Source organism: Sarcophilus harrisii, chromosome 2 (assembly GCF_902635505.1).
Source record: "Sarcophilus harrisii chromosome 2, mSarHar1.11, whole genome shotgun sequence".
NCBI lineage: Eukaryota > Metazoa > Chordata > Mammalia > Dasyuromorphia > Dasyuridae > Sarcophilus > Sarcophilus harrisii.
The window spans coordinates 250,784,311-250,856,399 of NC_045427.1; the positions used below are offsets into that span (position 1 = coordinate 250,784,311).

The 72,089-nt window shown below is 34.3% G+C and overlaps 3 protein-coding genes across 3 annotated transcripts; all 3 read right to left on the reverse strand.

The window, feature by feature from the left end:
• Positions 1 to 10,745: 10,745 nt before the first annotated feature.
• On the reverse strand, positions 10,746 to 11,681 carry LOC100930470 (olfactory receptor 11G2-like). The gene has a single exon (XM_003755777.2). It carries the CDS (start codon positions 11,676 to 11,678, stop codon positions 10,746 to 10,748), a length of 933 nt encoding a protein of 310 aa, XP_003755825.2. The 5' UTR covers positions 11,679 to 11,681.
• A 16,698-nt stretch (positions 11,682 to 28,379) lies between these two features.
• LOC100922765 (olfactory receptor 11G2-like) lies at positions 28,380 to 34,646 on the reverse strand (the record flags this gene model as incomplete). The annotated part of the gene is made up of 2 exons (XM_031949494.1): positions 33,689 to 34,646; positions 28,380 to 28,397 (listed from the first exon to the last, which is right to left on the reverse strand). Coding segments are annotated over exons 1-2 (960 nt in total), but the record flags the coding sequence as incomplete, so codon positions are not given.
• A 16,242-nt stretch (positions 34,647 to 50,888) lies between these two features.
• Positions 50,889 to 51,845, reverse strand: LOC100930214 (olfactory receptor 11H6-like). Its single transcript, XM_003755776.1, has one exon. The coding sequence runs from the start codon at positions 51,843 to 51,845 to the stop codon at positions 50,889 to 50,891; it is 957 nt and encodes a 318-aa protein (XP_003755824.1).
• Between the last annotated feature and the right edge of the window lie 20,244 nt (positions 51,846 to 72,089).

A 72,089-nucleotide genomic window follows, 5' to 3' on the forward strand; every position in this document is an offset into this window, starting at 1 on the left:
TTTTCCAGATCATGATTTGATAAAATTACTAGAAATAAAGATCCAGAGGAAAATAGACCAAAAATTAATTGGAAACTAAATAATCTGATCCTAACAAATGAATGTGTGAAACAACAAATCATAACCACAATAATTTCATCCAAGAGAATGACAAAAATGAAACAACATAACAAAATTTATGGAATGCAGCCAAAGCAGTTCTTACGGAAAATTTTATATATCTAGATGCTTAGATGAATAAAATAGAGAAAGAAATAAATGAATTAGGCATGCAACTAAAAAGCTAGGGGGAAAAAACAAATTAAAAACCAGCAGTTAAATACCAAATTCGAAATTCTGAAAATAAAAGAGGAGATTAATAAAACTGGAAGAAAAAACTATTTAACGAGTAAACAAAACTAAGAGTTGTTTTTATTAAAAAAAAACGCAACAAAATAGATAAACTTTTAGTCAATTTGATTAGAAAAAGTAAAGAAGAAAATCAAATTGTTAGTATCAAAAATGAAAAATGTGAACTTTGCACTAATGAAGAGAAAATTAGAGCAACAATTAGGACCTATTTTGCCTAACTATATGTCAATAAATCTGATAATCTAAGTGAAATGGAGGAATACTTATAAAAATATAGATTGCCCAGATTAACAGAGGAAGAAATAAATTACTTAGTCTCATTTTAGAGAAAGAAAATGAACAAGCTACTAATCAACTCCCTAAAAAAATTTCCAGGGCCAGGTGGATTTACATGTGAATTTCACTAATTCCAATACTATGCAAACTATTTGGGAAAATAAGGAATGAATTAATTCTAACAAATTCTTTTTTATGACTTGGGCATGATGCTGATACCTAAACCATGAAGGGTCAAAAAAGAGAAAGAAAATTATAATTTCCCAAATCAATATTGATGCAAAAAATCTTAAATAAAATATTATCAAGGAGATTACAGAAAGTTACACCCAGGATAACACACCATGACCAAGTAGGATTTATACCAGGAATGCAGAACTGGTTCAATATTAGAAAAACTAAAGCATAATTGACTATATCAATAACCAAACTAACAAAAATTGCATAATGATCTCAATAGATGAAGAAAAAAGCATTTGACAAAATCCAAAACTCATTCTTAATAAAAACATTAGAAAATATAGGAATAAATGTAGTTTTCCTTAAAACGATCAGTAGCATATATTAAAAGTCATCAGCAAGCATCATATATAGTGGAGATAAACTAAATCCATTCCAGTAAGATCACTGGTGACAGAAGGTTGCTCATTATCACCATTTCTATACAATATTGTATTAGAAACGGTAGCTTTGGCAATAAGAGAAGAAAAAGAAATGAAAGGAATTAGTGTAGGTAATGAGGAAACCAAATTATCTCTCTTTGCAGATTATATGATGGTATATTTAGAGAACCCTAGAAAATCAACTAAAAACTACTAGAAACAAAACACAACTTTAGCAAAGTTTCAGGATACAAAATAAATCCATATGAATTATCGGCATTTTTATATATTACCAACAAAGTCCAAAAACAAGAGATACAAAAAGAAATTCCATTTATAATGACTGTCAATAGCATAAAATATTTAAAAGTCTACCTGCCAAGGCAAAGTTAGGGACTCTATGAACACAACTACAAAACACTTTCCACACAAATAAAGTCAAATCTAATCAATTGGAAAAACATGAAGTGCTCTGGGTAGGCCCAGTGAATATAATAAAAATATAATAAAAAATAAAAAATAAGGACCAGTGAATATAATAAAAAATAAAAAAATACTACCTAAATTAATGTACTTATTTAGTGCCATATCAATTAAATTCCCAAGAAATTATTTTACAGATCGAGAAAAAATAATAACACAGTTCATTTGGAAGAAGAAAAGCTCAAGAATTTCAAGGGAATTAATGGAAAAAATACAAATGAAGGTGGCCTAAATGTGCCACACCAAAAACTATATTCCAAAACAGCAGTCATTGAAACCATTTGGTACTGGCTAAGAAATAGAGCAGATGATCATTGGAAATAGAGCAATTGTTCATGAAACAAAATAGTCAATGACTACAGCCAACTAGTATTTGACAAACTCAAAGATCTCACCTTTTGGTATAAGAATTCACTATGACAAAAACTGCTGGGAAAATTGGAAACTAGTTTGGCAGAAACGAGGCATTAACTCACACCTAACACCTACCAAGATATGATCAAAGTGAATTCACGACCTAAACATAAAGAATGATATTATAAACAAATTAGAAGACCATAGGACAGTTTACCTCTCAGACCTGTGGAGGAGGAAGGAATTTGTGACCAAAAAAGAACTAGGGATCATTATTGATCACAAAATAGATAATTTAGATTATATTAAGTTAAAAAGTTTTTGTACAAACAAAACTAATGCAGACAAGATTAGAAGGGAAGCAATAAACTGGGAAAACAGTTTTATATTAAAAGGTTCTGATAAAGGCTTCATTTCTAAAATGTATAGAGAATTGACTCAAATTTATAATAGTTCAAGCCATTCTCCAATTGATAAATGGTCAAAGGATATGAATAGAAAATTTTCAGATGAAGAAATTGAAACTATTTCTGTCTTCTGAAAAGGTACTCCAAATCACTATTGTATCAGAGTAATGAAAATTAAGACAACTCTGAGATACCACTATACACCTGTCAGATTGTCTAAGATTACAGGAAAAGATAAGGATGAATGTTGGAGGAGGTGTGGGGAAACTGGGACACTGATACATTGTTAATTTTTTTCATTCAACATTATACTTAATTTTACTGGATGTAATATTTTCAGCTGCAACTCTAGTTTTTTTAAAAATTGTCAATATAAAGTATTCCACAACCTATAGTCTTTTATTGTAGTCACTGATAAGTCTTATGTGAATTGAATTTAGTTCCAGCATAATTGATTTTTTGGATGTTCCTTGTAAAATTTTCTTTTTCTTCTAGGGTTTTAAAATTTAACAATGATGTTCCTGTATGTTTTCCTTACAGGATCTCTTTTAGGTGGTGATCAGTGGATTTTTTTTTTCCTATTTGTACTTTCCACTTTTGTTCTATCACTTCAGGACACATTTGTTTATTTCTCATATTATTGTTTCACAATTCTATTTTTGGTCATAGTTTTTAGGTAGTCTAATTATTCTTATGCTTTCTCTTCTTAATATGTTCTCCAGATCTACTGTTTTATTATGAGATGTCTCACACTTTCTTCTAACTTTTCATTCTTTATGTTTTATTTTTTTCTTGATCTCATAACTTTCCTAGTTTCTCTATACCCAATTCTAATGTTGAAAGAGTCCTTTCCTTTCTTAAGCCTCTGGATCTCCTTTTTTAATTGCTTGTCTTTCTTTTCATAATCTTCTTGTTTTTCTTGGATAGTTCTTGTTTTTTCTCTTCAGTCTTTCCCATTTGATTTTTAAAGTATTTTTCATTCCTCTATAATTTTGGGGGGCAGATAATCATTTAATGTTACTTTGGGATGTAAGAAGCTTTTTTTTTAACTTCAGTATCCTCTTCTGAAGATGAACCCCAGTATTCCCTATTCCCATAGTAAATTTGCATATTTGGTTTCTTTCTCTGTTGCCTGTTTATTATTATTATTATTATTTTTACAATAAAAGCTTATTAGGGTAATCACCCCTAATCCTGGAGGGGTGGTGATGGTGTTGCCTCTGGATTCAGGACTTCCTTTAATTTTTCCCTCTGCTCTGGGACCTAAAACCAAGAACTGCAACCTCCTGTAAGTGCTGGGATGTCAACAGCTTCGCTCCCCACTGCTTATGCCATTACTGTGGTTGTGCTAGTTCCATCTCACCTAGGGTGGCATCTCAGTAGCACAATTAGACCTGGTATAATCAATTTTCTTGTACTCAAACCCCTGACTCCGCACATTGTACAGGAGGTAAAAGTTCCTGTGATTAGGAATGAGGTTAACTCTGAATCTAAATAACCTCAAAGCTCTCTACTATCTGTTTCAGTAAAGTTTAGGCTAGAGGTGTTTACAATTCATACCAGCCAAATCTCCATCATTAAGCCTTTCTTTGGATCTTCTCCAGTTGTTATAAGATCCCTGGTCTGCCTCAAGTCTTATTTGTTTTTATCAGTCAATATTTGCCTTGAGATGCAATTTTGTTTTATTTGTGGGGGAAATCTGAAGAGTTTGGAATTTTCTGATCTACTCTATCATTTTTCCGGAATCTTTCTCAGTTATTTTTAAGTGTTTGGTAGGAGTTATGTCTGAATTCATCTGGTCCTAGGACTTTTTCTTAAGGGGAACTTTATGGCTTGTTGAACTTAGTTTTTTCAAGACAGGTTAAGTATTCTGCTTGATTTTCTACTAATTTAAATAATTTATATTTTTGTAAATATTCATCCATTTCACATAAAATGTTGGTCTTTATTGGAATATAATTGAAAAAATAATCCCTAATAATTTCTTTAATTTTATCTCTATTGCTGAGGAAATCGCCCTATTCATTTCATTTTTGACACTGGCAATTTAATTTTCCTCTATATTTTAAAAAACAATCATATTAATCAATGGTTTAGTTATTCTTCCTGACATAAAACCAGCTCCTATTTTTATTTATTCAATGTTTTACTTACTTTCAATTTTAGTAATCTCTCCTTTGCTTTTTTTTTAGGTGTTTAATTGTAAAATTTTAATTTGTTGTTTTTCTAAGATTTTTTTAATTGCATGTCCAATTCATTGATCTGTTTTTTATTTTATTGATGAATTTAGAGACATAAAATTTTCCCTAAGTACTACTTTGGCTCCATTCCATAAATTTTGATATGTCTAATTCTCATTTTCTTTAATAAAATTATTGGCTATTTCTATGATTTGGTATTTGACTCATTATTTATTTAGGATTAGATTATTTAATTTTCAATCAATTTTTAATCTATGTTTTTACAACCCTTTCATTAATATAATTTTATCATTTAGAAAAGATGTATTTTATAATTTGACTTTGCTGAATTTAGATGTAAACTTTTTCCTGCTCTAAAACCTGCTCAATTTTTATAAAGGTGTTATTTACAGTTGAGGAAAATGTATATTCCTTTCTATTCCTATTCAGTTTTTTTTCAAGAGACTTTTCTAAAATTTGATTCATCTCTTTATCTTCTCTCTTATTTACATATACTTAGATTTATATAGTTCAGAGAGGGGGAGAGTTGGAGTTTCTCTCTAGTATGGTTTTACTGTCATTTTCTTCTATAACTCATCTAACATTTCCTTCAAAAATTTGGATGCTATGTCATTTGGTGCAGATATCTTTATATTGATATTACTGTATTGTATTGTTTTGTTTTTTGTTTTTTTTTTTTTTAGCAAAATGTGGTTTCTCTGATTACCTCTTTTAATTAGATTTATTTTTGTATTGCTTTGTCTGGGATTGTGATTGCTATCCCTAGATTTTGCTCCAGCCTTTATTTTTATTCTTTGTGTACCTCTCTGTTTCAAGTGTGTTTCTCGTAAACACATATATTATGTTATTTTTTAATCCATTCTGCTATCTTCTATTTTTGAGTGAGTTGATTCTATTATCATTCATATATATATAGGGGTGTGTGTGTGTGTGTGTGTGTGTGTGTGTGTGAATCTTCAACTTCCTCTCTTCTATTAGCCCCCCACACCTTCTCTTGAGCCTTCCCCTTGTATTTCCCTGCAAGGTAAGATAGATTTTCTGTCTTAACAACTGAGGATATTTATTAACCCTAGTTTGAATCAATTTTGGTGAGGTTAAGTATTTATTGTCCCATCCCCATTCTTCTTCTCTAAAAGCTCTTTCTTTCATGTTCTTTTATTTGAGATAATTTTCCTTATTTTCTTCTCCCTATTCTCCTCCCTTTTATTCTCCCTTAATCATTTTCCAATGTATCCCCCATTTTTACATCTGAATTTTATTTTTTAGACATCATTCCATCATATTCATCTCACACACATTCCTTCTGTCTCTCTCTCTATATATATATCTTTTAAACTGCTCTAATAATGATAATATTCCTAGGAGTGACAATTATCATCTTCCCATATAAGAATACAAGGATTATATTGTTATTAGACTTCTCAGGATTTTTCTTTCCTGTTTACTTTTTTTATGCTTTTCTTTAATCTTTTTTGAAAGTTAAATTTCCTTTTCAATTTTGGTCTTAAAAAAAAATATTATCACGAATGCTTAAAAGTTCTCTATTCCATTAAATATCCCTTTCTCCCTGAAGAATTATACTCTATTTTGCTCAAAGATTATTGCTTCTAATCTTCTTTCTTCTAGAATATCATATCCTAAGACTTCTGCTCTTTTAATGCAGAAGTTGCTAAACCTTATGTCATCCTGAGTCTATCTCATTAATATTTGAATTCTTTCTGCCTCCTTATATAAGTCATATAATTTTCTCCTTAACCTACGAGCCCTAATTGGACTGTAATATTTCTAGGAGTTTTTATTTTGGGCTTTGTCAGAAGCTAATTTTGGGATTCCTTTAGTTTCTATTTTAATCTTTAATTGTAGGATAACTTCTTGAAATATTACATATAAATTATACATACATATCATGTATAAATTATGTATGGATAATGGCTTTTACTTATTCCAACAAGTATTAAATTATTTCTTCTTGATCTGTTTTCCAAGTTAGCTATTTTCCCTAAGAGATATTTCACATTTATTTTTATTTTTTCATTCTTTTGAGTACGTTTTATTGTTTCTTGGTGTCTCGTGTATATTGGCTTACTTTTAAGGAACTATTTCTTTTTATGAACTTTTGTACCTATTTTCCCATTAAATCAATTCTACTTTTTAAGGCATTTTTCTATTCAGTGAATTTGTGTTATCTTTTTATAAATCTTTTGACTCTTTTTTCATAATTTTTCTGCATTATTTTCATTTTTTTCCTCCAAATTTTGTCTATTTCCCTTGTTCAATTTAAAAAATTCTTTCTGATTTCTTCTGAGAATTCCTTTTGGGTTTATATCCAATTCACATTTTTCTTTTTCATTGAGGCTTTATTTTTGCTAGTTTTTTTTTTAAACAACTTTGTCTTCTGGGTTTGTGTTTTAATCTTCCCTGTCACCATAATAATTTATTAAGATTAAATTTTTTGTTGTTGTTGTTTGCTCATTCCAGCATATTTCTTGCAATTTAATTTTCTGTTAAAGTTAGGTTCTGAAGCTGAACTGGAGAGAGAGTTATATCCCAACCTTCAGACTTTTCTTGTTGCTGTTCCCAGAACTAACTCTGGTGAGGTGGGTGTCTGGAAGTTTTGGGGACTTCAAGAATGGTATGATCTAAGGAGAGGTGGGGTCACTGCTCTCTTGGTCTGAATTCTAGTTCTTATCCAGAAAAGGACCTTATTCTCATGTAACTACCGATACTAACACTCCTCCAGGTTTTAATACTATGAAGTCCCTTTATCTCCTGTAGATGCATCTGCTAGTGCTTTCCTCTGTCTTAGAGCTGAGCTGAGAGTCCCTAATACATTGTGAGTGACCAAAAGCATTCTTCTCTGCCTTAGAACCACAACTTGGGTCCCTGATGGCCTGCCCTTAAAGTACTATCACTTCTTTTGACCTATAACTGCTTATTGGAAATGCAACAAGAACCTGAGTTCAGTGCCAATAAATGGTTCCCTGCAATTTCCTTCTGAGCAGTTGGCTGATTTCCTCTACCATCTGTGGCTTGAGAGCTCCTGAAGTGGCAGCTGCAGTTAATGCAGCCATCTCATTACACTGCCTTCCCCCAATCATATTGGTTCTACCTCTCTGAATTTTCAATTAAATTTAAGCCCATCTGAGTGTAACATATATCATCTGATATGTACATCATATATGTAACATATAATTACCTGAAGGTGATTCATGATGAGTGTCAAAGAAAGATCTTCTCAATCCACTTCTTATTTTATAGTGGAAGAACTAATACCAGTGAGGTTAAATATTTAACTATGGTCTCATGGCTGGTAAATGATGGATTTGAACTCAAGGCTTCTGATACCAAATTTGAAATAAGATTTTCTGATATCAAATCTAGCATGACATACATTTCACTGCATCTTACTGCATCTTACTTATGTTACTTATGGAGTCTTTGCTAATTTAAAATATTTTCTTTAAACCCATTTTGTCTGACACATCTTTTAAATATTTCTATCCACAAGGGGTGATAATCTGCTGTTAGACAGATTCTCAATGATTAAAAAAAAAATCAGACTATTTATAGGAGCTGAGTATTATGAGACATTTTAAGTGTGGAACAGTCATGAAAATATTTTGCTATGTACAAATTTAACACTGTTTTGCTCTTTGTGACACTTTTCAGAAGAATTCAATTCATGTGAAATTATTGTTTTCTTTTTTAATTAATTATTTTATTGGCCATATTAAACTTTCCCTATAAAACCTTTCAGAATGCTTTATAAGTTCTTAGAATGTTGTAGTAGAATGTTAATAATAAGATGAATAAATTTCAGGGGAAATAATTTTTCAAAACATTGGGCTCAACACTTTTATCCATCCCTTTTCTTCAGCAAAATTCCATCCAATTTATCCATATAGTCACTTATCTTGATATTAACTAATCATGTTACTGGGATAGTAGTGTCCTTTTCATTGATTGTTGAATTTAGAACACAATGTGATGTTTCTATACATTATTACTTGAATGTTGAGTGGACTTAAAATATTCGAAAGGGTGTTGCCTAAATTGGTGTCTGCTCAAACCAGAAGTTGTTTCTTCTAATTTTCTATAGCATTCAAGTACGGTGTGCCCATTGCCTTCTCTTTAAATTAACTGTTTTTTGATAAAAGTTTGCACTTCTTTGAATAAAAAATATCTTTGATTTTTGTAACTGCTCCTTATTATTTTGTTCTGTGGGTTCTTATTATTTTCTTCATTTTTAGATTTAATATTTATCCCTTCAACATGGCCCTTAAGAGTTTTGGGATGAAACAAAAAAGTAGGTCTCTACCTTTGTCAAATACATCGAAGTTTTCAATGGAGAGGGAGAAATTGGTCAGTCTAAAAGAGATCAATTTTCTTGCAAAAATTGGAGAGTTCTTATATTGTAACAAAGGCTAGTACAATTTATCTTGAGATAAGATTTCTGTTTTCTTCTCTGCCATTCCTTTTTTTTTTTGTTGGCATAAAACCAAAAGGTTGACTTATGATGACTTTGATGAATCAAATGTAGCAATGATACTCTTTTCATTCTGCTTCTTGTTGGTTTCCCTTTCAGATCCATTGTCATTATTGTTGCCATATTATTTTTCAGTACTTGTTCTCAGAATCCTTAAAGAGAAGTGTCAGATCACACAATGGTTTGATATCTAAAATAGTGTATTACTATTTAGTCACAAAGAGAATAATGAAGTTGGCTAACTATCTGGGGTAATCAAGAGTATTACATACTTAAGGTTATAGACTGAGGATAAAAACTTCTAAAGGTACCATTGATTTAGGGATTGACATTCCTTTTTGTCAACCATGCAAGAAGTAAGGTAATTTTTTAATGATAGAGACAGATGTTATATTTATTTCTGGAGCTGTCTTTTCAGTGATAAAAGTAGATTCACTAGATACAGTATTGTTAAATAAGATGATAAGCTTATTTTTTGTATCATGAAGACTTTAGATACTTGACAATGCCCTGGAGCATTTCAAAGACAGATTGTATTGTTTTGGTATTTATCTTGGATAGTCTAAGTGGAATCCCAAGCTACCATATAAGAAAGACCTTCATTCATCTTGCAGCAACAACTGTAGGTGTTATTTTATTTCTTTGGAGGGATATGAATATCTTATTTTGTAATTGCCTCAGATTTCAAAACAATAATACCAAGTGACTGGAAATAAGACCCCAGATCATAAATGGGGCACCTTTAATATAAAGTCAGCACAACACATTACATTAAGCTTCACTAATTTCTCCTTCCCACCACTCAGTTTTTAGTCCCATAACAATTTTAAGGAGAGAAAATAAGATACTGCAAAGGATTAATTTTTCTCACTGATTAAAAAAAAAACACCAGGGATAAGATGATCAGAGGAATTTCAGGCTTTAGTATTCTTTAATCTTTGGGGGCAGCAGGAAAGGAAAAAAATGACAGGTGTGCTTCATTTGTGGAAGAGATGAAATTTCCAAACAAGACAAACTGTAAAATTAATAATAATAATTTAAAAAACACATTCCATTTTCCCTCTGACTGAAAGGAAGGTTGGAAAGCTTTTTTCTCATATATATTTTTTGGAACACAAGATATTGCACATTTTATAGTTACCCATAAAAAATCCCCACAAATTTAAAAGGAAAAGGGATGCTATTATGATAATAAAATGGACAATACTAAAATAAGTCACAAGGTGCCAAAATAGAAACAAATGATCATCCTAAAGCATCTTTGATTGGAGTTAGATTTACAGAAAAGAGGGATATGAGATATATGGTCTTTATTTTGATTACTCTAGCTACACACTAAAGCACAGATTGTGTTGTGGTTATTTTTGGAAAAATTTATCAGTGAGAAAATATGAAATAGAATCTCACTTCACCTTAATACTTAAAAAAAAAAAACTATATTCACCAATTTAGGTTTGGTTTCTATGGTAAATAGACCTTTAAGTTTGTATGGTTTAATAATGACTTCTATAGATGCAAATTTCCCCTATCTCCCTTTTTATTGTAATTTTTAGACTATATAATGAATGCATTTCATAATGACCTTTCATATCTTGTGAGAAGTCATTTTAGTCAACAGAACTTTCCTCAGAGCAGCCTTCATATCCTTGTTTCGAAGGCTGTAGATCAAGGGATTGATGAGTGGAGTGATAACTGAATAAAACAATGTCACGACTTTCTGGAATCCAACTGGTTGCTCTGCTCCTGGCCGCACATACATCATCATTACAGAACCAAAGAATAAGATGACTACAGCTAGATGTGAAGCACATGTAGAGAAAGCTTTATGCTTGCCAGCTGCAGAGGGGATCCTCAGCACAGAATTAATGACCAAGGCATAGGAGATGAGGATGAAGATAAAAGTACCAACCATAAAAATTGTATTGAAAGTAGAATAAATAAACTTTGTGGTATGGGTTTTGGAACATGAAAGAGATATCAATGGGACAGGATCACACATGAAATGATCAATTATGTTTGGGCCACAATAGGACAACTGTGAAATGAGAACAACTGGTATTAGAAAGAGGACAAAGCCACATGACCAGCCAAAGATCACCAAGCCAGTGCAGAGATGAGTAGTCATGATGGTTGGGTAATGAAGTGGACGACAGATAGCAAGGTACCTATCAAATGCCATGATGCAAAGATAGAAGCCTTCATCACAGCCAAAGGAGAAGAAGAAATAAAATTGGACAAAACAACCAATAAAGGTGATAGTCTTAGTCTCAGAAAGGAAATTGGCCAACATGTTGGGAACAGTTGTGGTGACATAGCAGATCTCCAGAAAGGAGAAATTCCCCAAGAGTATGTACATGGGTGTATGGAGGTGCCGATCCCAGTGCACAGCACACACAATAGATGCATTTCCCATTAAAGTTAGCATATAAATCACTGAGAATACCACAAAGTAGACCATCTGTATCTCCCAGCTGGAGGAGAAGCTCAAGAGGATGAAGTGACTAATAGAACTGACCATGCGTTCTATGTCAGAAATATTTCTTTGTTCAGAAGCCATGAAGATGGTGCTAGGTATAAAAATACAAATTAAATAGAGATTGTTGCTTTCCCCTGAGAAGTGTGAATTGCATTTTCATTTATTTCAATCAAATGGTAAGCATCCTGATTTTTGCTGGAATTTAAATTATGATGTCCCATACCTATTATTAGAATATACAAATGAACTTCTTTACCTAGTAAAGCAACACAGTACTACAGAGCAAAACAGGAATAATTTAGGTTAGATTTTAGTTAACAAAGATCAAGAACCTAGAATTCAAAAATCCTCGTTTCTTGTACTCTGCCACTACAATTCTATTTGATTCTGTGTCTGTTGCCTTACCTATTTCTATTTCCTCATCTGTAATATGGGTATTAGAGAAAGCATGATATAGTGGATAAGGAGATAAGCTTAGAATCAAGAAGATTTGAGTACCTAAATTAAATGTGTCTCGGACACATTTTTTCTGCGTAATTATAGACAGGTCATTTAATATATCAATATCGCAAGTAATTCTTCAGTCTGTAAAAATGGCTACAACCTTGATCTTGCTATCAGCTAAAACTAGTCCTCTTCCATGTCTATAGATTCTGAAATTCCTTTATCTAATTGTTATCTGTTGTTACTCTATTTCTTCCTCTGCCATGTAACTACAAATGCTGCACTTCATCCTTACTGTGAATTTCAGTCCCCCACCCATCATTTTCCTCCCCAAGCCAACACACCTGCACTGGCTTATTCACTTCCCTTTAACTCTATAGTGAGCTCTTCTGCTAAGGCTTTTGAGCTCCTTAACCCATCCAAGATATTTCCAAAATTCAGCCTTAGATTACTTCTACCATCTGCTGCCTTCAATCCTACTTATATGATGTTGAAAATAACTAGAGAATATCACAAGTAGTTCCTCCTACACTGATTTACTACTCCACCCTATAGCCTTTTCTAAACCTTTTCTCTCAGCTTTTCCTTATCTTCTGTAATGTCTGGGCTAGCTCTCTAGGGAAGGGGAGACCTCAGGATCAGTCAGAGTCAGCATCAGTAAAAGTCCTTGCCCTTTAGGAGGAGAAATGGAGGAGGCAGGCAAGCTGACATGTGGCTAGTCAAAGATGGGTTCTGAAGTCTGAAGCCTGAAGTCTTCCCTGCTGTGCAAGCTGCAGCAGAGAGACTCTGACTCTGTCCCTCTGCCCTCCAATCCTCCCCTAAGATTACCTCACCACAACACATACAGCAGGCAGAGGAGAGCCATCTTGAGGAGAGCCATCACATCACCTTATCATCTAAGTATATGTTTATAGAACCATTATCTCACATTGAATAGGTACTTAGCCTTAAGTACTCTGCTGTCTTAGATTCAAGTACACCTTTTCAGAGTTCCAGCCCTCTGTAATCCTTCCAGCCCTCTACAATCTTCCCAGCTGAGTATTTCACTAGAAAATTGAGGCTATTACTCTAAAGATTCCTCTTTTTCTTCCTCTTCAAATCTTATTTTGTAAATTCCTTTTACTACTATTTTCATTACCTTTGTCTGACATGAAGGAGACTGTTCCCTTCACCTTGCCAAGGGCAGTATTTGTTTACAGATGACCTTATTTTATTTTTTCTCCATCAGATTGATTCTCCTATCATTCTCAATCTCTTACTTATCTTCAATCTCTCCCTCTCTGACTATTTCTGTAATGCTTCATAATAAGCCCATGTTTCCCCCAACCTCAAAAACTTTAGCTTGTTTCACCCACTTTCATTATCATCCTATATCTCTCCACCATTTTGTGGATTAATTCTTTGAAAAGTCTGTTTATGATGGGTATCTCCACTTCCTTTCTTCTCAATAGGTATTAATTTTCTGCCTGGAATATGACTTCCTAAAGCTGTTCTCATCAAAGTTACCAATGATCTTACAATATCTAAATCTAATAGCTTTCTCTCAATCCTCAACTTTTTAAAAATTCAATCTTCAGTCTTTGACGTTGTTGATCACTCTTTACTTCTTGATAATCTTTTCTTTTTACATTTTCATTTCACTACTTTTTCCTGATTCTTCCCCTAATTGTCTGACTTTTCAGTCTCCTTTGCTGGCTCTTCATCCAGGTTATACCTAGTAATTGTGGATATTCTTCAGAACATTATCTTTTGTCCCTCTTCTCTTCCAAATTATTTTACTGGTTGATAACAATTTTCATGGCTATGATTATTATATTTGTGCAAATAATTCCTAGTTCTAATTATCTAGTTCTAATCTCTTTACTGTTTTCTAATGTTTCATCTCCCACCATCTATTGGACATATTAAACCGCATCTTGAATTCATCATGTCTACAACTTAATTTTTCTTCCCTCCCCCCAAAAGTTCCCCTCTTTCTAAGTTTCTTATTACTGTCAAGAATACCACTATCTTCTCCTGTTACTTAGATTTATGATCTAGATGTCAGTATAAATCCTCACTCTCATGACCCATATCAAATCAGTTGCCCAGTCTAATCATTTCTACCTTCTCAACATCTTTCATATACTCAACCTTCTTTTCTCTGACACTGCTACTGCTCTAGTATTGGTTCTTTTTACCTTGTGACTAAACTATATTTATCCCTTCCACATCATTGGCATTAGCGGGGTGGTATCGCCATGATCTGCCTAAAATTTTTGGTTTCCTCTTTGTTCAAGAGAATGAATCTAACTTATGTTATTAAAAGATAAATTATGCTGAGATTATACAATATTATACATATATTTTATGTATTTTTGAGTTTCTAAACTTTTTTGTCATATGGCCATTGTATATTGTTTGCAGCCTCCACAGAACTTCCAAACTATTTCTATTTGATTTTTTTTTTTTTTGTGCCAATGTACAATATATCAATAAACCCTGATTGGGAAAGTCACAATGTGGACAGACAACTATGTTATATTGGCACCGTTCTTGGTCTCTTTACTACAAATCTGTGTCAAATTAATTTCCTAAAACACAGATCTGATCATGTCATCTATTTGAAAAAGCACTCCACTGGCTCACTATTACCTCTAAGACTTAAGAATTTTTAAGACCCTTCAAGTCCTGATCCCCTTCTCCTTTTCCAGTATCATTATCCCCTACTCCTTTCTACTCTGTGATTCAGTGGCACCAACCTCCTTGTTTTTCTTTATATGTAACACTCCATATTCTGTTTCTAGCCATTTCTACTGGTTGGAATTATCTCCTTCATGGTCTCTGTAAGTTAACTTCTCTCAAGTCTCAGCTAAAGTAAGACCTGTTGCAAGAAGCATGTCCTTAATCTTAATACCTCCCATCTGGAGATTTTCTCATTTATCTTGTATCTATCTTATTTGTTGTTTCCATGCTATCTTCCATTAGATTGTGAATTCCTTGCAATCAAGGAATATCAGGCAAAAGTCTTTTTTGTTCCCAGTACTCAGCAGTGTCTGAAACAGAGTAGATACTCAGTAAAATTCTTTAATTTGACAAGTTTTGGTTCTACATTGATAGAGCAGATTTCCGCACCAGGAAGTATTATTCAAAACTGGGAGATTATTAATAATTATCCTTGGCTAATCTGTTTTAATAAATCCTTAAAGAGACTTGTACTTAACATGTACTTCTAAATCATTTGCTTCACCAAATGCAAAAGCAGAATTGCCTGCTTACAGTGAAAAGGATACTGGGTCTGGAGTGAGGAGTGCTGGGTTCAAAACTCATCATTTATACAACGAAGCATAACACTTCAATTTCTTCATTTGTAAAATGAAAGATTGGATTGTTTGGTCCCTGGGGCCTTTTCCAGTTCTAAATCTGTGATCTTGAAGTTTTAGAGGAGATGACTAAATATGCAGCTTAACTAGAATATATTTTCCTCCAAGAAGTGTTCTTCTGTCCTAGATCTCAGCCAGAAATCTGAAGTTTCCGTGACTTTTTTTTTTTTTTTTTTTTACATATGAACGATCTGAACTCTTTGCAGGATTATATCCTTGGATGTGCTAGTGAATGTTTAACATTAGACCCTCCAGAGAAAAAATGTATATGAAATAAATCTTCATGTTCTAGCTGCATTATTAATACTTTCTCTGCCACTTTTAAGTGCATCAACAAAATAACGTCAAGCCCTAGTTTGAAGTTTCATATTTCTTGTCATGATTCAGGATGATCTAACTGCAGCCTATACTAGGTAGCCCCCAGAGATTTCCCATAAGAGCCTTGGAGAGACAACTTTAAACAGTCTATCCACTTGCCTTCCCTTATGGGATCTTTTCAAGCCATTTGCAGGCTCCCCTCTCTAATTATCAGTCAGCAACCTTATCTTTGAAGTTCATACTAGTTACATTTATCCTGAAATCCAGATACTTATTAAATCCAGATATTTATGCTCCTAGAACATTCATTCCTAAATGACTTCAGTGTCTTTCTATCCATAACATTTTCTGATTTTATATTAAAGGACTTCAACATGCCTATTAATACTTCCTTAAATACCTTAACTTTCAAGTTTCCCCAACTACAGATTTTTATGACCCGCTCTCCTCCATTCTACCTCAGCTATGCATGGAAATGGTTATTCCATGTATCTTGTCATCATCCTCAAGTATTCCACTTCCATATTCCTGAACTTGGAAAGTTTTTTTTTTTTTTTTTGCATGAAATCATCATGTTCTATCATTATGTCTTTTCCAATGCATTATGCCCAATATATTCTTCTTCACTATTCTCATCATTCCAACTCTTCATTTCTTTCCCAACCATCACCTCTGAAGTGGCTAAATATTCCTTTTCTTTCTTTCTTGACCCTTATTAAGCCAATTCCAACCCTAAACTGTTTTTAATCTAGAATCCCACAATCCCTTCTATCATCATTCATTACAACAAATTCTATTCCTAAACTACTTTTGCACTTACCTATTTTTCTCCTGTTCAAACAATAGTGAATAAAGCTGGAATAAAATCCAAAATACATTCAATACAAATTTATGCTATCAAGTCTATATTGGGTCCTCAATGCAGCAATGAAGTCATTTACTCCTCCCTAATTGGTTTATGATCCCACTTTAAGTAGTTATTCTTTTTCTTAAGTTGTTTCTTAACATAGTAGCTATTCTTTTTCTCAGATCCATCTACCCTTTCTCAATTAATGACTTCAACTTGGGGAGATCATGTTTAATTCACTGGAAAAAACACCTCCAAAAACCAAAACAAACAAAACAAAACAAAAAAAATCATGGCATTGGAGAATTGAGTATTAGACTTGGAGTCCAGAAGACCTTATGTCAAATCTTGTCTAAAAATACATTGGGTATGGGCAAATCATTTAACCTTCCTCAGTTTCAGTTTTCTCATCTATAAAATGGTGATAATACCTCTTGACTTTACCTCATATGTAAAAATCAAATAAGATATTTTGAAATGCTTTTTAAACCTTTAAAATACTATATTAATGAAAATTATTATTAAATTCATGGTAAAGTAGAGAGCAGTGATAGAGAGGTAATAATAATACACCTTGGTGATTCAATAAATATGAATTGATGCTCTGATTCTGATGCTAAATAGCCATATGACATTGGACAAGTCAATTGTTCTTTCTGGATCTGTTTCATTAGTAAGAAGACAAATGTGAAGCTAGACAATATTCAAGATCTTTACCAATCCTAACATTCTCTGGTTCTATGAAGACTTATATATTTAGAATTTAGGAACAAAGTGCCACAGAGTAAAAAACAATGAAAATAGCCTGATGTATATTTGGTCTACTCTGTGACCAGCAAAGAAGTAAAGAGAAGTCAGAGGTTCAAAGTAACAACAAAGAATTTTTTTATGGCTCCTTCCTAGGGACATTCATATATTTGGCTGCAGTACATGAAAAACTTGATTTCAATTAATATTTACTTAATATGATATGATATAATATGAAAGCTGAAAATTCCATAGCTCTCATTGGAATTTAATTAATAGTGTTTCCTTTGTAGACTATATTGTCCCTTTTTATATTTTTCCATTTTGTTTTTGATATGAATCTTTGACTTCATTGATATAAGAAATGTGCTCTACTAATATAGATCCATAGTTCTCTAATTTTAGTTTTAAGTTCTTTGAGATTACAATCTAATATCAGAGGTAGGGCCTGAATACATATTGTCCTGATTCAAGAGCAATTCTTTATCCAATAACTCAGGATCACTTCTAATCACTATCACTATTCATTCAGGCAGGATATTTTGCTCTGAAGTCTTCTGTGACCAGTAGCTATCTCAAATGAGAGATCAAATCAAGTTAATCCTATAAAATGCAAGAAATTAGAAGCACAGATGCATTAAACAGTGTCTATCCATTATTTTTGTGGGAATTATTTTATTCATTTGGTCAGTTCTTAGGACCACAGATTTAAATCCCAAAGTGGCCTTGAGGATAATATAGTCCTATACCCTCTATTTTTTTCAAATAAGGAAAATGAGGTCCAAAGAAGGTGTAATGTGCTTAAAATCATACAGCTAGAAGTGGGAATATCAGGATTTTATGACTCCAAAGCCAGTGTTTTATACATTATATCATTATACTACCTTTCAAAACTTAAGGCAAGATTCTTTCCCACATTGGCAAAACAAAGCCTTAAGTTTTTAATTTGTAGAGCTGGTGAAAATATGCATTGTAGAGGGATAGAATTAGGTATATGCTGTAGCCAGTTTATTGGCAAGACAGATTGAGTGTGAATACACCTGGGAAATTGGCAAGAAATTTTTCTGATTGTCTGGATAAGAGAAGGTGATAGAGAAAATGTTAATAATGTGCAGTAAAAGAGTGTCCTCCATTTTTGCTAATTTAGCTTTTAGCCATTTTCCGGGATATCCCTTCACATATTCCCATGAAATCAGAAGTCTAGTACAGTGATATAACATAAATTGTCTATGGCCCCTGACATCTTCCATTGTATGAATTTCTTTTCCTGATCAATCTCTTCTTTACAGCATTATTTCAAATCAATATTACTGTCTAAGTGTGCATACTTACTCTGGTAGAAGCTTCTTTTTCAGTGTCTCCTGCAGTAGTCAGCTGCCCAGAATATCTCTAAGTATGATCAGAGTACAATTAAAATAAACACTAAATGTGACTTAACATTTAAGTAATAGGAATACACATGAAAACTAAGATGGGTGCTATTCTTTTGTAACAGCAATAGAAACTATTGTGATAGTTTCTGTGATTGTGATAATCACTTTCTAATGTTTTGGGAGTTATTATTTGAAATTCTCAAATAGCTTAATAAGCAATACTTAAAATCCCTTAATAAACAATCCATATTTAAAGTAATGAACAAACTACAGGACTAGGAAATGATTCCCCAAGGTTCCTAAAAGTCTCTTAGAAATAACAAGAAAACCCTGTCTTCTTTTGGGCTTTTATATTCAACCTTCCTGGAGACAAAAAGACAGTACAAATAGGGCTGACCTTTGAACATATTCTGGCCCCAGACAAAGTTCTAATTGCAAGAGGTTATAGTATGCTTCAACTTACTCTTTCGTTCTTTCCAGAAGAGATTGGTCAAAGCAAGAAAGTCAAATATTGCATTAGGGGATAATGGGTATGAACGAGAGATGGGATCTGTGGCTTTGTAACCTGCCATGGGTTGTACATGATAAAACTGGAAGGAACCTCACTCGTTGGCATCAGAGTGTTCACTGACAATTGGGAAAGTCCAGATAAAGCCCTAATAGATGTTTATTTCCTTCCCTATCCTTTTGAGGTTTGGGATTCTCCTCTTGAGCATTATCTGGCTTGTTTACTCCACATCCGAAATTTTTCTTGTTTAGAATGAAATCCCAAGCCTTGCTATTCCCAGAAGTCTCATTCAATTGCTGTAGCTTCTCTTTTCCTAAATCCTCATTCCAGGTATTTCACAATGTTTGTGAGGAATAATTTAAAATTGATAAAGATGGTCATAATGATTAAATGAGTTAAAACCTTTGTTGGTAGATTACATAGTCTAATTTTTTTCCTCAAGAAATTTCCTCAAGAAATTCCATGAATATTTGTGAAATGTTAGCTGCTACAAATAAAAAAGAAAAAAAAGTCACAATTTTTAGACCCAAATGGAGCACAGAGATTATTTAGTCCAGTTCCCCTCTTTTTAAAAAATTAAAACTGCAATTTTAATAACATAGGGAATTCACAATGAGAAAATACCTTCTAACAATGTAAATTAGCTTCTCTTTTTTGGGGTTTGTTCTTTCTATTCTTTTATTTAAAATTAAATGCCAAATAAGATAAAACAATATAAAAAGACAAAAATGACAAAGGAAAAACCAAACATTGTCATGTGCTCAGCAGAACATCAGAGAAGATTCAAAATATGTAACAATAGATTTACATTTCAAGAAAGCATATATAATGATAGAAGATATTCTATTAATTATATATTTGATTCCTTGTAGGTTATTCTTTTGTTCTTTGCTGTGTACTTTTTACTTTATGCTTTCTCCCCTTTCATCCCCTTTCCCTCCCTCAAAAAGCATATGTGTGTGTACACATCTATATACACATATACATCCACCTACACACACATCTGTATACATACACACAAATTATCATGCATTTACACATACATAGATATACATCTAAAACAATATTAATATGGCTGACATATAATGTAGATTTGTCTCTTAATTCAGTCTTTAAGTTTGACTTCATCTAAGATCAATGGTTACTGCTTTAATTATTTTCCTAACAAATTCTACTCCTAATCCTTTTCACTACTTTAGTTCTACTCCTTAACTTGCCTTGTAATTACTTAACCTGCTTTCACCATGGATCCCTCCTTTATCTTCTCCCCTTACCCTCTCCCTCCCTCTTTCTGCCATTCCATTAATCTACATACCTTGCCATCCAGAGTGGCCCTGCACTGACTCCTTATATTTCGGTACTCTTAGCAATATCATATGATTTACTTATGTAATTTAAAGACCTCTGGACATTGACATTCACCCTACTGCAACAACCTTAATAATACATATTTTCTACATGTTCTGTGGTTGGTTTTTAAAAAATTGTTGTCTATTCCTTAAAATCAAGCATTATTATTATTATTATTATTATTTTTGCTGAGGCAATTGGAGTTAAATGACTTGCCCAGGGTCACACAGCCAGGAAATATTAAAAGTCTGAATCCAGATTTGAACTCAGATCCTCCTGATTTCAGTGCTGGCACTCTATCCACTACACCATCCAGCTGCCCCTCATAAATTATTTTTCTACTTATATTCCAACATTTAGCATACTTCTTACAAATAGTAAATGTTTAATAAAGCATTTTCATTCATTTGTTCACTAATAGGTTGTGTGAATTGTTCAGAATCACTCAATTAATATTGAAGAGAAGGTGTTATGTAAAAGAGAATCTAAGATAAGTCTCAAAAGAATGCATTGAGAGGAATCAGATAAAATATTCCATTTTCAATATGATATTGTAAAGTTTCTATTTATCAGAAATTAGATGAGAATACAGATATAGATGAAGGCAGAACCTTTCTCATTCAATTATCTTATCTAAGTAGTAAGTATTCTCTTCCAACTAGTTCTGCCAAACAGCAATTTTTTTTCAATCAGTTTTTCCTTGCAGCAGACATTTTGCAGCATACTTTGAAGTGCTATTATGTACTTTAAGTCTTTAAGTACCAGAGCTGGCAGTAAGAGTTCCTGGGGGTGGAGCCAAGATGTTGGAGTAAAATCAGGAAGCTGCTTGAGCTCTCCCAGTTTCCCTGGAAAACCACATGAAAACAGAATATGACTGAATGAAACCATTCTCCAGATCAATATAGACTGAAAAAACTTTAAGAAATGTCAATTTCACTGGGGTGAAAGGATGTTGAGGTAGGTCAGACAGACTCTGGGAAAGCTGGTGAGAGGATCTTCATCACAGCAAATCAGTGGCTAAGACCCTCAGTCCTGGCTCAGCAGAGGAGCACAGCAGGAGGGCAGCTTCTAGTCCCATCTCAGAAGGCAAACTCTGGGAAACCAAACTGTTTCCTGAATAGAGCAGGCAAAGCTACTCCCTGAAGCCACAAGGGGGTGCTGTGGCTCAAAAGGAAAGTGTGAGAGCTGCACAGCAAGCTTGGGACAGCACTTTTACCCCAGGAGCAAAGTACCACCTTAAAAATAAAAAAAAAAAAAAGGAAATACCAAAAGAAAAGTAAAGAAAATAAGCAAGAAACAAAAAGATAACCTTGACCATAGAAAGCTACTCTGGTGATGTGACAGACCAAAATACAAACTCAGACAAGGACAGAATGTCCACAGAAGAAATCTCATAGAGTGAGATAAATTGGTCTCCAGCCCAAAGAGGCTTCTTGAAAATACTCATAAAGGACTTCAAAAGGCAAATGAGAGAGGTAGAAAAACTATAAGAAAGGAAATGAGAGGTATGCATGAGAAAGTCAACAGTTTAGAAAAGGAAGGAAAAATTGTCTAAAGAAAACAGCTCCTTAAAAAGTTGAATAAAACAAATGGAAAAGAGATACAAAGGATAACTGAAAAAAAAGCACACAATAAAACTAGAATAAGGCAAATGGAAGCTAATGACTTTGTGAGATAGCAGGAATCAATCAAACAACTAAAAAAAAAAAAATGAAAAAATGGAAGAAAATGTGAAATACTTCATTGGCAAAACAGCAGACCTGGAAAATTCAAAAAAAACAATTTGAACATTTTTTGATATACCTGAAGGCCATGATCAAAGAGCCTTGATAACATTCTGCAAGAGGTCATTAAAGAAAAACTGCCCCAATATTCAAAAAACAAAGAGATAAATACTCATTGAAAGAATCCCTCAATCACTTCTGGAAAAAGATTCCACAAGGAAAACCCCAAGGAACATTGTTGTGAAACTCCAAAACTATAATCTTAAGGAAAAAATACTGCAAGCTGCCAGATAAGAACAATTCAAATATCAAGGAGCAACAGTCTGGATTTCCCAGGGTCAGGCAGCTTCTACAATAAAGGATCAAAGGGCCTAGAATATCAATTCCAGGCAAAGGACCTGGGTTTACAACCAAGAATTAACTATGCAGCGAGATCTGAGCATCATTTCTCAGGGGAGAAGTAATGAAGTAAGAGACTTTCGTTTCAGTTCTATTGAATCAATTATTTCTATTGACAAAAAAACAACCAATCAGGAAACTTAATCTATAAACACAGGATTCAACAGAACCATAAAAAGGTAAACAGGGAAAAATATATATTTAAAGGTTAAACTGTTTGCATCCCTAGATGGGAAAACAATATCTGCAACTCTTGCAAACTTTGACACTGGGGCAGACAAAGTGGGGCATTACATGGACTGGGGGTGAGGTTGTGAATGGATTTTGATGTGATGACATTAAAAGAAAAAGAAAAAGATATTAATGGGTGGTAATGTCTGTACTGGAAAAAAAGGTTGGGGAAGTATAATGGGACAGTTAGTTCATATGAAGAGGTGCAAAAGACCTATTACAATTGAGGGAAAGAAGAAAGAGGGATGAACACTGTTTGAAGCTTGACCTCATTAGTTTTGGATTTAAGAAGGAATAATTTAAGCATTCAGTTGGGTATGGAAACTTATCTAAACCTTTAAAGAAAGAGGAGAAGAAAGAGGAAAAAAAATGATGGACAGGATAAAAGGGAGGGCAGAAACACTAGGGAAAAAGATAAGCGAAGGGAGGAAGGGTTGATAGAACATACGATAGTGAGTGGAGTAGGTTAAAAAACATTACTAAGAGAAGGTGGAAGGGGTGATAGGAGATAAGATAATGGGTGGGATGGATAAACAAAACACAGGACTAAGGCCAGGGTGGAAAGAGAGAATAAAATTATACACAGAGGAGAAAATAGGATGCAGGGAAATATAGAGCTAGTAATCATAACTGTTAATGTGAATGGGATGAACTCTCCCATAAAATGGAAGCAGTGGGGTAGATTAAAAAACAGAATCCTATAATACGTTGTTTGTAAGAAACACACTTGACACAGAGACACAGAGTAGAGGTAAAAGACTGGAATAGAATGTATTATGCTTTAATTTCAGTTAAATAAAAAAGCAGGGGTAGCAATTCTGATCTCAGATAAAGCAAAAGTAAAAATAGATCTTATTAAAAGAGATAAAGAGGGAAAGTACATCTTGATAAAGGGTACTATAAATAATGAAGTAGTAATAATACTGAATGTGTATGCACCAAGTGGTAGAGCAGGTAAATTCTTAGAGAAGATTTTAAGCCAGTTACAGAAATAAATAAACAACAAAAAACAAACAAGAAAAAAAGTAAGGAGGTTAACAGAATACTAGAAAATGTAGATATGATAGAACTCTGGAGAAAAAAGGTACTACAGTTGGGCCCACTTGTCAATTTGGTCTTTCCTCTTGGATATCTTATTTTGATCAACACCATTAGTAAAAAAAAAAAAAAAAAAAAACCAAATCTTTTGTATGAAATGATTTACTTGATTCTTCAGGAATTTTGAAAGTATACATTCTGTCCCCCAAAGGATTATATTCTGTTTTTCTGGGTAGATTATTCTAACTCTTTTACCTTCTTGAACATCTTTTAATATAGAAGCTGTTAAATATTTTCTTTTACTAATTATGGCTCCTTTTTGCTTGCTTATAATATTTTCCCTTGACAGTGGAGCTCTGGAATATGTGTATAATTTTCCTGGGAGTTTTCATTTGGGGATATCTTTCAGAAGGTAATCAGTGAATTCTTTCAATTGGTATTTTGCCCTAGGGTTCTAGAATAGAGGTAAATTTCCTTGAATTAAAAAAAAAAATATATCTCTAGTCTCTCTTTTCAACTTGGCTTTCATGTCACAAAGTTCAATATTTTTTCATTTATCTCTCCTTGATTTATTTTCTAAATCATTATTTCACATTTTCTTCTATTTTTCTTTCCTTTGATTTTGTTTTATTATTTTTGATGTCACATGGAACCATTGCCTTCAACTTTCTCAATTCTAATTTTTATTTCTTTACTGAGATTTTTTAACCTCTTTTTCCATTTGCCAATTGCTACTTTTAAGGGAGTTATTTTCTTCAATGAATTTCCATACATCTTTTCCCATTTAGTCAATTCTGCTTTTTTAGGATTTTGGTGTCTCCTTTAATGATTTTTTGTGTCTACTTTATCATTTGGCCTAATCTTTTTTCATTCATGCATTATTTCCTTCTATATTTTTGTGTCTACTTTTGGGGGTGATCTTTTTATATCACCCATTTATTTTACTGTTCTTTTCCTTTGTTTCTTTTATTTTATTTAAAAAAAATCTTTTTTGAGCTCTCGTAGAAATTCTTTTTGGACTTGAGACCAATTTATATTTTTCTTTGAGTCTTTGGATATAGCAGTTTTGCTTTGTTGTTTTCTTCTGGATGTGGGTTTTGATCTTCACTGTTGCCATGGTAATTTTTTATGTTGAGGATCTTTTTCTTTTGTACTTATTTTCAAATCTGTTTATTTACTTTTGATTTTATATTAAAATTGAGTTTTGTTATCTAGATGGAAGGGACACTGTCTTAAGATTAAAGGTTTTCTATGAAGTTGTTTTCAGAGCTACTTCTGTAAGTTTTCCATTTTCTAAGATATGACCTAATGAAAGATCTGCTTATTACTTTCTTGTCTTGTACTCTGGGATGAGAGTGGCTGTAGACTGTCCATGAACTAACTGTGACCAAGGATTCCCCTCCCAGATCCAGGGTTTCTATGTCCCTTCTAATGTATGCTAGTGCTTCTCCTTTCCCTGGGACTGCAACCCAGATCCATATATAGTAAATGCAACAGAGTCCTGCACCCAGTGCCAGCAGTGCCAGCAAAACCTTTTGAGCAATTGTCTAACCCCCTTACAACCAATTTGTGACCTGAAAAATCTGGAAGGTGCTATCACTGATTAAATCACCCCCAAAGCCTTTGTTGATTTGAAGAATATGTTTGTGTAGCCCTGCGATAGTGTCACTTGAATGTGACAAACCTTTTTGGCTGACCTTTTAAATTGTTTTGAGATAGAAAATTGTTTTAACCCCATTCTTTTGTGGATTCTGCCATCTCAGAATTTATTTTGATGTATTTATTTGAAGTTATTTGGATGGGAATTTGCAAGAGATTAAACAAGTCCCTATCTTTTTTTTTTTTTTTTTTTTTTTTTTTTTTTTTTTTTTTTTTTTTTTTTTTTTTTTTTTTTTTTTTTTTTTTGTGCTAACTTAGCTCTGTCCCTTACTTTGTGCATTTTTACAAAGAATAAAGGCACCCTCAAATGAACAAATTTTTTTTCTTTTTTCTTTCTTTTTTTATTATAGCTTTTTATTTACAAGATATATGCATGGGTAATTTTTCAGCATTGACAATTGCAAAACCTTTTGTTCTAATTTTTCCTCTCCTCCCCACCCCCTCTCCCAGATGGCAGGTAGACCAATACATGTTAAATATGTTAAAATATATGTTAAATATAATATATGTATACATATCGATAGTTATTTTGCTGCACAAGAAGAATCAGACTTTGAAATAATATATAATTAACCTGTGAAAGAAATAAAAAAATGCAAGCGGACGAAAACAGAAGGACTGAAAATACTATGTAGTGATTCACATTCATTTCTCAGAGTTCTTTTGCTGGGTGTAGCTGGTTCTATCCATTATTGACAAATGGAACTGATTTGGTTAATTTAATTGTGGAAGAGATCCATCAGAATTGATCATCATATAGTATTGTTGTTGAAGTATATAATGATCTCCTGATCCTGCTCATTTCACTCAGGATCAGTTCATGTAAGTCTCTCCAGGCCTTGCTGAAATCCTCCTGCTGGTCATTTCTTACAGAACAATAATATTTCATAACATTCATATACCACAGTTTATTCAGCCATTCTCCAACTGATGGGCATCCACTCAGTTTCCAGTTTTTGGCCACTACAAAGAGGGCTGCCACAAACATTTTTGCACATACAGGTCCCTTTCCCTTCTTTGAGATCTCTTTGTGATATAAGGCCAATAGTCACACCACTGGATCAAAGGGTATGCACAGTTTGATAATTTTTTGAGCATAGTTCCAAATCATTCTCCAGAATGGCTAGATGTATTCACAATTCCACCAGCAATGTATTAGTGTCTCAGTTTTTCCACATCCCCCCCAACATTCGTCATTATCTTTTCCTGTCATTTTAGCCAATCTGACAGGTGTGTAGTGGTATCTCAGAGTTGTGTTAATTTGCATTTCTCAGATCAATAGTGACTTGGAACACCCTTTCATATGAGTTGAAATAGTTTCAATTTCATCATCTGAAAATTGTCTGTTCATATCCTTTGACTATTTATCAATTGGAGAATGGCTTGATTTCATATAGAGTCAATTCTCTATATATTTTGGAAATAAGGCCTTTATCAGAACCTTTAACTGTAAAAATGTTTTCCCAATTTATTGCTTCCCCTCTAATATTGTCTGCATTAGTTTTCTTTGTATAAAAGCTTTTTAACTTGATTCAATCAAAATTTTTTATTTTGTGATCAATAATGATTGTTAATTCTTCTTTGGTCACAAATTCCTTCCTCCTCCATAGGTCCAAGAGATAAACTTTCCTATGTTCCTCTAATTTATTTATAATCTCATTCTTTATGACTAAATCATGAACCCATTTTGATCTTATCTTGGTGTATGGTGTTAAGTGTGTGTCCATGCCTAGTTTCTGCCATACTAATTTCCAATTTCCCCAGCAGTTTGTGTCAACTAGCAAATTCTTATTCCTAAAATTGGGATCTTTGGGTTTGTCAAAAACTAGATTGCTACATTTATTGACTATTTTGTCCTTTGAACCTAACCTATTCCACTGATCAACTAGTCTATTTCTTAGCCAATACCAAATGATTTTAGTGACTGCTGCTTTATATCAGGTACAGCTAGATCACTTTCATTTGATTTTTCCCCCTTTAGTTCCCTTCAAATTCTTGACCTTTTGTTCTTCAGATGAATTTTGTTATTTTTTTCTAGGTCATTAAAATAGTTTCTTTAGAGTCTGATTGGTATAGCACTAAATAAATAGATTAGTTTAAGTAGTATTTTTCATCTTTATTATATTCGCAATGGTTTTCAGGTAGTTGAATAATTCTTAAATTGTCTCTCCTGGATCTATTGTCCAGGTCAATTGTTTTTCCAATGACACATTTTATATTTTCTTCTATTTTTCACTTTTTTGGTTTTTTTGATTGATTCTTGATGTCTTATTGAATCATTCACTTCCATTTGTTCAATTCTAATTTTTAGTGAATTCTTTTCTTCAATTAGCTTTTTTATCTATTTTTGAATTTGGCCAATTGAACTTGATTTGTTCATTGAATTTTTTTCAATGAACTTTGCCCTCTGGAATATCATATTGCAGGCCGTTTGACCCTTTAAAGTGAAAACTGCTAGGTCCTGGATAATCCTGATTTTGGCTCCTCAATATTTGAATTGTTTTTTTTTTTTTTTTTTCTGGCTGCTTGCAGTGCTTTCTCCTTCATCTGATAATTATGGAATTTAGCTACAATATTCCTTGGAATTTTCATTTTGGGGGTCTCTCTCAGGAGGTGATCAGTGAATTCTTTCAATAGCTCTTTTACCCTACTGGTTCTAAGACATCAGGGTAGTTTTTCTTGATGATTTCTTGAAAGATGCTGTCTAGGCTCCTTTTTTTCATAGTGGTTTTCAGGTAGTCGAATAATTCTTAAATTGTCTCTCCTGGATCTATTTTCCAGGTCAATTGTTTTTCCAATGTCACATTTTATATTTTCTTCTATTTTTCGCTTTTTTGGTTTTGTTTGATTGATTCTTGATGTCTTATTGAATCATTCACTTCCATTTGTTCAATTCTAATTTTTAGTGAATTCTTTTCTTCAATTAGCTTTTTTATCTATTTTTGAATTTGGCCAATTGAACTTGTTTTGTTCATTGAATTTTTTTTCCCATTTCACCAATTCTGTTTTTCAAGGAATTGTTCTCTTTTTACATTTCATCAATTATGTTTTTTCAGAAATTGTTTTCTTTTTGCATTTCACTCAATCTATTTTTTTTTAAAGGAGGGCTTTCTTCAGACAATTTCTGTTTTTTCTTTTCCTATCCTTTCATTCCCCCTCATTTTTTCTAACTCTCTTTTAATATCCTATTTGAATTCTTCCAAGAGAGCCTTTTGAGTTGGAACCCAATTCGTATCACTTTGAGACTTGATCGGAGATGTTTTGCCTTTAATGTCCTCAGAATTTGAGGTCTGTTTTTCCCTGTCTCCATAATAGCTATCTATGTTCAGAGCTCTTTTTGCTTTTTTGCTCATTTTTATATGTTGAGATCTGCTTTTAGGGCAAAGGGGAGATTGTCCCAAGCTTTTTTTACAGGCAACAGTGGCTTCAGACTGTCCTGGAACTAGTGTTGTTGGCTTTTTTCCCATCCTGGGTAGGTGTGGCCAAATCCTGTTTATTATCCTGAGGTTCAGGGATTCACTATTTGCCTTTTGTAGTTGCATTGAAGGTCTCACAGCTAGTCTGCTGACCCACTGGCTTCTGACTCAGGACAGAGTAGTCAATGCTGCTGTATTTAGGCTAAGAGCCTCCCATTAGATTCCCCCTGCATGTGGATGCATGCACCCTCCACCCTGTGCCTCCCCTTGCTGCACCTGTGCTGGGCTGTGTCCCAACCCCTGACTGATTGAGACATATCTTTCCTGAAGTTCTTTTGAAACATTGGGTAGAAATTTGTTATACTCCAAATATTTATAGGTTCTGTTACTCTAAACTCATTCAGATTCTTGATCTGTCATTAATTCTGCCATCTTGGCTCTATGACCACCAATTCTAATTTTAAGGAATTATTTCTTTCCATGAGCCCTTGTACCTGTTTTTCCATTGAGTCAATTCCATTTTTTAAGGTATTCTTCTCTTTATTGGATTTTTATGACTCTTTCACTAAGGTGTTGACTCATTTCCCATTATTTTTCTACATTACTTTCATTTTTTTCTCCATCTTTTGTCTCTATTTTGATTGATTTTTAAAAGCCATTTTTGATTTCTTCTGGGATTTCTTGTTGGATTTATATTCAATTCAATTTGAGGCTTTTTTTAAAAGCAGTTCTTGGCATCTTTGTCTTCTCCTGAGTTTGTGTCTTAATCTTCACTGTCACAATAATAACATATTAAGATTAGTTTTTTTTTTTGTTATTTGCTCATTTTCCAGTATATTTTGAGTTTTAATTTCCTGTTACAGTTAGGTTCTGATTCTGTGATGGAAAGAGCAGTATCCCAAGCTTCAGACCTTTCTTGCTAGTGTTTTCAGAATTAATTGTGGTGGGATAGGTAAAGTTTTTGATGCTTTAAGGATGTTATGATTTAAGGAGAAGTAGGATCACTGCTCTCTTAGCCTGTACTCTGGTCCTTACCTAGAAAGTGACCTTGTTCTCATGTGTCTACAAACACTAGCATTCATTCTGGCCTTAGGAGTATGAATAGGTCCCTTAATCTCTTGTAGATGGTACTGCTAGTGTTCTGTTCTGTCTCAGAGTAGAGACAAAGATCCTGAATTGGTTGTGAGTAGTCAAACACATTCTTCTTTACATTAAAACCCACAACCTGGATCCCTGAAAATACTATCAGTTCTTTTGACCTGGAATTCTTATGGACAATCCAACAGGATCCTGAAATCAATGCCAGCAAATGGTTCCCTGCTTCTATTTGACTATCTGTGGGTTGAGAAATCCTAAAACTGATACTGCATCTAATGCAGCTATCTCATGGCACTGCCTGTGTTATACTCTTATGTTCCTTCCATTTTCTTTGTGGGACCTTTCCTGTAGACATCATAATTTGTCTTGGAGTAGATAATTGTTTCACCTGACCCTTTGTTAATTCTGTCACTCCAGAACTCAATTTAAGACATTCTTTTAAAGTTGTTTGGAGAGGAATTTAGGAAAGTTCTTTTCTTCTCATATTGGTTCCACCTCTCTGAATTTTCAGTTAATTAAATTTAAGCCCATCTGAGTGTAGCATATATCACCTGACATCTGAAGGGAATTCATGCTGAATGTCTAAGAATCATAGACTAAATAATTAAAGTTAAAAGTAACCTCAGAGGTCATCTCAATTCACCTCTTATTTTATAATGGAACAACTAATACTCAGTGAGGTTAAGTACTTAACTATGAAATCATGGTTAATCAATGCCAGGTTTGAACTCAAGTTTTTTATATCAAATTTGAAATAAGATCTTCTGATATTAAATCCAACATGACATAGCATATCACACTGCATCTTACCTGTGCTATTTATTAATGATTATGGTTTATTATTATATATACTCATTGCTAATTTAAAATATTTTTTAACACCCATTTTTGTCTGACACTTAGACCCATCTAGAATGGTGATAATCTGCTGTTACAATATTTTCAATGTTAAAAAAATAGACTATTTGGAGGAGCTGAGTACTATGACATATTGTTAAGTATGAACTAATAATGAAAATATTTTGCTAAGTCCCATCATTCTAATTCTTCTTCCTACCATTTTGCAATACACATTTAACACAGGTTTTACTCTTTGTGACACTTTACATGAATACTCATTTCAAAAAATTGTTTTTTTAATGAGTGATTTTAATGGCCATATTAAACTTCTACCCATAAAATCTTTCAGAATGCCTGTAAGTTCTTAGAATGTTGTAGTAGAAAGTTAATAATAAGATAAATAAATTTAAGGGAAAAATAATTTTTCAAAACATTGGACTCAACACTTTTATCTATTCCTTTTCTTTTTTAAAATTTCATGCAATTGATCTATATAGTCACTTATCTTGATATTAACTAGTTATGTTACTGGGATGATTATGTTTTTTCATTTGGTTGTTGTATTTGGACTACACTTATGATGTTTCTCTTCATGTTAAGTGGATCCAAACATTCAAGAGTTTGTGGCCTAAATTGGTGTCTGCTCAAAACAGAAGTTGTTTCTTCTAATTTTTCTACAACTCTCAAGTACAATGTGCCCATTTCCTTCCCTTTAAATTAACTTTTTTGAGAGTAAACCTGTTTGCACTTCACTGAATAAAAGATATCTTTTATTTTTGTAACTGCTGCTTTGAGTGGAACCTTATTCTCTTCTTCACCTTTACATTTAATATTTCTCTCTTCACCATGGTTCTCAAGAGTTTGGGGATAAAATAAACAAGTAGTTCTTTTCAACTTATGCCAAATATATTCAAGTTTTCAAGAGAGAGACAGAAATTTGTCAATTTGTTTAAGCCCAATGAGCCCCCCAAAGACATAAATTTTCTTGCAAAAATTGGAGAGTTCTGATATTGTTCCTGAGGCTAGTCCAATTTATTTTGAGATAGAATTTCTATTTTCTTCTCTACCATTATTTATTTTTATTGGAATGAAATCAAAAGGTTGGCTTGTGGTGACTTCGATGACCCAAAAGAAGCAATCAATCATTCTCTTTTCATTCTGCTTTTTATTGATTTCCCTTTCAGATTTATTGTCGCTATTGTTGCTACATTATTTTTCAGTAGTTGTTAGATGGTTCTCACAGATTGGATCAATATCTATGTGTATTACTATCTAGTCACAAACAGAATAATTAAAATGGCTAAGTAACTGATAAACAAGAGTACTACATACTTTAGTTTACAGATAGACACAGGATAAAGATTGTGATGGAATCATTAATTAGGGATTGATACTCCTTTTTATAAATCATGGAAGAAATATGTGACACAGATCAATATTATCTTTTTTTTTCTGGAGTTGTCTTTTCAGTGGTAAAAGTGGGCTCTGTAGATATGCTATTCTTGAGATAAGATAATCAGCTTAGCTTTTCACACTGTAAAGACTCTTTAAAGACTTGACAATGCCCTAAAGTATCACAGACAAAATATAGAAAATGTCTGCTTTGATATCTAACTTAGATGGTCTTAGTTTAATCTCAAAGGACCTTTATTCATCTGGCAACAGCAGCTGTAGGAGTTATTTTATTTCTCTGGAGGGATTTGAATATTTTACTTTGTAATTAATATCAAAACAATAATACCAAAGGATTGGGGAATAAGTCACAAAATCACAAATTTTAATAAAAATCGTCAGCATATTTCATTAAACTTCAGTAATTTCCTCTTTCCCACCATTTAATTTCTAGTCATAATATTATCTTTAAAAAAGAGAATCTGAGTACTGCAAGGGGTTAAAGTTTCTCAGTGATTAAAAAAAAATAAAGTTAAGATGATCAGGAGAATTTCTGGCTTTAGTGTTTTTTTAATTTTTTGGGGGGGGCAACAGGGAAGAAAACAAATTACAGTTGTGCTTTATTTGTGAAAGAGATAAAATTTCTAAACAAGATAGTAAAATGGATCTAAAAACACAATCAATTTTCATTCTGATAAGAAATAAAGTCAGAAGGTTTTTTATCATAGAAATTTTTGGGAACCCAAGATATTGCACACAACTCATTTAAGCTTATGATCCATTTTTAAAAAGTTCACAAATTTCAGAGAAAAATAACATGGTAAAATGGATAATACTAAAATGAACCAACATAAAAACAAATGTTCATACTAAAATGTCTTTGATTGGGGTTAAGTCCACAGAAAAGGGATAAATTCTATGAAATGTATGGTTCTTTAAATTTAATCTCTCATTTTGATTACCCTCATAACACACTAAAATATAGATTATATTCTCACTATTTTAGAAATTGAATTACAGAATGTAAAAAAAAAAACAAAAACTTCCCGGAATATATTCATAAGTGAAAAAATATGAAATAGAACCTCACTTTGCCTTCATCCTTGAAAAAAATCTATAGTTACCACTTTGGGTTTGCTTCCCAAACTGATAAGTAGACCTTTAGGATTGTATAGTTTAATGATGAATCCCACAGAGTTCTGCAGATACATATCTTTACTATGTACCTTTCTATTGTAATTTCAGATTGTGGATTGAATGGTTTCACAATAGTCTTTCATGTCTTGTGAGAAGTCCTTTTGGTTACCAGAATTTTCCTCAGAGCAGCCTTCATATCCTTGTTTCGAAGGCTGTAGATCAAGGGGTTGATGAGTGGAGTAACAACTGAATAAAACAGTGTCACAACTTTCTGGAATCCTACTGGTTGCTCTGATCCTGACCGCACATACATCATCATTACAGAACCAAAGAATAAGATGACTACAGCTAGATGTGAAGCACATGTAGAGAAAATCTTATGTTTGCCTGCAGCAGAAGGGATCCTCAACACAGAAATAATGACCAAGGCATAGGAGATGAGGATGAAGATAAAAGTACCAATCATAAAGATAGTATTGAAAGTAGAATAAATGAGCTTTGTGGTATGGGCTTTGGAACATGAAAGGGCCATCAGTGGGACAGGGTCACATACAAAATGATCAATAATGTTTGGACCACAATAGGACAACTGTGAAATGAGAACAACTGGTATTAGAAAAAGGACAAAGCCACATGACCAGCCAAAAATCACCAAGCCAGTGCACAGATGAGTGGTCATGATGGTTGGGTAATGAAGTGGACGACAGATAGCAAGGTACCTATCAAATGCCATGATGCAAAGATAGAAACCTTCATCACAGCCAAAGGAGAAGAAGAAATAAAATTGGACAAAACAACCAACAAAGGTGATGGTCTTGGTCTCAGAAAGGAAATTGGCCAACATGTTGGGAACAGTTGTGGTGACATAGCAGATTTCCAGAAAGGAGAAATTCCCCAGGAATATGTACATGGGCGTATGGAGGTGCCGATCCCAGCACACAGCACACACAATAGATGCATTTCCCATTAAAGTTAGCATATAAATCAGAGAGAATACCACAAAGTAGACCATCTGTATCTCCCAGCTGGAGGAGAAGTTCAAGAGGATAAAGTGACTGACAGAATTGATCATGCTTTCTATGTCAGAAACATTTCTTTTTTCAGAAGTCATGAAGATGGTGCTAAGTATAAAAACACAAATTAAATTGAGATTGTTGCTTTTCCCTGGGAAATGTACATTAAATTTCATTTATTTCAATCAAATGGTAAAGATCCTTATTTTTGCCAGAGAGGCAAAATTTTGATATCTCCTACCTATTGGTAGAAGATACAAATGAACTTCTTTATCCAGTAAAGCAAAATGCAATCAATGGTGATTTAGATTAGATTTTAGTTAACAAAGGCCATTGAATTAGAATTGAAGAAGCCTCATTTTTAGTCCTGGGTTTGCCACTACCTTCCTATTTAACTCTGGATTTATTTACTATCTACTTCTATTTCCTTATCTGTAATATGGATATGAGAGAAAACATGACATAGTAGATAGGGGGATGAGTTTGGAATCCAGAAGATCTGAATTTCAACTTTTCAATTTAATGTGTCTTTGACTCATATTATCTATGTAATTATAGGTAGGTCATTTAGCCTATCGGTATCCCAGGTAATTCTTCATTTTGTAGGTTGCAGAGCAGTTACTGCACTGGTGGAGGGAATGTCCTCACCAATTTCCCTGGTCACTTTATCTGGCATCCAAATCTGCTCTTCAACTTTGCTGTGAGCTTCAATTCCCCCACCCATCAGTTTCTTACAAGGTGTTAAGTCAGTGGGATTGATAGAGCACTGGCTACTCTTTTTCCTTTACTTCTACAGTGAGCTCTTCTGTCAAGGCCCTTGAACCTCTTAGCCCATCAAAGATCTATGAACTTCAGCCTCGGATTACTTTTACTATTTGCTGCCTACAATCCTACTCACATACTATTGAAAGAAACCAGAGACAAACCATGATGGATTTCTGGACTGGATCCATTCTAAATTCATACTACACAATTTTAACTGAGCCTTCAATGCAACCAGACACTTTTTAAAAATCCCACACACCAAAGAGCCTTTTCCAAACCTTTCCTTAAACCTCCTATAGTGACTAAACCTCTTACCCTCCCAGCTATTTCACTAAAGATACCGTCTAATATGTTTAATATGAAAGAGAATATTCCTTTTACCTAGTCAAGGGCTTTCTTTGTGTACAGGTAATACTATTTTGTTCCTTCTCCATCAGATTAACCTATCATTCTCAGTCTCTCATTTATCTTCAATCTCTCCCTGCCTAATGGCAGCTTCTGTGTTGCCTGATAATATTCCCATTTTTCTTCCATCTTCAAAAACCCTCACTTGTTTCACTCACCCTTCCCAATTATCATCCCATATTTTTCCTTCTTTTTGTGGATAAACTCTCTGAGAAGTCTGTTTACAACGGATACCTCCATTTCCTTTCTTCTCACAAGATCTTACTTCTTTGCAGTCTCACATGTGAATTATGAATGAAATTATCATTCAATCAAAACTGTTCCCATTAAAATTACCAATGATCTTTCAAAAATTAAATCTAATGAACTTTTCTCAATCTTCATCTTTTATTTAACCTTTTTCCTGTCTTTGACATTGCTTATCACCCTTTATTTCTTGATGATGTTTTGTCTTTTTATTTTCATTTCACTATTCTTTCCCAATTTTTTTCCTACCTATTTGACTTCTCAATCTCCTTTTCTGGTTCTTCATGCAGATTATGTCCATTAATTGTAGATATTCACCAGAGTTCTATGTTGTACTTCTTTTATTTTCCAATTATTTTGCTTGTTGAACTCAACTATGTTCATGACTTCAGTTACCACGTTTGTGCAAATGATTCTCAGATATAGCTATCCATCTCTAACCTCTCTCCTTTCTTCCAGTATTTCATCTCCCACTGCCTATGGGATATATTTATTTGGGTGGTTTGTAGACATATTAAATTCACCATGCTAAAACTTAATTTATCTCCTCACCCCTTAAAAGTCCCCCTTCTTCTAAATTTCCTATTACTCTCAAGGATATTACTATCATCTGAGTTATTTAGGCTTATAACCCAGATGTCAAATCCTTATATGACATCACTTACTAAGCCCTGTCATTTCTACTTTCTCAGTATCTTTTGTATACTCTACCTTCTCTTTTTTGACAATGTTCATTGCTTTTCAAGCCATTTGTAGACTTTCCATCTCTTATTATCATTCAGCAACCTTTCCTTTGAGGTTCATCCTTGCTAAATTTATCTATAATCCAGATCCCAGTGACTGTTATCTATAGCTTCCAGCACATTCATTCCTAAATGAATTCAGTTTCTGGCTCACTGTTTTTCTGTTCATGACATTTCTTGCCTTCACATTAAAGATTTCTATATATGCTTATTGACTATTCCATAAACACCTTAATTTTCAAGTTTCTCAAACTGCTCATTTCCACACCTCTGTGCTACCTCAGATCTGCATAGAGATCTTTATATCATTGATCATGCCATCACCCTTAACTGTTCCACTTCCACATTCCTGAACTCTGAAAGCCTTTTACAAAACCACTATCTTCTATCATTCTGCCTTTCCTTATGTGGTATTTCCAGCTATCCACAATTCTCATCATTCCATCTACTCTTTATTTCTTTTCTAGGTAATAAGTCTCTGCACTGGCTAAATATTCCTCTTTTCTCTCAACCCCTCTGTAAGCCAGTTTCAACTCCAAATTGTTTTCTATTCTAGAATCCCATAATCCCTTCTCCCATCATTCTTCACATCAAATACTATTCCTGAATTACTTCTGCACCTGCCTCATTTTCTCTTGTTCAAATGATAATGAATAAATCTGGAGAAAAAATGTAAAATGCTTTCAATACAAATTTATATTATCTAGTTTTTAATGAGTCCTCATTGCAGTGATGCAGTCATTTTGCCCTTTCCTAACTGATTTATGACCTCACTCTTCACAGAAGTTAGTTTTTTCCTTAAGGTTTTCCTCATCTTCTCAATTAATGACTTCAAGTTGGAGAGGTACCAGTCTAGTTCATTGTACAATAGAAAAACAACATAGCATAGGGGAATAGAGTATCAGACTTGAAATTCAGAAAACCTTGGTTCAAATCTTGCCTCAAACATACATTAGCTGTCAGTAACTTATTTAACCTTCCTCAGCTTCAGTTTCCTCATCTATATAATGGAGGTAATGATACCTTTTCGCTTTACCTCACACGATTGCTGTGGGAATCGAATGAGATATTATCTTGAATGTGCTTCATGAGCTTTAGCATGCTATATTAATGAATGTTATTACATTAATGTTCAATTAGAAAACAGCTGGATACAAAGGTAATAATATACCCAGGTGATTTCAGTAAATGTTCATTATTGATGCTCTGATTCTGCTGCCAAATATCTGTATGACATTGGACAAGTCAATTGGCCTTTTGGGGCCTTAGTTTCATGAGTAAGAAGAGAAATTTGAGGCTAGATAATCTTCAGTATCTTTCCCCACTCTATGAACACTTACATACTTAGAATTTTGGAACAAAGTACCATAGAGTAAGGAAAATGGAGATAGCCTACTGTATACATTCTATTTCTAGCAAGGAAGTAGAGAGATCTGAGGTTCTTCAGAGTAGCAAATAAGTACTTTCCTGGCAGCTTCTTCCTAGGGACAGGCATAGATTTAGCTGAATTACATTAAAAAATTGAATTCAGTTAATATGTACTAAATATGATGTAATATAAAAACAGAAAATTTCACAGTTCTTCTTGAATTAATAGCATTTCTTGTCTATGTTGTCCCTTTTTGGAACAATAACAATGTTATTCCATTTTGTTTTTGGTGTGGACCTATGATTTCATTGATATAGGAAATGCTCTCTACCAATGGAGCTGTTCTCTAACTTGTAGTCTTAGGGGGTTATTTGGGGTAGAGAGAAGTCAAGTGACGTGGCCAGGGTTATACAACTATTATGTGTGAGATATAGGGTCTGAATTTACATTGTTCAGGTTCAAGGCCAACTCTGTATCCAGTAACCCATATTTTCTGTGTTCACAGGATTACTTCAAATCCCTATCATTGTTTACTCTGGCAAGACATTTTGCTTTGAAGTCTCCTGAGACAAACTACTATCTCAAATCAGAAACCAAAGTGAATCCTATAAAGTGCACCAAATTAAAGATATGGTTACATTGAATAGCATCTGTTATTTTTATAAGAGTTACTATATCCATTTGGTCATTTCATAGGACCATAGATTTAAATTTTGTGGACTTAAATGTAATCTAATCCTACTCTCTCTTTTTTCAAAAGATGAAAATGAGACCCAAAGCTGTAATTTACCCAATATCATACAGGTAGAAGTGGCAAAATCAGAATTCTGTGACTCCAAAGCCAGTGTTTTATGTACTATATCATCCTGCTACCTATCAAAATTCTAGAAAGGGTTTCTTCCCCCTATTTTTCATGGGCAAAACAATAAATCTTTAATTTGTAGAACTGGTGCAAATCTGCATTGTAGAGGAATATACTCAGGGATATGCTGGAACTACTACACTGTTGAGAACAGATGCCATATAAATATCTAGACCTTGAAAATAGGCTAACAATACAAACCAGGACTTGATTTTGCTGATTATCTAGATGTAAGAAAATGATAGAGAAATGTAAATTTCTCTGTAAATTTGTAATGTAAATTAAAAGGGTGTTTTCTATTTTTTAGTGATTTTATTTTATTTTATTTTTTACCATTTGCCAGGGCATCACTCCTATGAAATCACAAGTCTAGTCCTGTGATGTCATCTAGATTGTCTAAGACTGCTGACACATCCCATTGTATGAGTTTCCTTTTCCTGGTCAAGTCCTTTTTTACAGCACCATTTCAAATCAGCAATACTAAGTATTCATACTTACTCTGGTAGAAGCTTCTTTTCCATTATCTCCTAGGGTAGCAAGCTGTCCAGAATATCTCTAAGTTTAACCAAAGTACAAATATGTATACATATATATATATATATATATATATATATATATATATAATTGCTTTAAGAAACAGGACCACACATGAAACATAGGGTATGGACATTATTCTTCTGTAACATAATAGAATAATTGTTTTAACCATTTCCTAATATTTTGTGAATTTTTACCTGAAATTCTCAAATTGCTCAGCAAACAATGCTTAACATCCCTTAATAAAGTATCCCTATTTGAAGTGATGAACAAGCTTTGGGGAAATAATTCCCCAAGGTTCCTAAGAGACTCCTTGAAATAGCAAGAAAACTATATTCAACCTTCCTAGAGACAAGAAGAAAGCATAAATAGAGTTCACCTTTGAACATATTCTGGCCCTAGAAAAACTTATTAGAACAAACTTCAACTTATTCTTTGGTTCTTCTCTGAAGAGACTGGTCAAAATAATGATGTAAAATATTGATCTAGAGGGTAATGGGTATGAAAAAGGGATAGGATTAGTGGCTTTGTAACCAGCCATGAGTTGTATACAGCAAATCTGGAAGTAATGTCACTCCTTAGCTTCTAAGTGTTCACTGAAAGTTATGACAGCCTAGATAAAGGGCCAGTAGTTGTTTATTTCTTTCCCTAGCCTTTTGAGGTTTGGGACTCTCCTCTTAAGCATTATCTGATTTGTTTAATCAACATCCTGAATTTTTCTTGTTCAGAATGAAATCCCAGTCTTGTTATTCCCAGAAGTCTAGTTCAGTTGCTGTAGCTTTTCCTCTTCTCCTAAATCCTCATACCAGGAAATTCACAATATTTCTGGAGAATAATTTAAAATTGATAAAGGTGGCCATAATGGTTAAAATAGTTAAAAACACAGTTTCATTTCCCCCCCAAGAAATTCAATGAAATTCAAAAAAATATTTGGGAAATGCCTACTATATACTGAATGTTAGAGGCACAAAAGAAAGAAAACACAAGTCACTAATCTTTAGACCTCAAATGGACGTTTGGGATCATCCAATCCAGTTCTCCTCTTTAAAAAAAAAAAAACAAAAAAACAAACAAACCCTAAATCCACAATTTCAGTCATATAGGGAACTCCCAGGAAGGACACTCCCTCTACCAATGTAAATTGGCATCTCTTTTCCTGTCTGTTTCTTAGTTACTGGAGAGGTGACTCAGACTGACTGATTATTCAGTGGCTTGTGCTGAAGTGGAAGATACCCCAACAATGTTAGTGTCCCCAGGTCAGTTTCACAAGCATGGTGAAAGAATTCACAAACTCAGTTTGTCTCCAAGTTAAAAAGCAAAGATTTATTATGATGCTAAGAACAGGCTAAGTTCCAAAAAAGTTTAGCAAAGAACCAGGGGCAAAAAGATAAATTTATATATAGGAAAAAGTTAGGGACCAGGTGCTTCATGTCACTGATATGCTAATTTTATGTCTTACAGGTGGTTCTGACTAGTGGTCTGGTATGTACATCATTTTTGTCTCAGAAACTTTGTTGTCACTGACCAACAGCTTGTTATCTAACAGATACCAATGCTTGTGGAAAATGGTTGTGGAACTGCAGCACTCCCAATGTCAAGCAACTTTGGGGTTACTGACCAACAGACTGACCAACAGTCAGCAATATTTGTAGAACTATAGCACTCCCAAGGCCAGGAGTTATTGCAACATTTTCCCTAAAAGCTAGGGGAAAAAATATATCATTTTTAACTACATCACTTCCAAGGTCAGGTTGCCTTAATAGCCCTGATTGCTTCAACTCCAATAAAAGCTGCACCCCATCAGCTTGGATGATATAGGAATAAAAAACTCTCTTCCAGTGAGATGAAAGATAACCAAGTGTTAGACTGTCACTGACTGTTAAGGTCCTGGGAGCCTTACTATCTGCAATGGAATTCCTTGCCTTTCAGTACTTTTACCACTATTATCTGATCTACTTATGTAATTTAAAGACCCTTGGACCTTAACATTCATCCCATTGCAATAATCTTATGATCTCTTGGGCTTTCTATATGCTCTGTTATGGGATCTTTTTATAAAACTGTGTTATCTACTCTAGTTATAAACTCCTTAAAATCAGACATTATTTTTCTACTTACATCCCCAGCATTTAGCGTATTTCTTTTTTAATTTTAATTTTTTTTTTTTTTTTTGCTGAGGCAATTGGGGTTAAGTTACTTGCCCAGGGTCACTCAGCTAGGAAGTGTTAAGTGTCTGAGGCCACATTTGAACTCAGGTCCTCCTGACTTCAAGGCTGGTGCTCTAACCACTGAGCTACCTAGATGCCCCCCCCTTTTTTTTAAGCATATTTCTTACAAATAGTAAGTGTTTAATAAATGCTTTTCATTCATTCATTCACTAAGAGGATGTATGACATTCAGAATCTCTCAATTAGTATTCATCAGAACTGATCCTTGAAGCAGGTCTTCTTGTCTCTGAATCTATTCTGATTATCCCATCATGCCTTCTTTTTTACAGTATAGAAAATTTAAAAAATTAAAACCCAAATATGTCTAACGACTCATCTAATGTCACTAAAATAGTAACTAACAGGCCTCCACAACCAGTGGAGGTTGTACCACATCTTGCTCTCACTCAACTCCTTTATAATTTTTGTCTTCATTGACTTTAAACTCTAATAAGGGTGGGAAGGCTAGAGCATGTAGGTAAATGAACAAGATATAAGAAAGAATGTGAGAAGCAAAGGAATTCCAGGCAAGGTACTATGAGAAACTTGTAGAGATGTCACTTTAATTTGAGAATTCAAGAGAAGATATTATGAAGAGAATTTGAGATAAGTCTCAAAAAGGCAAGTACTTAAAATGTGTGTGTGTGTGTGTGTGTGTGTGTGTGTGTGTGTGTGTGTGAGAGAGAGAGAGAGAGAGAGAAAGGTATTTCATTTTTAATATGATATTGTAAAGTTTCTGCCTATCAGGAAGTAGATGAGAGCACAAGTATGGATGAAGGTAGAGACTTTCCCATTCAATTATTTTGGCCAAGTAGTAAGTATTTTCTTTCAATCAGTTAGGCCAATGAGCATTTTTCTTTCAATCAGCTTTTTCTTCAACAGGTGTCAGTTCAGGCTTTGAAGTATTATTATGACTGTGCTGTAAGAGTTAGGCCCACTTGGCAATCTGGCTTTTCCTCTCTGGTTCTGACCAATACTATTACTTTAAAATAGAATCTTTTGTGTGAAATGATTTACTTTGATCTTTGGGGAAAACCCCAAATCTGCATTTCTTTCAGCCAAACCACAAATAGGTGACATAAAATTGTTCCTTAGTCCCCTAAAAGTTCTCTATATTAGTAATTCCCAGCTATCAACCTCAAAGTCCTCATATCTACTGTATGGAGGTTACATTTTGCTGTTTATTGTTGCTTATTCTACATTCCCAAAGAGCACCATGACATCAGGGAGTTGATGCCATGACAAGCAAGTGAATTGGATTTCAGTAAGGAGGAGTTGCGCAGTCACCAACCCTTCTTACTTTCTCCTCCAGAGTCATCTGGATCCAGTGACAAAATATATTGACAGATCAGACACTGGGAAACTGAACACTTAAGGCATATTTAATTTGAATATCTTTTCTTTAACAGGCTATTTTTTTCAGTGTCTATCTAATAACCATCTTTGATTCTACCACTTTTTGTTATAAATTTTCCAAAACAGAGAGAATAACTTTAAACTAGCATAGAGACTGCATTGAATAAATGCAAGAAAGTAGGAGAGATTTTTCACCTTATATTATGAGTCCAATATACCTGTAAGTAAAAATGAAAATCAGTCAAAAAACAAGACTTATCTGCTTTATTGTCATGTGTTTTTTTTAAAAGTCCAAATGGTTTATTTCCCAGATTGTTCATTCACTTTGTCTACCATTCTAAGTTCCCAATTACTTTGTGTTTTTCTTTATTTCTTTCTTGCTTTCTATCATTTTATTTTTTCAAATTACATGTAAAATAATTATTAAAATTTCAAAATTCTCTCCCTTTTTCCATCCTCTTTCCATCATTGAGAAAGCAAAAAATTTGATATAGATTATATACATGTAGTAATGTAAAATATTTCTATATTAGTCATGTTGTGAAAAAAAACAGACAAAATAAAAAAAATAAAGAAATCTTTTAAAAAGTATTTTTTGATCTGCATCCAGACTTCATAAATTCTTAAGGATAGCATTTTTAATCCTAAATTCTTCAGAATTGTCTTATATCCTATTGCTTAGAAGAGCTCAGTCATTAATATTTGCTCATAGTACTATTATTATTTTAATTATTATTATATCAATATTATTATGCACAATTTTGACCTGGTTCTGCTCATGCCAACTTACAACAAAACATGTAAGTCTTTCTGGGTTTTTTTCTGAGAGTACTGTGCTCATGATTTCTTAGAGTACAATAGTATTCTATCACAATCACATATCACAATTTATTCAGCCATTCTTCAATTGAAGAGCATATTTGAAAATTCCAATTCTTTCCTACCACTAAAAGAGCTGTTATGGATATTTCTTTACAAATAGTTACTTTTAGGATCAAATAGAACCTAGAAGTGGTATTGTTGGGTCAAAGGGTTTGCATGGTTTTATAGTTCTTTGGGGATAGTTCCAAAATGAATGAGTGAATCAATTCATAATTTCAATGTCTCCATCTTCCCAGATCCTCTCCAAAAGTTATCATTTCTCTTTTCTGTTGTATTAGTCAAAATTATAGATGTAGGGTCATACCTCAGAAGTGCTTTAATTTGTATATGGCTATAGATGGTTTAGATTATTTTGTCTTAAAACTACCAGTTGAGTAATGCCTCTTATTTTTATAAATTTTACTCAATTACAGTATTTCTTTTCATATTTGTGCCCTGTTTATCCTACTTTTTCTCTCCTATCATAATCATCCTAAGCCATGTTGGAGCCAGATGATTCTAGAAGAAAAAATGAAACTAATGACTGCACAGCCCTGTCTTATTAAAATCCAATTCACTTACAAATCAAAATATCACCTTCCTGAATTCATTGTTTCTCTTCAAGAAATAAGGAAAAATAATAATCTGTGATTAGTAGTAGATGCTCTACTGGGGATCCAACTGGCTAATCCCATTTCAACAATGTTGCCCTCCCTTCCTTCCTCCCTCCCTTTCACCCTGGTTTCTTTCCTTCCTTTCCTCTCTCCTCTCCTTCCTCCCTTACTCTATTTTTTCCTTCATCCCTCCCTCCCTCTTCCCCTATTTCCCTCTCTCCTTCCCTCCTTCCTTATTTCTTCCCTGCCTCTTCCCTCTTTTCCCTCCCTCCCTCCCTCCCTCTTTCTCTCCCTCCCTTCCTTCCTTCCTTCCTTCCTTCCTTCCTTCCTTCCTTCTTTCCTTCCTTCCTCCTTCCTTCTCTCCTTCCTTCCCTTCCTCCTCCTTCCCTCCCTCTCTCCTTCTCTCCTTCCTTCCTTCCTTCCTTCCTTCCTTCCTTCTTTCCTTCCTTCCTTCCTTCTTTCCTTCCTTCCTCCTTCCTTCTCTCCTTCCTTCCCTTCCTCCTCCTTCCCTCCTTCTCTCCTTCCTTTCTTCCTTCCTTGTTTCCTTCCCTCCTTCCTTCCCTCCCTTCTTCCTCCCTCTCTCTCTCCCTCTCTCCTTCCTTCCTTCTTTCTTTTTCTCATGAAATAAGTCTTATTGTGTTATGGGCCAAAACTCTGAACTTGAAACAAAGAATTCTTACAAGGTGTTAAGTCAGTGGGATTGATAGAGACAATAGTTATCTAATTTAGCATGGTTCAGTATGATTGATTTAATCCTACAAGGAGATGTTATGGGCCAGAATTTGAAACAAGGTAGTAAATGGAATTGAGGAGACAATGGTTAAATCTAATTTAGCATTGATTTAATCCTACAACAAATAATGGTTTCCTAGTGATATAATGATTGTTGTATACTCAGTGTGGGGCATATAAGCTAGAAGCTCTCAGGGCCAGACAGGACAAGTGCACTAGAAGCTCTAGGAAGCTGAGACAAATTCATTCATCTTCCACCTTTGTTGTGGCTGGAGGCTGAAGACTGGAGCACAAACTCTTGGACTCAGACAGATTCATCCCATCTCACACCACCTTGGTGGCAGGCTCTCCTCTTTCACTTCTCCACTGAAACCAAGATCCTGGAAGGCCCCCAGAAAACGAAACAAGCCCCAGGTGAAGGAGAGAAGATTTTGAAAGAGATAATAAAGGATTTGGACTTTAACCCTTGGCTACTCTTGTAGTGATTACTGAACTGGCTTTACTAGAATGCCAAAGAAATCTATGATATAGAAAAAAAAATTAAGAATTCCTCTTTTGAGAAAGCTCACAACTAAGAACTATGATTTGTTAAATGTATTAAGGTATAAAATCCACTTTAATGTAGATAATCTCACTTAATGCTTACAGTTACTTTATGAGGTACAGATTTTTTTTTTTTTGAAGTATGGGGTGCCAGACCTGTTATTTCATTGGTGTAGATGAGGAAAGTCTCCTTATTAATTCAAATCAAGACAAGCTCTTAAATTCAGAATCTTTGATCACAAAGAAATTAAGTCACTTATATAAGTCACATAGCTAATACATATGTTGGAGGAAAGATTTGAAACCAGATATTCTTAACTTCAAGGCTAGCTCTCTATTCACTACATCATACTGCCTCTCAACAATACTGACTATCAAGTGTAAGACCTTTGAAACCAAGAGGTTGATTTACAAAATGCATTTATGAATAAATAAGTTGTTTTCTGAGAATGATAGCTTATAACATAGGCATAATGGGTTCCTGGAAAAGGATGGAGTTTATCTTTCAATGGCTAGAAAATGTATTTGGCCAGAGTCTTGAAAATCCAATTAAATGGACTTTAAACTTAAAATGATAAAAATAGGAGAAATTTGTACTTATCTACCATGAGAGCTATCACAGAATGTGGGTACAATGTAGAGAAAAGCAGTAGAGATGTCCAGTAATTTACAGAACTCAAAATTCACAAAAGCAAAAAAACCCAAAAACCTATAATTCAGACTTGATGAGTAATGGACCTAAATAATGGTTATGGCAATGGAAATGAAAGGAAAAGAACAGATATTTCAGAGATAGAATTTATAGAACGAGCCAACTCATTGAAAGTTGGGGGAAAAGAAAAGGAGTGTCAAAGATAACTCTGAGCTTTTGACCTTTAGTAATTGTAAAACATTTATAATTATTTTAGTAGGACATATATTACAGTAATTAATAAATGCCCAAAGGATAGTATAGCAATGTCTGACAAGATATCTAAGAGTCTGATTTCTAAGTTTTCTACCTCCATGATTAGAAAAGGAAGGATATATACTTTATCATTGTCATTGCTACAAACAAATTTAGTCAGAAATCCTTATTACAAAAATATCTCAATAGATAAAGAAAATGCATTTGATAATATATAGCATTTTTTTCTAATAAAAATACTAGCAAGTATAGGAATAAATGGAGTTTACTTTAAAATTATAAGTAGCATCTATCTAAAATCATCAGTAAGCATATGTAATGGGAATAAACTAGAAGTATTTCCAATAAGCTCAGGGTGTAAAAAGAATGTCCATTATCCCCGTTATTATTCAATATTATACTAGAAATGCTATTTTTTTTTTTTGGCAATTTAGAAGAAAAAGAAATAGAAGGAATTAGAATAGGCATTGAAGAAACAATGCTATCACTCTTTGCAGATGATATGATAGTATATTTATAAAATCTCAGAGAATCAAGGAAAAAATTACTTGAAACAATAATCTCTAGCAAAATGGTGGAATATAAAATAAACTACCTCAAATCTTCAGCATTTCTATGTGTTTCCAACAAAGACCAGCAGATGAAGATAGAAAGAGAAAGCTTATTTAAAATAATTGTAGACATTATAAAATATGGACAACACCACAGAACTTTTCATACATATAAAGTTAGAACAAAACAATTGGAAAAGTTTCAATTGCTCATGGGTAGGACAACTTAATATAATAAAAATGACAATCCTACTTAAATTAGTTTACTTATTCAGTCCATACCAATCAAAGACTCAAAAAATTATTTTATAGAGCTAGAAAAAAATAACAAAATTCATCTAGAAGAATAAAAGGTCTAGATTATCAGGGGAACTAGTAAAAGAAAAGTACAAAAAATGTTGGCCTAGCAGTACTAGAGCTAAAACTATATTATAAAGTGACAGGTATTAAAATCACTTGATTTTGGCTAAAAACAGAGTAGTTGATCAACAGAATAGGTTACATACACAAGACATACAGTCAATGACTGTAGTAATCTGCTATTTGATAAACCCATTGACACCCAGCTTTGGGGATAAGGATTCGCTATTTAACAAAAATTTCTGGGAAAACTGGAAAATAGTGTGGCAGAAACCAGACGTAGACTAATATTTTACACCCAATGGTAAGATAAGGTTAAAATGGGGTCATCATTTAGACATAAAGACTGATACTATAAGTAAATTAGCAGAGCAAGATATAATTTGCCTGTCAGATCTTTGGAGAAGGGAAGAATTTATACCAAAGAGGAAATAAAGAATATTATGAAATGAAAAATGGATAATTCTGATTTTATTAAATTAAAAAGATTTTACACAAACAAAGCAAATGAAACCCAAATGAGAAGAAAAACAGAAAGATAAGAAATAATTTTTACAGCTAATGTTTCTGATAAAGGTCTCATTTACTCTTTGACTTGAGAGTCAAGTTTATAAGAATACAAATCATTTCCCAATTGATAAGTACTCAAAAGATATGAACAGACAATTTTCAGATGAATAAATTAAGGACATCTGTAGTGATAAGAAAAAATTCTCTAAATTACTATTGATTAGAAAAATGAAAATTAAAGCAACTCTGAGGCACCATCTAACATCTATCAAATTGACTAAACTGACAAGAAAAGATAATAATAAATCTTGAAGGAGGTGTGGGAAAATTAGGACACTAATACATTGTTGGTGGAAATGTGAATGAGTCCAACAGTTCTGAAAAGCAATTTAGAACTATGTCCAAAGAGCCATAAAATTCTGCATAATCTTTGATTTAGCAGTATCTCTACTGTGTCTGTAACCCAAAGAGATCACAAAAGAGAGTAAAGAACCCACATGTGCAAAAATGTTTGTAGCAGCTCTTTTTGTGGTAAGAAGGAATTGGAAATTGAGTAGATGTCCATAAGCTGGAGAATGGTTGAATAATAATTCATAAATATAATGGAATATTATTGCTCTGTAAGAAATGATCAGCAGGCTGATTTCAGAAAAGTTTGCAAAGACATATGAATTGATGCCGATTAAAGTGAACAGAAGAAGGGGAATATTGTACACAGTAACAGCAAGATTATATGATGACCAGATATGGTAGATCTTACCTCTTAACAATACATTCCAATAGATTTGGGATGGAAAATACCATCTGTGTACAGAGGGAGACTATGATAATTGAATGTGGATTAAAGCACATTATTTTAATGTTTTTTTATTTGTTTGCTTGTTTTATTCCTCTCATTTTTGCATTTTGTTTTGATTTTTCTTTCAAGACATAACTAATTAAAAAAAAAAAACATTATACATGTACTACCTATATTAGATTGTTTGTTGTCTTGGGTAGTGAGGAAGTAAGGGAGGGAGGGAGAAACAATATTGGAACTGAAAATTTTACAAAACTGAATGTTTTCTATTATTACATATAATTGGAAAAATAAAAAATTATTGAAAATTTAAAAAATTAATAAAGAAACACCACAATCAAGACAGCCTGTTAGCCATAGGAATGCGAAACTTTTTCATTTTTCATCCTCCGATTTTAATCAGTAACTTCTTTTCTTCACATGTTGAAAGAGACAGGTGAAATTTAGTTATACCAAATGTTATTTCATGACTCCATCCCATCCCATAGACATTGGGTTTTAGTTCCTTTCTTATTTAAATCCTTATTACTCTGAAGTTTACCAAATCACACAAATAAAAGTTATTTCAAATTCCACAGAACCTAGTTGTTGAGACAAGAACTATTTGAGGCAAGAACAAAAACTGTTGAGAAATTTGGAAAGAAATGTCAGAAATTAGGCCTACAGCAATATTTTTACATCACATACCAAGATGAACTCAAAATTGGCAGTTGATTAAGAAAAAAAAGTGACAGTAAGCAATGATATCAGGTAGGTGATGTTTTGACTCGCAAGTAAATTTGATTTAAGTGAACTCTGAAAAACTATGTTCATTCTCTCCTCCAGTATCATCTCAATCTAGTCTCAAGAAATAGATCAGGATGACTGGAGATGGCTCTGGATGCAATGGGAGGGCTTGGTCTTTTTAAGCTCTTCGGCAAAACCCACTCAGTAATTAAAGTTCACTAAAAAATGAGGTAAGAAGAGAAAGTCTCTTTTACCTACCAGACCAAAGAAGAGATAGAAATGTTCACAAGAGATATCCACAAGTGGATAATTTGATTACATAGGAATATTTTATACAAACAAAACCAGTGCAGTTAAAATTAGAAATCTTTGCAACAAATTTCTTTTACAAGTCTATTTCTAAAATATAGGGAGAACTGAGTCAAAATTACAAGAATAAAAATCACTTCTCATTTGATAAATGGCCAAAGGAAAAGAATAAGCAATTTTCAGAGGAAGAAATGAAAGTTATCAAGAATTATATGAAATAATGCTCTATTATATGATCTAAAAGATGAAGAAAGTGAGGCAAACAAAACTAAATAACTAGACCAGGATTACATGATTTATGAGGCCAGATTTGAACTTCAGAAGATGAATCAGGAGGACTCCATGCTCAATTCTAACAAGTGCACCATTTAAATGCCCCATTTTATCTCAGGGATTGTATAGTCCAGTCCCTCCCTACCTGGTGCACCAATCACCTCTATATTATTTTGAATATTCAACACTTGTAGTGACAGAGCCCTGGCAATCAATTTCATTTCAGTTCTAATTGTTTGAAAATTGTTGCTATAGTGAATCAAAATCTGTACTCCTCTTGTAACTTTTTGCCCATTGCTCCTAATTATTTCTTTCTAGAATCACACAGAGGAAACTCTTATTTTCCTTTCATATGATAAATTTTAAGCTATTCCAAAATGCCATCATTTCCAACCCCATTTTAATCTTCTTTATCCAAGTTACATATCCTGTTTTTTCAACAATTTCTCATATGCTAGCTTTGAGTCCCTTCAAAATCTTTGTTGTTCTCCTTTTGGACAAGTTCAAGCTTATCAATGTGCCAGATGAAATATGGCATGCAGAATTTAATAGACGGTACACCAGATGTGGAGACTAGTTCAGATTCCAATAGGATAATACATTTTTAAAATTCACTTATGTTGGCCACATGAACAGGAATGGAGGTGCTGTTATAAGGGAGGAAGGTTTTGAGTTTTTTCTTCACATATATTGGTCAAATTTCAAACTTCTGAGGACTTTCTTCAGGGCTTTCTTCATTTCTTTGTTTCGGAGACTATAGATCAGTGGGTTGAAGAGTGGAGTCAGGACAGAGTAGAACAGTGTCACAATCTTCTGGATCCCAGCTGGATTTCCAGATGTTGGACTCACATACATAACCATAATAGAGCCATAGAACAGTGACACTACTGCCAAATGAGAGCCACATGTGGAGAATGCCTTATGCCGACCTTCTGCTGAGGGCACCTTCAGCACAGCTTTAAGTACCAAGGTATATGAACTAGTTATGAAGAGGAAGGTAGAGAAGATAAGGACTGAGTTAAAGACAGCACATGTGATTTCAGTGATGGGTGCTGGAGCACAGGACAGGCCAATAAGGGGTCCTGGGTCACAAATAAAGTGATCAATTGCATTGCGATTGCAAAAAGGCAACTGGGAGATGAGGTAAACTGGGAGGAGATAACAGAGAAAACCACAAACCCAGCAACAGGCAGCCATTCTTAGGCATTTTTGCAGAGTCATGAGGGTGGAGTAGTACAAGGGATGACAAATAGCAAGATACCGATCATAGGCCATGGCTGACAAGAAAAAGGTTTCTGTAGTTCCCATTGAAAAGAAGAAATAGAACTGGAGGAAGCAGCCAGTGAAGGAGATGATTTTATTATCAGAGAGAAAGTTGGCCAACATATTGGGGACTGTGGAGGTGACATACCAAATCTCTAGAAAGGAGAAGTTAGCCAATAAGATATACATTGGAGTGTGGAGTCGTTGGTCCAAACTTACAGCACAGATGATAGACATGTTCCCAATTAGTGTCAGTATATAAGTCACAGAGAATAATGAGAAAAGGAAGATCTGGATTTCCCAAGAACCTGGGAATCCCAGGAGAACAAATTCATTCACAGAGCCAGAGTGATTATTTCTGTCTGAGTTTTTCATTTTTCCCCCCAAATCTGAAAAGAGAATATATTTTGGTTTTAGAAATGATCTTACACATAAAGATTTAAGTATGTGCCATGAATTTTAATTCAATATAAAATCAGTTACAAAGTGGTAAGATCAAGGAAGAGACAACATGTAGGAAATTCTATTCTCAGAGTAAAATAATGGAAGGCAGCACATAATGGTGTGTATGCTCTAAAATTGTTATACCCAACCATGCCTTTTTTTCTTCATTTTCCTACCATTTCTTTAGTTTAACAAGTCACAATATGAAACCAAATCACATTGAAAATGATTTGAAATATTTGTTGACCAATGTTAGACATTTTTTTTTTTTTTGGCTGGGACAATTAGAGTTAAGTGACTTGCCCAGGGACCCACAGCTAGGAAGTGTTAAGTGTCCGAGGCCAGATTTGAACTCAGGTCCTCCCAACTTCAAGGTTGATGCTCTATCCACTGCACCAACTATCTGTCCCTCAACTTTAGATTTTTCTTTCTCCCTCTCTCTGTCTCTTTTCTCTGTTTCCCTTTCTCTTTCTTTCTCTTCTCTCTTTCTGTCTTCTCTTCTTTCTCTCATCTCTACTCTGTTCTTTGTTCTCTTTCCTTCCTCCCCTCTCCTCTCCTATCTCCTCTTTTCCCCATCTCTATCTCTCCTCTCTCATCTCTTCTCTTTATTGATTTTCTTCTTTCTGTCTCTTTCTCTCTTTGTCTCTGTCTCTCTGTGTCTATTTCTGTCTTTCTCTGTATCTCTGTTTCTCTGCTTCCACTTTTGTCTTTCACTCTTTCAAAGGGAGTTAGGCAGCACAATGGAGAGAAGACAGGATCTGAAGTCAGAAATACCTGAGTTTAAATCCAATCCTATATACTTACTAGATGTGTGACCTTTGGCAAGTCACTTAACCTCTATATGTCTCACTTTTCTTAACTGTAAATCAGGGAAAATTCACAGAGTTGTTATTTGTGAATGTTTAACCATTGTATGTATGATAGAAGCTTAATAAATTCTTGTTTCCTGCCTTAATGACACGTTGTAACTACAGGTAAGAAGGTAAATCTTGTTTTATCACTAATTGCTCTTTTAAAAATTCAAATTGTCTTAAAAATTATCAGTGGGCAATTTGTAATTAATATACTCCCTGTTTACATCTTCCCATTGATCAATGATTCTAGAGAGAAAACAAACAAACCAACCTTTCTTCATTCTTGTCCTAAAGTAGAGGTCAGGAAAATCTGACATATAAAAGAATATTATTTGGGGAAGTAAATTTAAAAAATGACCTTTTATTCATATTGTGCTTGGCTTTTGACTCAATTTCCATTTTAACATTTAAGATAATTAACAATTAATGATTTTGACATTTAATTTTTTTCTACCCTAACATTTCAATGTATGCAACATGTTTTTATTTTTATTAAAATGAAAGACATACCATTTAAAAATGAATTGTCATGACAGTTTCTGCTATCAGTGGTTGTCTCTTAAAGCTGAGAGCTGCACATAAAAATGTTTCATTTTCCCCAATTAATAAAATCAGAAAATTACAGAAATGTATATATCACTTAGGCTTCATATGAAAGAAGAAAAAATGCCACAGGCTGATTCTGAGTGTCCAAATCTTCTAGGCTCCCAAATGACAAATGTTGGCTAATTTTCACTTACCTTTTTAATGAATTTCAAAAATAATATTCTCTACAGGCTTGTTGAAGAAGATTCCAATTTGCTGTTGTAATCACTGGACTAAAAGTCAGAATATTTGGCTTTTTTCCCTCAGAATTTTTAATATTTAGATATGTGAAACTTCAGAAAATCATTTAACTTCTCTTGGACTTTAGTTTCCTCATCTTAATTAATTAATTTAAAGAAGAGTAGACATTTTCCTATCTCATCCAGACTGGAAGGGTATTCAGAGTTTGATCCTATGATTGAAAGATTTAACCTATTTCATTTCAAACCTGAATCTGTTACCTCTCTTTTCCTTTCTTATATTCTCCTGTCCTCTGCTTTCCTCTTTGTACTTCTCCCAACCTTATTCCAAATGTACCCCTCTCTGTTCAGCTTCATCACTATAATGTAAGTCTTAGTGTATTCACTCAATTAGTTTAGCCCACTGCACTTCTGAGCTCAATAAATCAGAAATCTTAGTTTCCTTATATAAGGGATTACAACATGTCTGGCTCAGCTTATATTTTAAAATGATAAGGTTGGACAAGATGATCTCTATCTATGTCAAGGGAAACCCCTTGACATCCTATGATTCTACTAGTTCACATTTTTAACATGAAAAGAGAGAGAGGCAGAGACAGAGACAGAGAGACACACATACACACACAGAGACAGAAAGACAGAGAGAAACAGAGAGAGAGAGAGAGAGAGAGAGAGAGAGAAACAGGAAAACAAACAAGAGACACAAAGAGAGAGATAGATACTGAGATTCAGATGCAGAGAAACAAACAGAGATGGAGAGAGACTCACTGTACCTTGTGTAATCAAAGACTGGCTTCTAATTTCAGACAATTTTCAAGGCAAAAGTCCTAACATTAAAAGTTTATAGCAGATAGAGTTTCATGCTTTTTGCCTGGGGATATATCTAGGTACTTTAGTGTGGCCTGTGTGTGTGTGTGTGTGGGTGTTTCAATGGGTATGGATAATGCATATTATCCATATGCATGGAGGTAATGCAATATGGTAATATTGTGAGTGTTGGAAGCCCTCCTGGCTCTAACTTTTAAAGATTGAGAAGGCAGGTTCAGAATGTCCTGAGGGATCATAACCTCTCTAGATTTGGTCAGGGGTAAGTTACATCCCAATTACTAGAGGAGCACTTGAAGTAAGGACTTTCTGAATTGTGATTACATCCCCTGAAACTTGCACTTGGGATATTTCTCTGGTGTGATCCATGTGTAGGGTAAAAGGGTTAGTGGAGATATGTAGTGACTGGTTTTACCTTCAGTACCAATGTTTCCAGGATTTACCTTTTGCCTGCAGGCATTGGCCAGGTTAGTCTCAGGGGTTAAGGATAATAAAGGGAAAGGGAGCCAAAAAGAATGTTTGGCCAGTTTTCAAGAAGAATTTTGGTGGTGTTTTTTTAAACTTTAAAAAAAAATAACTGTAAATAGAATAGCTCCCTCTAAGGATTAAGGATTAAGGAAAACCTCTGGGCCTAGGGATTAGGTCTGGACTTGAGCTATTTTATGGGGCATGATTTGAATTAGAATCTAGAGACCAAAGTACCAAAACTATAGTTTAAAAAGCATTATAAGCATTATGGCACAAAATATTTTCTACCTTCAAATATATTTAAAGGAATAGTAAATACTGATCTAAAAATTAAGAAAATATAGCACCCTCTGGTTCGAAACAAGAAACAACCCACAAACACTGATATATTAAGTATCTACTATGTGCTGTGTATGTATAAGGTCAGAGAATTGTTGATGCGAAAGAGAAGAAATTAAGTCTATTTTATACTGATTTTCCATGTTTAATGACTATCTTATATTTAATTAAATAATTATATATAATATTTTCTAACAGAAAAATAACAATTTTTTTTCAAAATAATAGTTATATTATACTTTGAACTTTATAAAATGTTTTTTCCTACAACAATCCTGGAAAATATGTGATGCAGATATTCTTATGCCCAATTTACAAATGGTGAAACTGATGTTGAAAAAAGTGAACTGATATATCAAGCTTAACATAGAAAGCATCATAGATATAATAATGATAGCAACAGTAATTTAGTAAAGGCAACTAAATGAAAGGCAGGAAAAATTTCCTCTAATTAAATCCCCAGGATCCATGATGATGATGATGATGATGATGATTATGATGGATTGAGTTTATACAAAGAGTACAAAAGAGAATAGTAACATTAACAAGAATCAATTCAATATATATAAATGAACATTGAGAATTCAGCATCTTCCCCATCTTATTCCCCATAACGTTTGTGTATGGGTGTGGTAAAGAAGATTAAGACTCTGTGAGAAAGAATGAAGGACTGTCTATGAGCTTGGAGCCTTTATATGCCTTGGAAGAGAGACATTATAAATTAAGTCTTGGATCTGTACCCCAGTAAGTGCTCAAGAATTCAAAATGGGGAGTGAAAGTATATGCAGTCAGAGACTGTGATATCTAAGTCTTAGTCTTCCTTACTCTTATTTTCTTGAATGATGAAACCAATACTGAGGCTATTCTGATAAGAAAATCCAATCAAGTTCTACATATAAATGGCAAATCTCTACACTCTCCATAATCCCTACAAGAGAAGTATTCCTAGGAGATAAAAAGGACATAAACATTGGAAATAAATAATAGCTGATGACTTTGTGATATCCCATTCTTCTAAAACAGAGATGAAGTGTTTATTAGTGGGGGGGAAAATAGGGATAGTATTTTTCCTTGATTTTATTTTTTCATTTTATCCAATTGTTTTCTTTCAATTATTTAATTATTAACTGTTTGGGTTGCATTTCTTTCTTTCTTTCTTTCTTTCTTTTTTAATATCTCTGTCTTTTCTGTTTCTCTATCTTTGTTTCTGATATATTGAACCAGGGAGAATGTACTTTAGAAAGTAAAGAAAAGTACAAATTAGCATGACAGTGTTAATATGTCAACATCTAAGATAATAATTAAAAGGGGGGATTAATTAGATTTTCCTAGATTTTTTTCCCCTTTAATCAGAAGCAATTACCCTATAAATAAGTGATTTTATGACAAACTAACCACTACAACTAAGGAGGAAAGAAATATTTATGAACAGAATGTATTTATTTTCATGGGATGTATTGAAGTATATTTTCTATACTAAATAGACATCATGAGAAAACTCAAGATTATTCAAGAATGATATAACTTCTCAAGATTTTGTCTCCAATGTGGGTCCATCAGTTTTCTGGGTAGCCAATTTAGAAGCTTGTAGTCACAGATAAATTTGTGAGGAAGCAGCAGATCCTAGATGGTTACATTCAATATATTTCAACAGCTTTCCTTTTTTATAATAAAAAGACCTCATCTCCAATACACATCAGTTATGTTGTGTTTTGTGAATTTTTCAGTTCCCAGGGATCCTAATTGAATTATTGGTTTGATGGAATGGTTAAAAAAAAATTGCTCAGGAAGCTAATTCTTTTTAATGCCATTCAAAATGTGGAAATCTAATTATCTTTTAATTAATTAAATTGGATGTCATTAAAAATCATTTTTCACTTGACTGAGATAAGCATTATTCTAATTTTTTTGGAAATGGAGAAGTCTGAATAGATTGGGAGTGTAAAACAAAATTGTCAGGGACAATAAATTTAATTGTAAGCAAAAGAAACACTTAGTATGAAACAATTCATATAAGTCTTTCCATGTTTTTTCCCCTTTCTTGTCTGAACCATCATTAGTTACAGCACAATAATATTCCACCACAATCACATATCATAACTTTTCTTGTCTTGCTTTGTTTAATTGTTTCAGTCATATCTGACTTTTCATGATCTCATTTGGGATTTTCTTGGCAAAGATATTGGAGTGATTTGCTATTTCCTTTTCCATTTTATAGTTGAGGAAACGGAGCAGAGTTGAGTGACATTCCCAGGGTCTCACAGTCAATAAGTATCTGAGGCCAGTTTGCCATTTTCTAATTGACAGACATGCATGCCCTCAGTTTCCAATTCTTTGTTGATTCCAAAAAGAGTACTACAAATATTTTTATAAATATCATTAAAGTCATACTTATAGGTTTTCTGAAGATACATATATTTTAGATGAATTAATGCATTTTGTTATTTACAAGGTTGATTCTCCTATTTGTTTCTGCTGTAATCTAACAAGTAATCTTGATACTCTATTCAACATTTGAAGGATAAAATTTTAGTGAGAGGTAGGGGAACAAGAAAAAGATTTTTACAGGACTGTTAAGTAACCTTGAAAAAATGGATTAGTCCAACTCTCTCTCTCTGTTTTCTGAAGGGAAGAGTGACAGGCAGAATAATAACTATCCAGAGTAGTATATGGGGGAATGCAAGCAGGAATACTTTTAATATAACTATTTATAAACATTTTTAATGTCAGAAAATTCTCCTCTCCCTGGCACAGAACCTGTGATATTGTGGTACAACAGTATTTATTTTGTCATGTTAAGTTTCTTGTGACATAATAAAAACTCAAAACACCCAGGGAACAATCTCACGGAGGAAGTACAAAACTTGCCCCTTCTCTTGTGAGAGGGTGCCAAGACATATATGATCTAAGATTGTCAGCCCTGATAATGCCAGTTGCGCCACTCAGAATAATATTCATAGTGTTAGCATGCTAATATTTGTCATATATTGATACTGACAAGATTTTTTTGTGGTGTGGTATGCAATGGCATCAAGCAATCAGAATTATAAATTACAGGAAATGAGAGAAGAAAATTCACCAAATCCATACAAGAAAGGAGACCTCATTTTGTTACCTGAAAAATGTTCACCTAAACTCTATTAGGAGGGAGGAAACCTACTATCTCTCAAAGCAGTTTGTTTTATTCTAGGACAGCTCTAATTGTTATGAAGGGTTTTTTTTTTCCTACTGTCAAACTTAAATTTGTGGCTTTGCAATTTCCACCCATTGTTGTTGGACCAACTAAAGTACTTAAAAATCAACTTGAACAGAGTCATTTCTTTCATCCTGATATCTTAATTTAATTTTTACATTTTTATTTTATAAGTATTTATTATCTGTCCCCAGCAGTTATTATCTCTTCCTCACTAACCTTTAATTAAACAATCAAAGAGATTGACCTAACCTTAAATCTTCAATAGATTAAATGCACACTACAACTATTTTGTGTTGTCTACAGAAGGGCATGATTAGTGAGCCTCACCTACTATCTCTTTTAGCTATTTCCTAAATGGATGTTCTCAGTTCCCAGAAGATCTTATCAAATTCCTAGCTTTACTTAACCTGATTTTTGGCCATGTCTCACTTTTTTTCAGGTAGAAATTCTGTCTTATCCACTATGTCTTAATCAATATCTTAATCTAAACATCTGAGTATTCTCTGAGAATATCCTTATCTAGACCAAGGATTTAGGGGATTGCCCCTGGCTCCCTTCTTCCTTTCCATCAATTTTTGAAGTAGTAGTCTCAACAACTGTACTCTGGGTTTTTCTTTTGTGCTACAATTCTCTCAAGGACTCTCTTCTTTGGGCAGGAGGTGATTGTTTAGAAAATGCACTTCTCTTTCCTTATAAAGGTGAAGGATTTGGGGTGTGAGACATATTTAGTTTTAGATTTAGTTTCATTTGGTTGAACCTTGGTTTTCCTTATTAAAATTGTTATATAGAACGTACTTGTATTCTCTGGGTAGAGAAGGGTGGGGGGGGGGGAGGGAAATACACACATATAAGCTTACCCACTAAATGGGTAGCAGAATGGATTAGAAACCAGCATCCAACAATATGTTTACAAAAGACATACTTTCAAAAGGAGGACACATAAAGTGTTAAAATAAAGAACTGAATATCTTTTCCAAGAAAATTCCATGGCCTTGGGGTCATGAAGAATTGGACACAATTGAACAACTGAATGACAACAAAGGGAGGTAGAGTTAGCTAGAGCTAAAGAGAAGTAACTTTTGGTCCATTCTAATGATGGACTTTCCAACGATTAGAAGTGTATGAAAATAGTATATACTATTATTACTACTTCATGTAAGGGCAAGATAGTACCACTAGTGGCTTACATTTATTTTACAATGACCATTTGTCAGATCTATCAGAGAGGAAATTAACCTTTTAAATAAGGGGTCTAGCTAGATGATATCTTTCAGTTCTGAGATTCCATGATTTTATGCTAAAGTTAATTAATAATAGTTTGGCATATTCAGTATATATTATGTATAATAAAACTTTTAGTGTACAATTGATTTTAAGTGTAAAAAAATGCTTTGTCTAGCTTTTTGCAAATGGCAAATACAAAAATCTTGTTATGCTTTAGTATGAAGTGAAATAAAATTAAATAATTTAAGAAAAATAAAATGAACTGCAGCAATATGCTTCAAGTGAATTAAAAAAGAAGGCAAGAGTAGCAATCATGATCTCAAGGAAAGGAAAAGATTAGATCTAATTAAAAGAGTTAATGAGGGAAAATACATTAAATTAAAAAATACCAAAAATAATGAAGTATATAAAATTATTTATGATAAGTTTCTCTGATTAAGGCTTATTTCTCAAACATATATTGAGTTAAGAACTGTGATAAAAACTATCTATAAAAAGTGATTTAATGAAGATAATCAAAGATACCCCCATGATCTTTTTCCCGTGGAGCTAAGTTTGCTTTGAACCTTTTCTAAGGATATGTTTTTTAGATTTTTGTTAAAGGACATTCATAATCCAGAAATTTCTTATTTGTCAATTAGTTGCTATGAGTGGGGCAGCATGATAGATCACTGGTAACTGAACTTGGCACTTGTTTCCTCAATAGATTACAAGAGCAGTGGAATTTCTTTCTCTCTTGTGAGTAGCCACATTTGGATTCTATCAATCACCCCTTATTCTTTTTTTTTTTTGGTAAACAATAAATGTTTATTGATTGGTTAAACACACATATATACATACATATACACATATAATTGTTCACTGGACAATGAGGATTTGGACTATGGAGACAATGGACTATGATGTCATTATAAATCAACAGTGTGATGCTCCAGCTACAGCTGCTAAAACACTTAAACTTCAGTAAGAGGAATTATATTCATATAAGTGCGTCTTTATCTCAGTTCAGATAACATCTGTCTTTTGTTTGTTTCTGGACATTAGTTTGAGAAGGGATATTGGGAAGATGGAACATAAGCAAAAAAAAGTAGTGAAAATGAAAAGGGAGTTGCATGAGGTATGAGGACTGGCAAATTTCCTCCTTTATAAAATCAGAAGTACAGAAGTAGGGAAAGATATATGGCACAGAAAACGTAGTGCTAAGCTTGGAGTCAGAAAGACCAGAATTCCAACCCTGCCTCAGTTAGTTACTACTGTGTGATCCTGGGCGAGTTATGTAGCCTCTGCTTCAACTTCATATATAAAATGGGGAAATATCATTTTCACCAAAGGGTAATTATGAGTATCAAATGAGATTAAATGTGAAAATACTTTGCAATCTTAACATGTTATTGAGGCATTAGCTATAAATAAGGCATCATAGTCAGCCCAACAGTGTATTTTACCATGGGCAAGTATTCTGTTGCTTATATGACTATATATAGTTTTGATTTCTTCATCTGAAAACTCTCTATGTCTTTTGACCATTTATAAATTGGGGAATGGCTCTTCTTTTTATATACTTGATTCAATACTACTTAGTATATATTTGAGAAAAAGAGGCCTTTATCAGGGAAATTTACTACAAATATTTTTTGATATTACTTAAGTGTCTATGGTATCTTTTAACCTAATGTAGTTTATCTCTTTTAATTAGGTCAATTTTTTTCCTGTTCCTGAGATCATGATTGGTATGCTTGCCTTTTAAAAAAAAAAATTGAACCGAAACAGATTCTGCTCAGCCTTTATTTTTATACTGTTCATATCTTTCTTTTTTAAATGTATCTCTTATAAACAACATATCCTTGGATTCTGGTTTCTAATCATTTTTGCTACCTATTTAATGGATAACTTTATACCATTCACATTCACAATTATGATTACTGTTTATTTTCTTCCATTTCTCTCTCTTTCCCTCTTTCCCTCCCTTTCTCTCTCTCTCTCTCTCTCTCTCTCTCCTTTGTCTCTGTCTTTCTCTCTTTATCCTGTACTTCCTTATGAATCTACTTTGCTTCTAACCTCCCTTAATAAGCCTTACCTTTTTATCACTCCCCCCTTCTTTTATCTCTCTTTCCCTTGTATTTTCTTCTTGGGTAAGCCACATCTAAACAGAACTGAGTATATATATATATATATATATATATATATATATATATATTCTTCTTCTTTAAAACAATTGCAATGAAAGTATAGTTTAAATATTTTTCATCATTCTCTGTCTTCCATTTTCTTCCTTATTGTAAAAGTTCTTTATGCGCCTCTTTTCCGTAAGAAAATTCCCCCCCCATTCTATTTTTCTCTTCTCCCTTCTCTTTTATCTTTCTTTTTTTTTTGGAGATCATTCTACCATCATCAACTTACACTCATATCCCTAGTCTATGTTAATTCCTTTCAACTTCCCTAATAATGATGCAATTCTTAGGAGTTACATGTATGATTTTCCATATAGAAATATTAATGAAATCCCTTATAATTTCCTTTTTTCATGTTTACATTTTTATATTTCTCTTGAATCTTCTGTTTGAATGTTAAATTTTTTGTTTATTTTTGGTGCTTGAAAGTACTCTTGAAGGATTATACTCAGTTTTAGTGGGGCAGTTATTTTTTGTTGTAATCTTAGCTCCTTTGCCTTCCAGAATATCATATTCTAAGAACTCCAGTCATTTAACGTGGGAGATAATAAATCTTGCATAATCATGACTGTGGCTTCATGATATTTGAATTGTTCTTCCTGGTTGTCCAAAGTATTTTCTTTTTGACCCAAGAGCTCTGGAATTTGGTTATAATTATTTCTGGGAGTTTTCATTTTGGGATCTCTATCAGGTGGTTATTTGTGGGCTCTTAATTTCTATTTTACCCATTAGATCTAAGATATCATGAGTTTTCCTTGATAATTTTTTGAAATATAATATCTTAGCTTTTTCTTTGATCATCTTTCAGGTCATCTAATAATTTTTAAATAATATCTTTCAATCTTCTTTGAGGTTAGTTGTTTTTCCAATGAGATATTCTACTTTTTTTTTCCTTTTTCCATTTTTTGACTTTGTTTCATTGCCTTTTGATGCTAAGTGGAATCATTAGCTTCCATTTCATCAAATTGTGATTTTAAAAGTATTATTTTTGTATATTTTTTCCATTTGGTTGATTCTGTTGTTAAGTTTTTTTTTTTTTCCAGTGAATTTTTGTGCCCCTTATATCATTAGACCAATTTTTTAAGATGTTATTTTCGTTAGTATTTTTGATGCCTTTTTCACCAAGCTGTTAACTCTCTTTTCACAATTTTCTTGCATCATTCACATTTTCTTTACAACTTTTCCACTTTACTACATTCTAGGAATTCTGATTGTGTTTGGGTCCACTTGGTATTTTTCTTTGAGGCTTTGTTTGTAGCTGTTTTCACATTTTTTAATGTCTTGGTTTTTCCTGCCTCTATAGTAGCTTTTTATGGACAAATTCATTTCTCTTTCTCTTTTATTTGCTCACATTTACAGCCTATTTCTTGACTTTGAACTTTATGTTAAAGTTGAGCAGTTTGTCTGGGGGAGGGTGGAGAAATACTATCCTATGCTTTAAGATTGTGTGTGTGTGTGTGTGTGTGTGTGTGTGTGTGTGTGTATGTGAGGGATGTGGATGTGTTTTGTTTTAAGAGCTAGTTCTGGTGGCAGAGGAAGGGTCTGCAAGTTTTTGGCACTTTCAAGGGAGTATGATCCTGGAAAAGATATAGCCACTGCTTTCCTGATCTGAACTCTGGTCTTTATCTAGGAAGGGTTTATGATAACTTACAGCTACAAGGACAAGCACTTCTCTTTGTTTTGAAGTGTGAACAGAGCCCCTGCTCCCCTGTGACCCACTTTCAGCACTCCTTTATATTCTGGAACTGCGACTCACAAGTTTCTATGGGAAATAGACTTGTCAGTTACAATGAAATAAACCAAGTGACATCAAAAGATCCCATGTTATCTTTTTCTGATCAGTTGTCCAACTTTCTTTTTATTTCTGAGTGGCTTGCTAAAGCTGCTGCTGCTCTGGGACTGCCTTGTGTCTGGGCTCCAGATGGACATCTACTATCAGACATACTGCTGGACTCTTAAGTTTTCTTTTGATGGAAAAATGCCTCACCCTTTGAAGTGGCTCTGTCATTTAAAAATTTGATTTGAGGTGTAATTTTAAAGTTGTTGAAGGAGCATATTGGGAGAATTCAACTGGGTGGCTGCTCTTAATCACCATCATGGCTCTGGGGGGAAGTCCCCAACTTTGTTCTTATTAAAAAGGAAAGAAAGAAAATTTATCTATCTCTGCCCCAAAATGGTGGCTGTAAGGATAAGTCAGTAAAGACATGTGCTTGTTTAAGTGAACCTGAGATTAGACCTAAAATACCTGGTTAATCAATAAATTAATCAACTAGCTGTTAACTTCCTACTATGTGTCAGGCACTGTGCTAAATGATGGGGATCCAAACAAATAGAAGAGAGAAAACTACAACACATTCCTTCTCTCAAAGAACTCACAGACTAATGGAAGAGACTAATGAAAATTACTTTGTATAACAAAGTTGGAAATAGAATAACCTGGGTGTTCAGAGGGAAGGTACTAAGATTGAAGTCTGGGAAAAGTTTGCAGAAAGTAGACTTGAGCAAAACTCTAAGTAAGTTAAAGATGCTGGGAGAGAAGAAACTGTAGCATCCCTTAATGTTACTCTATCTTTGTAGTCCCCCTTAGAGCTACTCTAACTGCCCACCCATTAGTGTCACAGCTAGGCCACACTTACCTGGCTTCAGGCACCAACCTGGATCCCACAGAAGCAGATCGAACAGGAGGTAGGGGTGAAGTGAAATAGAGCTTTATTCTTAGGTAGAACATATTTATACCCTACTGAGGATACAGGGGAAGGGGAGGTCCTCTAGGAACTTGGATGGGCAGGTCACAATGGGATTAGCCCGAGAAGAAAGAGGAGGCGTGCTAGCCTTTGAGAGAACTAAGGAGGGAGAAGTGGTACCTGGGGTTAGACACCACCTCTTGGGGCTATTCCCCACAGAACTTCCCTGTACCTTGGTACCTCTCATCCCTCAGGTCCTCTCTATGCCTTGAACTGCATTTCTTGCTCTTAGAGGCTTTTTAACCCTTACATCTCCCCCCCTTTTTTTTATTAATAAGACCAAGTGTTCTCATGTTAATGAATGAGAAGTGCTTCCTTAAGCACCTCTATAGAATTTTTTAAAGAATATGTAGAAAGCATCCTAGTAAAGTAGGCAAAAGCAAAAGTAGCAACAATATAAAAATGGCTACATAGAGCCCATGGGATACAATAGAAGGGGTTGGGAAAGGAAATATGTTGGATCCAATCACTAAGCCCGTTGGGAAAGAGTAATTATTTCTCTGCTAGGGCTCTGTTTTGGGTGTTTCTTGGGTCATCTCATTCTCTTCTTCTTCAGCCCCTGTTTTAATAGGGAGAAATTTCCTTGTCCTTCTTTCTGGATTCCAGCGGCCTTTCCCATCAGGGCCCGTAAGACATAAATATCCTGGACCTCTCCAAAGTACTAAGAATGGATCTTGCCAACATCTTTCCATGTCCTTCCAAAGGACCTTTTGAATGTTCTCCAATGCTTGAAGTGCTGTTTTCATGGAGCCTAGTTTTCTGTTCTGTCTATAAGATTGTGCCAAATGTATCATTCCTGGAGAGAGGCCAGTATCCCTGTCCAGGCACAAAATATTGTAAGTATATAAGGTCTTATCCACATTCACCTGTATGGGCCATCAGGGATTCTGTCTACTTCCTCTCCCTTTCTGTTTAACAAGGGCGGCCTTCAGAGTACAATGGGCCCATTCCATGAGGGCCTGACCCTGTGGGTTATAGGGAATCCCTGTAACATGTTTAATGGAGAATGTGGCAAGGAAAGTGGCCATCTGCTTAGAGGTGTAAGCTGGACCATTGTTGGTCTTTTTGGTATTAGGAACTCCATGAGAAGAGAAGCAACTATATAAATGTTTAATGACTGAAGGAATGTTCTCATGGGAGACCACTTTGTCCCAAAGAAATTTAGAAAAGGTGTCAATACAGATGTGGATGGCCACACGGTCCACATGTGTCACATTCATTTGCCACAAATCATTGGGGAATAACCCCCTGGGATTAATTCCTTTACTAGGTGGAAGAGGCAGAAATGGAGTACACTGAACACACTGCTTCATTATCTGTCCCGCTTGTATCCAGATGAGGTCATAAAAGCGATGTAGAAAATAAGGGGTATGTGGAGAAAATCATGGACACATTCTAGGGATGTGGCAACCGTGAGAAGGGAGTATTGTAAAATATGGTCCACCACCTTATTGCCTGCAAATACACCTCCTGCACAGCACTGGTGAGAGTATACATGCAGGATGTAAATGGGATATTTCCTAGTCTAAAAAATCACCTGCAATTCAGCAAGAAAGTTAGCAATTGAAGAATTCTGAGGTTGTAGAACAGCATCTCTGTTCTACAATGCCTCTGAGCATTTGAACAGCCTATAGACTATCTGATATGATGTTAATGGGCTCTGGGTATCTTTTACAGGACTGGAGGATAGCGAAAAGCTCATTTTTCTGGGTGGATTCATAAGGAGTCTCTAACACCAGAATCTTTTTTGAGCACTCATAATAAATTAAGGCCTTGCTGTTCTTAGTGGCATCAGTAAAGACATTTGCGCCTTGCACAGGCTCATCAACAATTGTCTTATGAGGAGGCTGTACCATAATATGGGATGGCAAGGGAAGGAGTAAGCATGTAGAATGGGGGCTTAATGTGGTCCACTGAGCACAATAGGCCCATGGCCAACAAGTTTGCATCATGATTCTCTAGTTCCTGGTTCATAGGTTAAATATAGTAAGGGTCTTTTTCCTATTAGATGAAAAGCTCTTTTTATAGCTGCAAGGGCAACTTTTCCCAGCATTTCAATATGGTTTGGTAATATCTTCTGTAGTCTTTTCATGTACACATATTCTAAAATTTTACTACCTTGATATAATACTGTGAAAGGACTTTTTTGGTCTACTAAAGAGATCTCTCCAGGATACATAGGGCCCCACCTCACTGTTCCAGATTTAGAAGAGAGAGCAATGATCTTATAAACTGCATTCTTTGCAGAGGAGGTCCATTTATAAGGGGAGTTTAGATAAGACTCTCCTTTCAAGATGTCATATAAAGGCTGCATCAAAGAAATAGGAATAGGGGCATGAGCCCTTAACCACTGCATTTGTCCCACTAGTTTCTGAAATAGGTTCAGAGTATTCACCTTGTCTAATTGTAAGGTAGGTATCTGATTAGTAACTATAGAAGTCCCCAAGTGGAGAGCCAGGTAAATGATGGGATAGTTATCTTGGATCTTTTCTGGGACTACCACCAGTCCATGCTGAGTGAGAACAGTTATGGTCTCTTTAAGCAGAGCAGAGAGATCTTTCTCACTGCTCACTGATAACAGTATATCACCCATATAGTGCAGTAACATGGCATGGAGCCATGCTTTCCTAATTGGTTCTAGCACTTGTGCTATGGACGCCTGACACAAGGTGGGGCTACAACACATCCTTTGGGGGAGAACTTTCCATTGGTAGCACAGATCAGGCCCTGCATTATTTACAGAGGGAATGGTAAAAGCAAATCTTTTCTCCTCCTCTGGGGCCAGAGGGATGGAGGAGAAACTATTTTGTATGTCTATTACTGTAACTGGCCAGCTGGTGGGTACCAGATTAGGAGACAGCATGCCTGGCTGTAGGGCTCCCATAGCTTCAACAAGTAGCATTAATGATCCTAAAGCCCACTAGCATTCCGAGTTTTCCAGATTTTTTCTTTATAATAAATACAAGGATATTCCATGAGCTGGATGTTGGGTCTATATGTCCGGCCTTCAACTGTTGTTGTATAATTTAATGTAAGGTTTGGGTTTTGTCCACTACAAGGGGCCACTGAGGTACACAAACTGGGATATCAGATTTCCTTGTTAATGGTGTGGACGTGATATGAAAGGTGGTGCCCAAATACCCAATGACCCCAATTAAAAATCCTGTGGAGGTGGTATATAAACTGAGACCCCACAAGCCATCAATATGTCCCTGCCCCATAGATTATACCTGAGACCTGTGACACCAGGAGTTGGAATACCCCTGTTTGTCTGCAAACTGCCAGGGCAGGTCTTCTGTTGCAATTCCTTTAGATATAGCAGCCACCAGGCATCCGTTTGAAAGGCACTGGAGCTTATATTCTCACATCTCTATCATCTCTTCCAGGCCAACCTCCCCATCTAAAGTAAGCATGGCCTTCTGGCAGTTAGTATTAGCATTCTCCTGTGCCAATTTCTGTATAAGGAGGCTGGAGGCTTCTCCTCTGCCCACTGACTTCTCAACAGCCGCCTGTAGGCAGGCCACAAAATCAGGGAAAGGTTCATCTGGTCTCTGTTTAATCTTAGCCATTGAGGACCTCTGCTTTTGAGAAGCTTGAATTTTGCTAAATGCTCGTTAGGCACATTGGGACACGGTGCATACATTGCTGCATCATATTGCATTTGATCCTCATTTCTTTCATACTTTCCAGCTTTCTGTATTATTTGTACTAGACCTGTCTGGGAATCTCCAAAGCCTTCACAAAAGGGCACAGAGGGAGCAGACAGAAGACATATCTCCTCAAGGAGAGTGGGGGATGGAGGAGAAGGCCATGCCTCGGAGATGCAGGCAGTCTTCTTTCTATTCTCTTTCTTCTCCCTCATCTTATCCCTGCCCCTTCCTGTTCCATTATATCTACTTCCTGCTTCTTCCTCACTACCTCTTCTTTTTTCGTCACATCCACTTCTTTTGTCTTCTTGTTTAGTTCCTGATTCTTTCCCACAGTTAACTTCTGCCGGCTCAATTAAAGTGCCACCAATCACTTGATAAATGAGGTAATCCTGTTCCAGTTTGGCTCTCAGTGTTTCCTGATCATAGGAAGCCATCTGATTACCTACTACCTCCCACTTTTTAAAATCAATTTCCAATCCTGCTTGCTTTATTATTCTATAAACTTCTTTTCCTAGCATCTCCTGGTCTGGGACTCTCACAATAATTTGTCCAATTTCCTAACTTTCTACTCACTAGAGCAGAGTTCTGTCTCTCTTCCCACCTGTAGGCCTGCTATATGGTAAGGTCCTAGCCCAAAAGTCCCTTTTCAGGGGCCACTTGTAGCATCTCTTAATGCCATTCTATCCCTTGTAGTTCCCCTTAGAGGTACTCTAACTGCCCACTCGTTGGTGTCATGGCTAGGCCACACTTACCATTCTTTAGGCACCAATCCGGATCCCACAGAGGCTGACTGACAAGGAGGTAGGAATGAAGCGAAAGAGAGCTTTATTATTAGGTAGCACATATTTATACCCCCCTGAGGATCCAAGGGAAGGGGAAGTCTTCTAGGAATCTGGACTGGCAGGTCACAATGAGATTGGCCCAAGAAGAGGGAGGGAGGTGTGCTAGCCTTTAAGAGCACTAAGGAGGGAGATGTGGTACCTGGGGTCAGACACCGCCTCTTGGGGCTATTCCCCACCTCCACATAGAACTCACCTGTGCCTTGGTACCTCTCATCCCTCAGATCCTCCCACATTCCTTGAACTGCATTTCTTGTTCCTAGAGGGAAACAACATTCCAGACATGGGGACAGACTATAAAACTGCTCAAAGTCATGATGTGGCTGTATCACAGAATATATATCTCTTCTTCTTAAATAGTATTTTATCTCTCCAATTACTTGAAAATACAGCCTTCAACACTCATCCTGTAAGATTCTGAGTTCCAAAATTTTTTTCCCTCCTTACCCTCCACCTCTCCCTTCTCCAAAATAGCAAGTAATCTGATGTAAGTTATATATGCACAATCATTTCAAAGATACCTCCATATTAGTCATGTTGTGAAAGAAAAATCAAAACAAAAGGGAAATACGAGAAAGAAAAAAACAAGCAAACAAACAAAAAATGGTGAAAATACTGTGTTTCAATCCATGTCCAGGCTCCTGGATGTGGATAGCATTTTCTATCCCAAGTCTAATGGAAATATCTTAGAGCAATGTATTGCTGAGAAGAGGCAAGTGTATCACAGTTGATCATCATACAATCTCTCTGTTACTATATACAATGTTCTTCTGATTCTGCTTTCTTCACTTAGCATTAGTTCTTGTAAATCTTTCCAGGCTTTCCCGAAATTAGCCTGCTCATCATTTCTTGTAGAACAATAATATCTCATTCCATTCATATACTACAGCTTATTCAGCCATTCATCAACTGATCAGCAACCATGCAATTTCCAATTCTTTGCCACTACAAAAAGAGCTGCTACCAACATTTTTGTATATATGGATTTTTTCCCCTCTTTTATGATTATCTCCTTGTGAAACAGAGGCAGTAATGATATTGCTTAACCAAAGGGTATGCACAGTTTTATGCACAGTACTTTGGTAATAATTCCAACTTGTTCTCCAAAATGACTGGATCAGTTCAAAGCTCCACCAACAATGCATTCATGTTCCCGTTATCTTTTTCTGTCATCTTAGCCAGTCTGATCAGTGTAAGGTGGTACCTTAGAGTTGTTTTAATTTCATGCTTCTTCTTTGTCTTTGTTCCCTGAATTTAGATGTGCAATCATCATCCAGTGAGCCTGAGAGACATATGCTTCTATATCTGGAAGCTCTCTGATGAGTTCAAGAGTTCCTGGGGTTCTGAGTGGTACTAGCCACACAACAAGAGATATTTTTTGCTCTTTTGTCACTTCTTATGAAAAGAGATGACTCTTGGTAGAAATAAGAGGGGAAAGAAGTATTTCTGATTGGCCAAAATATTGCAACCTTATATGTTGCTTAGGCACTACATATCTGAGGTAATTGTGAAACATATGTCTATAGATACCATAAACTTTTTTATACATTCTGGAAAAGTATAATTTTAAGTATGGAATGTTCCAACAGGCTTGGTGAAGTTTTAAGTTATGAAGCTTAAAGCTTAAATCTTGAAAAAATCTTTCGGAACATCCTGTATATGTGTTCTGTTTACCCTCCAATTAGACTGTAGGTCTTTTGAAGAAGTCTGATTAATACCTTGGCCAATACCTAACATAAGACCTTGCACATAATAGACATTTTAGTATTTATTACTGATGATCTAGGAAATGATCATTTCATATTGAAGTGCTCACAAGTATTTACAAAAAGATTAACATGAAAAATTATTATTGGTTGTACACAAATATGTGTTGCATGGGATAAAAAAGTAAAAAAAAAAACCTAATGCAAATAAATCATTACAACATAGTTACCAAAAGAACATAAAAAGACTTTTAGTCAGCAAATATTTCACTTTTTTTTTTTTTTTTTTTTTTTTTGCCAATAAGTGAAATGTGGTATGCTTTCTTAGGCAACATATATACTAAAACTGCAAGAAGTGAAATATGACCATCTTCTGTAAAAAGTTTATAAAGCAAAATAGTTTATAAAACTTTATGAATAATGATGGTTGATTATGAGCACTATCAGTTCACAAGACAATGGTGAGAAGTAGACGGTAATATTTCTTTAAAAAAATTTAAGCAAGAGACATAGATAAGCAAAATGATCTTCTGAATTTTAAGGGGAAATTATAAATAGATAAGAAATCAAAAAATATCTGCAAAGAATTTTTGTAACAAAATTTGTTTTAGCATCATGATAGAGTCATCACTTTTGGATTCTATCAACATAGTCCCAGAAGTACTTATAGAAGAGGTAGAAATGGGATTAAAGAGAATAAAAATGGAAAAAGTTAAGAACTAAACAGAAAGGGTCAATAATTATAAGGAGATAGATGTGGAACTTGATGGATGATAAATATACAAAGACATTGGGGGGGGGGGGGGGAGACAGAGCCAAGATGGTGATGCAGTGCTGGGATTCAAGCAGATAATGTGTCATTATCTTTGAATCTCCAAACTAAGTAAAGGAACTTACTAAGATGCATTGAAAATCACGTACTCTGAGTACACTGTGCTCCTGTTAGGAATCTAGAAGTAGTTAGCAAGAGTCAGCAGCCCAAGAAAGAAAGACAAAAATAGTTATGGAATCTGATTATATCACAAGATATGTCGATTTTGAGGTTAATGAGGAATTTGCTAACATGGGGAGATCCTAAAGCCTTGATGGAATTGCTCATGTGGTTACCCAGAATACATATAGAAAAGCTTACTTGGGGATACTAATGTATGATAATGACATTGTAATTATCCTGACTTTGTCATAAATTCACCTAAAAGATATCAAAGAAGGATAGTACACAAGCACCATGTTGGAGGAAAGATTAATAAAAGTTTATGGTTTAATGACCTGGTTTATGTCCTGTTGGTGCTACTTCCTTATTGGTTGATTTCCATGATATGCTGTGGAACTTGATGGATGATGGAATTTAAATCATGTGGCTCTGTACCTGTG

Coding starts and splice junctions, on each gene's coding strand:
- LOC100930214 (XM_003755776.1), bottom strand. CDS start 51,845: ATGAAAAACTCAGACAGAAATAATCACTCTGGCTCTGTGAATGAATTT.
- LOC100930470 (XM_003755777.2), bottom strand. CDS start 11,678: ATGGTCAGTTCTATTAGTCACTTCATCCTCTTGAGCTTCTCCTCCAGC.